Source organism: Elaeis guineensis, chromosome 10 (genome assembly GCF_000442705.2).
Source record: "Elaeis guineensis isolate ETL-2024a chromosome 10, EG11, whole genome shotgun sequence".
Classification (NCBI taxonomy): domain Eukaryota; kingdom Viridiplantae; phylum Streptophyta; class Magnoliopsida; order Arecales; family Arecaceae; genus Elaeis; species Elaeis guineensis.
Window position 1 is genome coordinate 30,899,646 of NC_026002.2, and position 72,089 is coordinate 30,971,734.

The 72,089-nt window shown below is 38.0% G+C and overlaps 4 protein-coding genes across 13 annotated transcripts; all 4 read right to left on the reverse strand.

The window, feature by feature from the left end:
- Window positions 1-8,478: 8,478 nt before the first annotated feature.
- Window positions 8,479-19,129, reverse strand: LOC105052660 (lactoylglutathione lyase). The gene is made up of 9 exons (XM_073244086.1): window positions 18,982-19,129; window positions 16,572-16,718; window positions 16,345-16,469; window positions 16,047-16,111; window positions 15,739-15,951; window positions 13,845-13,892; window positions 13,587-13,694; window positions 13,351-13,503; window positions 8,479-8,721 (listed from the first exon to the last, which is right to left on the reverse strand). Exons 2-9 carry the CDS (start codon window positions 16,691-16,693, stop codon window positions 8,677-8,679), a joined length of 879 nt encoding a protein of 292 aa, XP_073100187.1. The 5' UTR covers window positions 16,694-16,718; window positions 18,982-19,129; the 3' UTR covers window positions 8,479-8,676.
- Window positions 19,130-26,381: 7,252 nt separating this feature from the next.
- On the reverse strand, window positions 26,382-30,405 carry LOC105052661 (large ribosomal subunit protein uL24c). Its single transcript, XM_010933558.4, has 4 exons — window positions 30,215-30,405; window positions 27,311-27,349; window positions 26,903-27,133; window positions 26,382-26,785 (listed from the first exon to the last, which is right to left on the reverse strand). The coding sequence occupies exons 1-4, from the start codon at window positions 30,323-30,325 to the stop codon at window positions 26,585-26,587; spliced, it is 582 nt and encodes a 193-aa protein (XP_010931860.1). The 5' UTR covers window positions 30,326-30,405; the 3' UTR covers window positions 26,382-26,584.
- A 1,742-nt stretch (window positions 30,406-32,147) lies between these two features.
- LOC105052663 (calcium/calmodulin-regulated receptor-like kinase 1) lies at window positions 32,148-42,258 on the reverse strand. Of its 7 annotated transcripts, XM_029266865.1 has the most exons (9): window positions 42,046-42,258; window positions 40,865-41,352; window positions 38,847-39,000; window positions 36,800-36,926; window positions 34,825-34,875; window positions 34,319-34,404; window positions 34,157-34,228; window positions 33,330-33,533; window positions 32,148-32,722 (listed from the first exon to the last, which is right to left on the reverse strand). In XM_029266865.1, the coding sequence occupies exons 2-9, from the start codon at window positions 41,176-41,178 to the stop codon at window positions 32,384-32,386; spliced, it is 1,347 nt and encodes a 448-aa protein (XP_029122698.1). In that variant the 5' UTR covers window positions 41,179-41,352; window positions 42,046-42,258; the 3' UTR covers window positions 32,148-32,383. The 7 variants fall into 7 exon arrangements, with proteins under 7 accessions (XP_029122698.1, XP_010931864.1, XP_010931861.1 ...); XM_010933562.2 differs by lacking the exon at window positions 34,825-34,875; XM_010933559.2 differs by lacking the exon at window positions 34,825-34,875 and having other exon boundaries at window positions 34,319-34,413.
- Window positions 42,259-64,622: 22,364 nt separating this feature from the next.
- LOC105052664 (uncharacterized) lies at window positions 64,623-72,048 on the reverse strand. 4 transcript variants are annotated; one of them, XM_029266864.2, is made up of 4 exons: window positions 71,839-72,048; window positions 69,338-69,488; window positions 65,430-65,555; window positions 64,623-65,298 (listed from the first exon to the last, which is right to left on the reverse strand). In XM_029266864.2, exon 4 carries the CDS (start codon window positions 65,280-65,282, stop codon window positions 64,770-64,772), a length of 513 nt encoding a protein of 170 aa, XP_029122697.1. In that variant the 5' UTR covers window positions 65,283-65,298; window positions 65,430-65,555; window positions 69,338-69,488; window positions 71,839-72,048; the 3' UTR covers window positions 64,623-64,769. The 4 variants fall into 4 exon arrangements, with proteins under 4 accessions (XP_029122697.1, XP_010931866.1, XP_029122696.1 ...); XM_010933564.3 differs by lacking the exon at window positions 65,430-65,555; XM_029266863.2 differs by lacking the exon at window positions 65,430-65,555 and having other exon boundaries at window positions 69,338-69,518.
- Window positions 72,049-72,089: the final 41 nt, after the last annotated feature.

The window sequence follows — 72,089 nt, forward strand, 5'->3', positions numbered from 1 at the left end:
AGCCACACCCCTTCTCTTCTCACGCCCAAAAGGATAGGGATAAGTTGGTTTTCGTTTGAATTCAAATTTGATTTGAATTCAAATGTGTAACCTCTTGTCTTTATCCTCTCACGCGGATAAGATACGTTCGACGTTGTTTTAAAAAGAGGAGAAAGGTGGGACGTGCGTAGAAAAATTAGGAGAGAAACTTTGGGGTGTGAGGAAGGCTTCTGTGCAAGGTGAAGGTCCAAAACCTTCCGAGAGAAAAAGAAAGAAAAGAGAGAAAATTGGGCGCAGGGTTTTTGGTGTGTACCCTAGGGTTTCTACCTAGGGTTCGGGATGTGAGATTGGTGTGCCACGAGTGTCGTGAGTCCACCAAATTTTAGAGAGAGATCCATCAGCCTCTCAAGTAACTGTGCAGACGATTCGGAGCATCCGAGAAGTCAGCACACATCGATCGAAGGAGTTCGATCAACATCTGCCATCAAAAGGGTGAAATCATGAACTAGCATTCGTGAGGAGCTGATCAGACGGGAGCTTCGTGTGGACGATCCGCAGAGGCCAGACAGTTGGGTGGCTGCGACGTGACGATCAGAGCCCTCCGACGGTGATCAGATTGCGGTGATCGACTACCCGCAAAAGGTGATGTGTTCTGAACACAGTACTGTAAAACATTTACTGATTCAAATTTGAATTTCAAATTTAAATGCATGCTGTTGTATCATATTTAGATCCTAGTATAGGGTTAATTAGTATTAATTAATGAGATTAATTAATAATTTCGCTGTAAAATAGTAATTTTGAAAAAATTTTAAAATTACCATTTTGCCCCTGCACTAAATTTTCGCTTCACTCGGGATGTTCCTCCGACTCGAAAAACTCCTCCAGACGTCAACAACTTGGTCACTTGATAACCGACCAATCCACATCTTCGTCAGTTGGTACCCGATGAGATGTTATTCAGCTAATGCCCTTTTAACGGAGTCGTGGAGTTCGGCAACTGTTAGCGTGCTTGCTCTGGCTGAAGGGCCACTGGAGTATAAGCTATAGTTTGCGGCTTAGATCCAGAAGAAATTCAATGTTATTTGGCTAATATCCGTATAATGGAGCCATGGAGTTCGGCAACTACTAGTATCCTAGCTCTAGCCGAAGAGCCGTTGGAGTATAAGCTATAGTTCACGGCATAGACTTAGATGAAATCCAACATTATTCAGCAAACACTCATTTAATAGAGCCGTGGAGTCCGACAACTATTAGTGCGCCAGCTATGATCGAAGGGCCACTAGAGTATAAGCTACAGTTCGCAGCGCAGATCCAGATGAAAAAAGATATACTTAGTCGGCTTATCCCTGATTGACCAAGGATCAATTGATCCAAAATGAAGTGAAAATACGACCATGCTCCGTCTCAACTACCATGCTTCGAACTTGACGAGATGCTCTGCAGAACAACGATACTCACGTCGAAACAATAAGCCCACTGCATGCGGCTTCCAATAATGGTCGTCAAAAAATACTACTTGAATCTGCACATCGGTTAACTCTTTTCACCCGATGAATACTATGTAATCAGACTTAGGAGTTGGGGGACAAGTGTTGGGATAGATCTTCATCATTTAACTAACCTCATCCAACCGACCTCAACCATAGACCTACCTCGATAAAAGCCGACCTCATCAGAAGATCGTGGACCCTAAGAAGCCAGTCTTAGTAGGAGGCCAATCTTGTCTGAAAACTGAGGTCGATAAAAGTACGACCTCAACATCACCTGAGCATGACGACATTGTTCGAATTAAAGACTACATCAGCCAACGATCGATTTGTTTCTCCATTGGCTTCGATGAGAAACTGACATACTTGCCTGTCACAACAGTCTTGATTCGAGGATGGATCCTTCAGCCGCCTATGGTGCCTGATATTTTAGATTAGTCATCTACTGATTTGACTTTCCAACCCTACTTGATGAGCCCGAGACTGCTGGCACATGGGATACTCACCTCGAACCACTTTCAATCCCTTTCATCTTGCCTTAGCTATTGGCCGACCTGAATATCGACATCGACTGAACTACCAGAGGTCAGGTGAGGCTGTATGCAATCACATCGAGTCACATCAAGCCGCATCATCCTGAGATCATACCCTAAGCGGTCCACTCCATACCGTGATAGGACACCATAAAGTTATTATTATGTCATGCACGCATGATGAGGCCCACCGTCGCGACCAGTGATGCATCGGACAAAAGGTATGCCCACTGACAGGGCCATTTAAAGATGCCCTTATGCGGTTCTCTATGACAGGATGTTATCGGAATATATTTTCGTCCTTTCATCCTTCATCCTGCTCTCTCTATAAATGAAGATAAGAGAAGACCCTCAGGAGGTACGCACATTCCAATTCTCAGAGCCCAACACTCTGCCTCACTCGCTCTTCCATCTGTTGAGCTAAAAACTGACTTGAGCATCGAAGGGTCTTCGTCGGAGCCATCTCCGATACGAATTTTTCTTGCAGATCTCTCTGCTGCCATCGGATGCCGTCGGCTGTCCTTTCCATCTTGCTCGAGTTGATCCTGTTTCTATTCAGCACACCGTGAGCCCTCGCTCTCATTCTCGGCCCTCTCGACTGTGCCTTCTCTCCGACGAGCGGTCCTTCTCCATCAGTTTCCTACCATTCGATACTCGGACTTGACGATCTAACTACCCTACTGGAGACGAGCCACAACACAGAGTATTTAGATGAACCATCTCTTAGGATGTAGCAGATTGGTTACTTTATAATCACTCCAAATCTTGTTGAACTCCATTTCTGAAAAATTATTATTATTATTATTTTGATACAAATAATACAAAAAATTATTCTGTTAGGATGATTTATTTTGATAATATTCATTATTATTATTATTATCAAAAATATATATTCATGCCAATAATGAATAACTACTACAAATTTTAGACATCAAATTATCTATGATAAGAAAAAAATCATCATAAATTGATAACTTTGGCGACAACAATATCATTAATCATCATGAAAGATGGACATTAATTGTAGTTCATTAAGCTAGATAAAATTATGGAGGGATGATGAAACTCAATTTATGATGAAAATTTAATTGTTGCTACTAAATATTTTCTATGATGAGAGGTGTCACGAAAGCCTTTAAGATTTTTATAATGATATTCACATTAACATTAATAAATTTTTTTATGATAAATTTTAGTTGATACAAAAATCTTTAAATTTTATTATCACATAACAAAATTTTCATGAAAAAATTTTTATTTTGTGATGAATTCCTAATTTTACTAACCTATCCCTTTTAGTCTTCGCTCACTCAAACTTCACTTTATATATGGCTTTTGTATAATTATTGCATGCACTGCATGTACAACTATATTGGTGCATGCCATCAATCATCAAGGATATTGCGATAGACCCAACATAGAGATGAGTGCAAGATGAATGGAATCTGTGCTAACGCATTTCGATGATTGGTGGATGCATTGGTTTAGCCGTGCATACAATAATTTCTCTTTGCATAGAGTTGGCAATGGGCCAAGACAGTAAGAGGCTCATATGGCCAGATCGACTTTCGGAATAGATCTTGGGATAGGTCCAAGATGGTTGGGATTGAACTCAAGTCTCAAAAGAGCTAGAATAAATTTTGGACAGGGCACAATCAATTCTTGGTTCGATAGGATTTAGCCTGAAGCTCAAAGCCACTAATGGATCTAGTCCAAACCCTCGATCTAGTCTGAACATGAAAACATACTCATGTCTATTCTCTTCTGTGGTAATTTGTGATCCAACCCATCACTTGACCCACAAACAACCAATTTTAAGTAGGTTTGAGTTTGACAGAAATAAATTTGGATCGTAAATGGATTAACATGTCTAGATCAGGATAATTTCAGATTTAGGCCTTTGCTTTATTAATTCAACTCGTGATGGAAATTTAGTTGTTGCTACTGAATGTTTTCTATGATGAGAAGCATCATGAAAGTCTTTAAGACTTTTATGATGATATTCACATCATCATTAATAAATAATTTTTATGATAAATTTTAGTCTGAGTAAGAAAATTTTCATGAAAATAATGTTTTGGTTGTGATGAAATCCTACTTTCCTATCCCTTTTAGTCCTCGTTCACTCAAACTTCGCTTTGTATATGACTTTTGCATAGGAAAAATTATTGCATGCATTGCATGCATGACCATACTGGTGTATGCTATCAATTATCGAGATGTTTTGCGGTGGGCCTAACAGAGAGATGAGTGCAGGATGAATAAAACCCAGGCTAACACATCTCGATGATAGATGGCATGCACTAACATGGCTATGCATGCAATAATTTCTCCTTACATAGGATTGGAAATGGGCCAAGATAGTATGAGGTTCATATGGCCAAACTAGCTTTTGGAACAGATATTGGGATGTCTAAGATAGTTGGGATTGAACTCATCTCAAAAGAGCTTGAATAAATTTTGTGTCGGCCTTGGTCGATGCTTGGTTTGACAAAGTTTACCCCAAAGCTCAAACCCAACAATGGATCTGGTGCAAACCCTTGATCTAGTCCAAATCCGAAAATAACCCACGTCTATTCTCTTCCCAGCTCTCTCTCTCTCTAGGGGTGATAATTTATGACCCAACCCATTAATTTGACCTATAAATAGGGATGCAAATGGGTCGGATCAGATTAGGTCATAAGTGACCCGGAGCCAATCCGATTCTTAGATTGGGTCTTAATGTTGGACCCAGACCTAATCCAATAAAAGATTGGGTTGAGTCCATAGTTAGAATTTTTGATCCAATGGATTATTCATATTCGGTCGGGTCTGTACATAACCCGATCCCAAACCCAAAAATTCGGGTCTAGATTGGGTTTAGGTCAAACATAACCAACTATTATTTACCACACAAAATATATAATAAATAATATTACTCTCAAAATAAATCAAGATATAAAAATAATTTTAAATCTATTTTTATATTAAAGATATTGTTCATATAAATCTCAAATCACAACTTAGAAAATCAAACAAGTTCGGATTCTAACAATATGCAAGTTCAGATAGGGTCGGGTTGGGTCCCAATCTAATAAATCCAGGAGAAATTCTTTGTGCACCGAAGGCAATGGAGAAAATTTGAGGTGGAGCACACCACAGAAGTCGATTGGGCCACATAGTGCAATTTATAATGGGGTTGATATTTAATGCCACTTAGATTTTTTTTTAAAATTTTTTCTGATGAAAATATCTTTTTCCTCCGTAGAATAAAGAAAGAATAGTATTATTACTTTTTGATGACTTATATATTTTTATGTGAATATATATGATATTTTGAATAATATATATAACTTTTTATGTCTTTATATGATATCTTGTTGGTTATTATGATTTTTTGATGTCCATGACTTTCTGATATCTTATATGACTTCTTGAACAATATATATGACTTCTTATGAATATATATAACATTATGAATAATATATATGACTTTCTATGTCTTTATGTGATATTCTATTGGTTATTATATATAACCAACAGAAAGTCTATATATTATTTAGAATGTCATATATATTCATAAAAAGATAATATATATTATTCAAGATAACATATATATTATCAGAAAGTCATATAAAGCAATAAAAAGCAGTATATATTGTTCAGGATGTCATATATATTCATAGGAAGTCATATATATTATTCAGAATATCATATATATTCACAAGAAGTCATATATATTGTTCAAAATGTCATATATATTTACAGAAAGTCATATATATTGTTCAGATGTTATAGGAAGTTATGTAAGGTACCAAGAAGCTATATATATTATTCAGGATATCATATATATTTATAAGAAGTCATGTATATTATTCAAAATATCATATATATTTACAGAAAGCTATATAAGATATCAAAAAATCATAATAACTAATAGAGTATTATATAAAGATACAAGAAGTCATATATATTATTCAGGATGTCATATATATTCACAAAAAGTTATATAAGATACCAGAAAGGAATATATATCATTCATTCTTTATTCTACGAAAGAAAAGGGCATTTTCATTAGAAAAAAATTGAGAAAAAAACTAAGCAGCATCAAATATTTGCTACATTATTAATTACGCAACGTTGTCTCATGTGATTGGATGGTGCATGTTTTCTATATCGGGAGGTGGTGCACCAAGAATTTCTCATAGATCTAGATCCGATCCAGAAATGTATCCACTTTTAGAATGTGATCTGGCCCTATGGATCCTTTAAAATGGGCTGGATCGGGTCTAAGTTGGTTATTCTGGGTTAGATCATGTGTCAACCTGATTCATTTACAACCTTACTTATAAATAGGTCTAGAAGTTGTCCAGGCCGAACTGGGCCACACCCCTACTTGAGTCCAATCTGAAAGTTTTTTTTTTAGGTTTTAGGTTAGGCTTAGATCCAAAAATTTTTAAAAAACTCAGGTCTGAGCCCAACCTAAACCTGATTAGGCCAACCCAATCAGATTTTCAGCCATTTCGACTCTCTTCCCTCTCTTAAAAAAATTATTAAAAAACCTTTGAGCTCCTAATCCTTACCCATTTGGCCATCTCCCTCCCCAAGGCTGCCATCGCCCCATTCTCTAGCCTCCGCTCTGGTACTCCCCCTCTGGTGGATAACTTTGCTCGGGCCTACTGGGTCTACGACAACGGCAACAACTATGGTTAGTGGTAAAGTTAGAGGACAGCAAGGCTGAAGCAATCACGCTTGCACGGTGGCGAACTCGGAGGACTCATCGATTATATGTTGCAATGGACCATCGACGAGGTGCAAGTCTTCTTCCGATGAATGGGATGGGGGCAGCGATCCCGATCTTTTGAAACTTCTTGAAGATGAGAGGAGGACGAACATTGGTGGTGCCGATATCCTCACCCACTCCTATCGAATAAAATCGGAGAATGAAGCAGCAGCAATGACTCCATCATCTGAGGCCCTTGAGCCCTCTCTTAGCTATTTGATAAAAAGAGTAGAGTGAAAGAATTGAGGAGGTAAAGAAGGATTTCACCCAGATAAATCGAAGAGTCGAGTCGAATTAAACAAGCCTGAGTCCGAGGCTCTAGCCAAGCTAAAGGTATATTTGAATCTGGCTTGAAAGACAAACGGATCCTATAATTGAGCTCAAGCTCGATCTGAACTATTTTAGGTCTAATTTGATCCAAAATCAGATCAGCCCGAGCCTAATCCTGCCCTGCACACAAACAAACTGCTTTAATCTGGATTTGATGAAAATAGATTTAGATCATAAATGGATCAATATGTCTAGAGTTTGTTTATTAAATGGGATATGCTGAGATTTTGACTTTTGATCTATTTAACCCATTTTGACTCAATAACTGAATTGGATCCTAGCCAGGTCTAGTTAACCCACTAAAGTCTATTTAAAATATGCTAAACATTTTTGTACTTGTTTAATCTAACTTAATCTTTTTAACCCGGACCAGATGAAATGGATAAGCTGGGTCAACGTAGATGAAACACAGACCAGACCGAGGGTCCTAGACTCGGTTTTGTTTTGCTGTTCGAGAATGATATTTATGATGCACTACTTCTGAAGCCTCGCTCTACTACCAGGTAGATAACCAACGAGGTACCAGCAGGCCAAATCGCCTTTTGCACCAGATTAATCACGTAACTGGTTCACAAATTTGCTCAAAATTGTATACAAGCACGACAAAGACAAATACTAAGAGTGGCTACCGTAGCCTTCATACATTGCCACGTGAATGCACCATTGATTGGCTTTAAGCAGACGGTACCTCAAACAAAAACGGCGCCCATGCGTTCCACAGAAACCAATCAGTACCAGAACCATGCAGCTTTCCGGCAAAATGTACTCTCGTGGTATCATGTGATAGCAATGTTGTGGTGGGAAACCAAAAGGCAAAACACCACCCCCTCCCCCACCCCCCCACCCCCCCCCCCCCCAAAAAAAAGGAAAGAAGCGGAAGAATGATAACATAAACGAGGATGAGATTTAGAAAAAATATATCAACGAAACTCTAGAAGTGCATTGGTTTTAAAAAAAATCAACAACATAAAATAGGATTGCATTTATACAAGTAAAAGTAGCTCAAAAACCTTGGACATAGGAAGAGTAGAACGGCTGTAGAAGGTTAACGGCGTGAGAAAATCAAGATGGGACTTCAAATGACAATTTAGAGGATGTGCTTGACAAGGAAACTCTTGTTGCTGATCGGGATAGATAAAGAAATTATGAGCAAGCCAGTGCAAGAAAATGGGTTGGCCGCATAATGCTTACGGCATCATAGCTCCATAATTTCCTCACACTGTTATCATCAGAAAGTAATAAAAGCTTGGCCACAGAATAGATGAACATCATGCTCTAAGCCGTGTATTAAGCTGTATATCTTTCAGATAATTTGGGGTCATCTCCTGCGTACCACTGCTGTGTGCTGATATTTTTAACATTCAACAGTAAACAAACAACCTGATACCAAAAACTCACCTATATATAAAGCAGGAAAAGAAGGTTATAGTTGTAGTAACATACGTCTATGTTATTATAGTGCATGACATTGCAAGGCATGCAATTATTATATACTACGATATTTCATCACATACACGGATGAGTAGTAGCTGAAGTTATCACACACATTGACAACCAGTTCCAAGGACATTCTTTATTATGATCATGCCTCCAGCTCCTTGAGGAAATCTGCGTGGTCAACTAAAACCTGAGAAGCAGCAGGTCAAAATTAGCCACATATTGCCTGTCTCTGATTATACATTTACTCTCATCATAATTTAAGAAGATAGCAACCACAAATAATGGTATATTATTCTCATGATATCAATCAATAGGCATTAGTAATAGCGATCTTTAATGCTCTTACATTCTCAACCAGATAATAAAGAAGCACTATATTTCTTTGTACATCATCACATGAATGGAACGCACCCTCATTTGTGTTGCACCTCTTCATTGGAGCAAAACCACGAAGAAATTGAAAGAGAGCCAGTCTCGGCTCAAGCTAGGCAAATACACTGAGCCAAGCTCGAGCTAGGCTTGAATAATGGAGCCAAGCCTAAGTTGACTCTGGGCAGTTCTTATGTCCGATTGACCAAGAGTCCATATATATGCTTTGAGCTAATCTCGGTAGTTGGATATCAATATGATTGCAGAGATATTTACTAGGTAATAAGCACTTGATCCACTAGATTGATTTATAAAGTAATTGAATCATATATGTGTGTAGAGGTAGGCTATGCTAAACTCGACCAGTTTCTGCTCATTTACCAGTTGTGAGCTCTTATCACGCTAAATAATGATTTTCGTACATTTGATTTGCAATCAGCTTGCACAGCTGCCAGCCCTACTTCTCACCAATCGTCTTATCTGACAGAACTGACTGGAACATATCTAATATGCATGACATGAGAGTGCAATATTGCACCAAAATTTAAAGTAGCTGACAGCCCTACTTTCATTACTGTCTTGCCTCCATTGTTTAGACTTGACCGAACATCAGATTTAACATGGATGACATATCAAAAGGACCAAAGGGTAGTGCTATGTTGTAGCACCTCACTTTAAAGTAGTTCAGAGGCATCTAAATATTGGATGTTTCTGAAGTTGATAACATTCATTCAGAATTGTATCCACTGGGTAAGTTTACGAAGTTCAGAAACATGCGACAAGTTAATACAGTGGGTAATCTTCCAGCTAGGGTCATGCAACCGCTTCGGTGTCTTCCCATAATCTTACACCCATGCTAGCTTCCTAAGCTCTTCCTTACTATTGTTTCTAAATCATCCCCTTCCTCACACCCACACCTACTAACACACTCGCACTTGCACCTGTTCCTAATTCTTGGTATGTGTTGGGTATAAAATACCCCCGGCCGAAGTTCGCAAAAGGCCGACCCTCTCGGGGCTCTTCCGGCTTCCGACCTTGTGCGGCGTCTTTCTAAACTCCTCCGACTGTCCGACCTTCCATAATACCATCCGGACTTCTTCAATAATGAGCTCCTCTATTCATCTACCGGACTGTTCCAAACGCTCTCTGAGCTTCGCTATCAGCCGATTTTTTACAGTGATCGGCCATTCTCTGAATCTCTTTCAGATTTCTTCCAGCCACGATCGACTCTACTCCGAATTTCTAATTGCAAGCGAATTCCATCTGAGCTCCTACAAGAGCCGGACTCCATCCGAACTTCTACAGTGGATGGATCCTAGACGAACATCTACAACGGATGGGCTCTACCAGCCGGATCTCTACCCCGAACTTCTTTCGGACTTCGTCAATGACCGAGCTTCTCCAGCAGCGGGACTTCTACAGTAACCAGACTCCATCCAAGCTTCTACGGTGATCGACCGCCAACCGGTCTTCGTCCGAGCTTCTACAATAAGCGGCCTCCTTTCAGACTCCTACAAGAGTCGGACTCCGTCCGAACTTCTACAACAGAATTGAATCCCGGACTCCTCCAACGTTCGACCTTCCACAGTGTCCTCAAGACTCCTCCAGCGGACAAACCTCCACAATGCCATCCGAACTCCCCTGTTGGTCGACCCTCTGCCGGATTCTTCATGAAACCGGACTTCTTCGGCGGACAATCTTCAGGCGAGCTTCCACATTAAGAAAATTTCAGACGGACTTCTCTAGCAATCGGACTCCTACCGGACTTCTCCGATAGAAAGTTCCCATCTGAGCTTCTACGGCAGATGACTTCCGCTTGCAGCATCAGCGCCTAAGGCACTCCACAATTGTGGACTCGTCAGCAACCTCGAAAACATCCGAGCTTCTCTTAGATTGCTGAGACAGAGAGCCGTTCCGCTCCACCAAACATCTCAGCCGAGCTTCAGCCGTCCAACCCAAACTCTTCGGCAAGTCGCGACAACGAACACCACTCCACTCTCTGTAACAGATTCCACGTGGCTCCACCACCCTCTGGCAAGTCGCGACAACGAACACCACTCCACTCTCTGTAACAGATTCCACGTGGCCCCACCACCCTCTGACAAGTCGCGACAACGGACACCACTCCACTCTCCATAACAAACTTCACGTGACCCTGAACGGCCCACTGACGCCACTACTCTCCGTAACAAACTCCGCGTGACCCCGAACGGCCCACTACCAGACAATTACAGACGTCGCTGTCAATCAGTTACGCTCTCCTATCTATAAAAGAGACCTCCAGATACGTTTTTCTCTAAGATTTAAACTCTATCTAGAAACTCTGCTAAAATCCCATTCAAGTGCTCCATTTCTGTTGAGACAGAGTACTGACTTGAGCGTCGGAGGGTCTTGCCGGAGCACCTCCAACTCCGGTTTAGACTTCCCTTGCAGGTTTCAGTGGTGGCCGCGATCCCCTCAACTCCAGCTTCTCCGGCGTCGGCGGAATTCTGCACCAACAGTATGCTAAAGGTCTGACGTTTGGGCTGAAATTGAGCCTTGAAAATCAATTCCAGTCAATCTTGGCAGCTATAGAGAGTTTCCCTCCAATGCCAATCGTAAACTGTCTTATTTCAGCCTAGAATCTGTTATTTCAGCAAGTTTCAGCTGAAAGTGACTTATTTTGGTGTCTACTACTATACAAAGGACGTCTATTTGTTCCTTTAAGTGCATAGGCTATATTGTCAATCTTGGGCAGTTTATCCTTATTTTTCTTGAGTTAAAGAGGAAATATATGATAAACATATCCTTTGATGGGCCAGATACTCTTGTAAAATGCTCACAAGAGAAAAGGACTAATGTGAACAACTAAAAATCAAACACTGTCACTTACAGCAATTACTATCTTTTTATGAATGACATAAACATAAAACATCCTCTTCTCCCGGCCTCTCTCTCTCCCTGCTCCCCCTTGTCATTTCCCTTTTCATCCTTGAGTCCTCTACTTTTTACTCCCCTTCATCTCCTTATTTTCTTCTATTCTTTATGTTTCATCCATTTTCCTTTCACAATTCTTCATCATCATCATCATTATTCATTCCTCCTGTCCAATCTTTCATTCTCATCTTTCTCTTTTGTATTTGCAGCGGACACAATATCAAACTGAAACAGAATGGCAAAACTGTTTCACTTCCTCTCTTCTTTCCTATTCATGTTTCTTTGTTCCGGCCTGACATTAGACGACAGACATATGACTCTCTGCATTTCTGATTCAATTTTGCACTACCTTTACAACCTTTTCCTAAGACACATCAATTACACATCAAGAACCCTAAGACTCAATCTAAAATATTTAGATTTCTATTCTAAGCCCCATGCCTTCAAGGAACCCATTAATTTGGTACGATTGGCTCCCCATTCTACAATACCTATGTTGAAATGTCCAGAGAAAGATAACAGAGTTAGCTAAATACAGTATATCATAAACCATCATTGTCTGATTGCATACATTAGATGGTCAATATTTAGTGTTTAGACAAGAGGATTCTATTTTTCTACCTATCGATGATAACAAGACTATCATCGCTTTCCTTAAAAAAAAAAAAAAAGAATGAAAGACAAAGATTATTATCCCCACATGAAGGTGATGGTTATAAGTTACACAGACTGGAGTACATCACCAACTGAAAAGTTTTTTATGTGATGCTGATGATTTCTAATGACTCGATATCATGTCCATGAGCAAGAACCCATAATGTATAATGCTGTTGTCATGGTACTCAAAAGCACTATGAGAAAGATGTTATTCTTTGCTGTAAAGTGGAAGGGAAATTTTCACAAAAGGAAAAGGTGAAATTAAAATGACAAGCATTTTAAATTATTGATAGAATCTGAAAAGTGATAATAGAACTTTAGAACATCATTGCCTATGTAGCAGCTAGGAATTGTAGATAAATTGTAGAAAGTTGTCAAATCAAGGCTATCAGCATTAAATTATATTTTTTTTCTTTCAAACATGAGGCATTCCTTTAAATCTTCATAGCTGGGTCAACAAGAATGCACATCTTAGATATGCCAACTAAGCAAAGATGCTTGCTTCTCCATGAATTTTCCAGTTCTGTGTCGTTGGTCATTCTTCGGAACAAAAAGCGGGAGAATGATTAGAATTATGAGCTCAAACAGATCAAAATAAGTTCATCTATGGCCCAGAGGTACAGGTTTTAAACATACAAACTGGGATTTGCATCATGTCAAGAAAATTTTTGCATAACTATTTTCAGACACTAAGAGCAATGATGTGTTGAATTCATCTGCTCAAAACACTGAACATAAAATAAAGGATCTCAAACTCAATACGGTAGTCCTATAGTATATTTCATATTGAACCACAACACAACCAACGCTAAAAACACATCAGCTCTGTGCATTAGATATAGAACTACTGAAAGCATACAGAGGAATGACATACCACTTTCCAGCCATCTGGATCAAGAAAAGAGGTGATTTTGGTGTTTATTCCTGGAATTGGTCCCGGTTGTCGTGTGATTTTTCCTCCTAGCTCTTTGGAGACCAGATCAACAACCTCAGCACTTTTATAAACATCTTCAGTGCTAATAGCAACCTAGTAATGGAAGAGTTATGACAAACATTAGGAAAAGTAATGGCAAATATACAAATTTACCAGTCAGAATAATGTGACAGAACCTGCGCATATGCGTTGCCTTTGGTATACTCTGTCACACCATAGTTGTACGTCAACTCCAGAACTGTTGTCTCATATTCAGCAGCGTAACCCATCATGGCAATACTATACTGCACAGGTCATGTGATAAAAAGTAAACTATAAGTGCTATTAGGAACTATGATAAACTATGAGAAAAATGAATCAACATAATTTCATGATATACATAGGTTTATCATCCAATATATAACCAGTAAAATTAATTTCAGATAAAAAACTACCTTATACTGAGGAACATCTTTTTGCCTCAATAACTTCATTCCACATGCCTGCAAGAAGGTAAAAGTTACCCAAATTTAACAACAGATTATCGCCTGAATCAAATAACCGACCAAAGGGGCATCCAAAAGAAAAGGATACTGAATACACACTTTCCGTGTATCATAAATTAATAAGCTACCGGACAGCCCACAACTGCCTGTGAATTGCAACCAGGATGATAAGAATAGAGTTCAGATTTCAAAAAATGATTGACATCATGCATTTTAGCTTTTGTGTCTCTTTTGAACCTCCTTCCTATGATCACTGCAGGTCCTTGGTTGGCAATGTGTAGCACTAGCTGCCAGCATTCAGGTCTCTTGTCAGCTGTTCATCCATATATCTTCATTAACATGGCAGGGTACCCACTTGACTTATTCCTCTCATGTACATGTGATGGTTAATTGATCCAGTATACTACCAGAAGCCACGAAGGAACTGTTCTCCATAGTCTGGAGAACACACAAAGTGTGTCCCAGCCAACAGGCAGGGCACTGCCATGGAGAGAAAGAACAGAACACACTTGCTGGAAGTTGATGATCAGGATCATAACAGAACTTTGAATAGCAAGGAACTTAAATTGCATGGTTAAGCGCATACCCAAAATCTGAGGTCACCTTATTTTTACCATAAATAATCTTAGCAAATTTCATATAATTGAGAAGAAGCCAGCACACATTCTTTACATATACAGATCCACCAGATTAATGCAACTGCTTCCTTGTAATATTGTTTTTTCATATCATCATGCAATACCAATGGTTATCAACTCATTGGTGCAATAGTTTGCAACTCAACAAAGGAGGAGTCTCAGAGAACATAAATTAAGATGGTAAATGTGTTCCTTGGTATACAACATGTAGTGCCAATTTAGATGAAACTCGAATTTCTGAAAAAAACTTTATCCATCTTGGCCTTCTCTTTGAAGACAATACTGGTCAGTCATTCTTAGGTTTCTCCCAACATGGATGACAAGTGAATTGGGATGCATGCGAGACAGTATTATGGATAAGGACAATAAAGAAAATTTATTTTTTCCATGCTCACTCCTCCTATAGAATTTCCAACCTAGCCCCACCTCCTAGGAAATTTTCGTTTAGTATCAGGTAGCTTTTGAACTTTTGTCGATGATAGGAAGAAAACTGAATAATTATTCAATGGAACTTGTTTGATTGTGATCACTTGATTTTCTTTTTCTTTTCTAATGTATCACTGGAATATGAAATGATCTTACTATTTAAACTCAATCCAGCATGTTCTATAATTAAGAGTTTGGGTTAAACCTTGATTGTGAATATGACAGCTTTTGCCATGAAAATATTATAAGGTAATATTCATGTTATACTTGAAGAAGCGGATAGCGTATTAAAAAAATCTAGCAATTAAAGACTGGAACGGTAACAAACAGTAGCTATGTTCAGCTAGTACTTTAACTGTACAGTATTTTTGTGTGTGTAAGGTAAACACCTAGCTAATTGGATATGCTGATTATCAAATGAACACATCATGAAAAGAAGAAGATGATGATAACAAAGAAGAAGAAGAAGAAGAAATAACAGCATTCATGAAACAAAACATGCCATCTTTACATTTCTCAGTATTAATATCTATCTTCTGTCCTATAAATGGGTAACAAAGATAGAAAATGCTTCAAAATATTTTCAAATAATGAGCTTGCAGGGATTCAAGGCTTACATTTTAACAAGTTAGTATTAGCTTCTGCCAATATCCTTATGACTGGTAATAGCTAATTTTGTATACAAGGAAAGAGAGTTAATAGTACTTGTAGCCTACTAGAATCACAAATTGTGTGCAAATGTGAACAACATATACACTATGGTGTTAACACTATAATACCTTTTCATAAAACTTGATAGAGCGTTCCAGATCACCCACACGAAGCATAACTTGGCAAAGAGGCTCGGGTGTCGGGCCTCTCTGAATCAGCTCAAAAAGGTAACCATCAGGGTCTTGCACAAAAGCGATTACAGTCGTTCCTCCTTTAACAGGACCAGGTTCACGTGTGACCTTGCCGCCCTTTTCCCTGATGTTTTCAACCAACTTATAGACCTGCAACCCCGTCAAGATTTTCTCTTTTCAGAGTAAGCCAGTAGCATATAAGTGTAACTATGAAAATTAATTTTAAGCAAGTTAAAGATACCCACATCTTCTGTTGCAATAGCAAAATGCCCAAAGCCTGTGCCAATATCATACTTATCAACTCCATAATCTGCCCACAGTACAGGAAAGGAATCATAATAAGTATATAGTATGGTAGGAAAAACTCAACTTCATGAATCAACATATGTGTATTCCCATGACTGCCATGCATCACTTGCAAAAGTTTGTGGTTTAAGCTAACCTGGCAGTGGACTACAAATAAGAATAAGCAAAAAATTCAAAAGAAAAACAAAACATTTATATGATGATAAAAAGGAAGTTTTTCAATGATGAGATACGTACTATATGTCAATTCTACCACAAAATGAGAGTCTTCTGGCCCAAACCCAAGGAATGCATTTGAATATTTCTCTTCTGGAATGTCTCTTTTCCGTAGTAGTTGCATCCCAAAGCATTCCGTGTAAAATCTCATGACATTAAAAAAATTAAATCAGAATGAAAACAATAATTCCATGATGTTATAGAAAATTGATAAATTACTTAAACAAATGTAATTTTAGACAGCATACTTTATGGTACGGTCCAGATCCCCAACACGATAAACAGCATGTAAAAATCGCCGCTTGTCTTTCTGTGCCCATTCAAGTACATTCTCGCTTGGAACTGTCTCAGCTTCTGTTCCAGATGCCATATCTAGATGGAAACTATATTTGCTTCTGTGTATGTTATGCAGATAAATTAATCATAACTAAGCTATTAAACAATATTAGCATAAAGTGAACTAATGAGGTTCACAAAGATAATTTCCGTTAGGATCTATACATGCAACTTTGAGGCAACTTACCAGAATTCATAGTGCATTGGAAACTTACTGTCCAAATTGTAGCAGAGGGAATGATGGTAGGAGATCAGTTAAGGATGCATGATAATAAAAAAAGGCAATAAGCTAAGAAGCACAAAAGCAACAGAGTTTTAGAAATGCCATTCCTGGGAGCAGGACCTACAGAATTATTGTCTCAAAATCTGCTTTTAAACCAAAACACTGCTCCTGCTCCATAAGACACTATGAAATATAAGAAGCATAAAACCTATGGTTCCCTCTAAAAAAAAAAAAAAAATCACATGTTTTCTCACTCCCATTCTAACCCCAAGCTTTGAAGACCCCTAGGATGTCACATCAATGACAAGGAAAATTCGCATGTAAATAGAAGGAATTACCTAAAATACAATTATAACTATAGAAGCAACATTATGGTAAATTTGACAAAATCACTTCAATTTGTTTCAAAGCAATGTAACAATGATGGGCACTTTACAAAATGATTTCGAACCATTTTCCCCTTTCTTTTAAAAAGCAAAAATAGAGCAATGCCCAGAATATTGGGCTTGTATGTTGGATTAAAAGCTGATGTGGCTTGAAGGGCAGCCTAGCAGCAAGCTGAAAGGTTGGTGGGATTGATCAGCAGAAGAAGGAATCTAGCAAGTTGATCAACTACAATTCAAACCAATAGGTGAGGAACAACAATGGAAAGTCTTTCATATATGATGTACCATTCAAAGGCTTAGATGGAATATTCAAAGGCAAAGAGTTTAAGCAAGAGGTATAAGAGACACCAGTTTGAATCTTTACATGAGAACTTAATCAAATTTGGCAACAGGCATCTTTTCTTCTTCTTCTTCAATATCTCCTCATATTCCTTCTATTATTCTTTATTCTTCTTCAATGTCCTCTCAATTTATCACGGTCATCCTTGCTGTGTTAAACACAACCCCATCGGATCAACTTAATGTTATAATTAGATATGAGAATAAGTCCGAAGTCAATCTACAGCTATATTTATTCTCCACATCACACCAGTGACTGGTTCCATACGTGTTCTAATAATTGCTTAGAAAAGAGGCTAAATATTGCACAAAATAATAGAGCTCAAAATCCAGATCTGCATTTAATTTGAAGCTGTCAAATAACTACTATTCCTTGATAGTCATTAGGATTGCATAATTTTTTATTAAAATGACTTGATGCAGACAATATCCTAAATGATCCTTCCTGCTGAATTCTTGAGGGCAACGCTTCTCACTTCCACAACCAAATCTGCATATGCCCATACTCCAAATCCAGAAACTTTTGCTAGAAAGCTTTTCTGAGTTTATTAGAGTGATCTACAGTTTGCATGGGAACAATTGCACAAGATCCATCTCTATATAGAAGGAAAAGAGCCAGATTTGACCATCCATTAATCAAAAACTCAATCTGTGCATTTGAAGTATTGTTCATGGAACTGATGCCCACAAGTAGACACACTAACACCAAGGAACTAGGTAAGGCCCAAATTTTCTGTTTGTTTAAGGCCATCACAAAGTGCCTTCAACCACCATGGCATGACACAGCTGATCTGGTTCGTCAAGCTATGGATTGACCCTACCCCCAATCAAGAGTCGCTTAATATTAAGCAATTCCCTAAAGCATTTCCAGTCATACAATCTGATGAACTGAAACGGGATCTATGTCCACCTGGAACGAGCGAGAGGGGAAAAAACATCTCCTTATCATCAAATACTGAATGGGATTATTTAAATGCCTCCAAAGTAAGATTCAAAAAGTTGATTCAGAGAAAAGAACACATTAACATGACAAAATTTATCAAGAAAAAAAAAACTACATCTTCCAAGAATTAACCTTGTTTGGCGTAAATTCCCACAGCATAAACACAACAGTACAAAACATCATGCCATAAAGAATGATATATTGAGAAAAAAACATTCTACAACTTTCTCCACTGGTGAGTTTAGGAGTATCATAGAGTTTCGCTTTTGAAACCCTACTTCTGATCATTTCTTGGAAACATAACGATTGACTGAACCATAAACGAAAATTCCAAACCATAATCGAACAACAGCTAACTTTAATTTTTGATCATCGTAGTAAAAATAAGAAGAAAGAAGGAGACGATTAGAACAAAGGGGCAGTCTTCCCACCGGATGAGGAGGCTTTAGGTTCGACGCAGTCGACTGCCGGCTTCCCTCGGTCCGGGATGTGCGGGGGAAGGAAAGAGAATTATTAAGGGGAGGGCGTGGGCCGCGGGGGACACCGGGCGCTGCTTGCCAGTTAAGGCCGGACGATTGACACGTAGAACGAAAGTTGCTCACGATAAAATGGCTTTTCGTACCAAAATGAAGATTTCCTAATTTTGTTACTAGAAAACTTAATACCTTATCAAATCTAACTAAATAACACCATTAAATTGATATAAAAATTAATAATATTATTAATCACCATATTTACTTAATCTATATTGATTTTAATAAAAAAAATATTTTTCATTAGTATTATATCTTATCCATATCTCATACGTGGTTTATTACATTGTATAAATATTTTTTTAATTTTTTAGATTTTTTTATAATTATAATCTTGCTTAACAGTGAAAGGACAATTACTGATAACTATGCTATATTATATTTAAATATTTCTTATATGTAATACTTTTTTTTTTCTTATAATATGCAAGTTGGATCATAATTTTATTATATTATAGTAATATTTTATTTTACTATACCAATGACATATATATACTATTAGAATTTTTCATAATAATTATACATAATAATATTAACATAAAGAAACTATTTTAAAAAATAATTAATTTTTTATATCTATTATATTTTATTTTATTTTTATTAGCTATTTTATTTTATCTATCGCATCTCAAAAATAATTGGGAAAAGAAGAAAAAATTATGCTCCAGCCATCTCGTAAGTTTTATGCTAGTGAGAAATGCAAAAGCTCAACCATGCCTCATATACAATTATATTTAAAAGTTGGCATTATACAATATAGTATAATAAATATATAATACTTCCCTTTAAAGTCCTCTAAAGGTTTTCACTTTTATGTTTCATCATTAGCTGCGAATAAAACATGTCAACCCATAGTCTGACCTAGTTACGTCTGGTACATCCTGATATCTTAGACTCGTGAACCAAGTCTAGATCAAATTGTTGTTTTATTTAGAGAATTATGTCACGTTTGTATTAGATGTTTTCATATATAATCTAATACATACATTAATTGAATCAAAAATGGATAAAATGTTAAATAATTGATTCGTTTCGTTTACTTAACCGAAGAACGTACATAACTATCTCTTGCCCTAAACTCTTCATCCATTCACCTCTTTGTCATATTCTAGATTAGTAGGTTTGTATTGCAGGTAATTGCTTTCTAAGTTGCAGGAGTTCAAGTTAACATTTCCTTAGATTTTGTTTCACTTATTACTCATTTTATAATAATTTTTGCTTCTAGACTCAACTTGACCTAGATCTTGATGTATTGAGTTGTATTTAAGTCAGGCTTTGTCCAACTTAGCTCAAATAATCTGATAAATCCAAGATGTTTCCCATCAACCTAATACAACCCAACTCAATTAGTCAATGAGCTGAACCCAAGTCTAAAGTTGGAACCCAAAGAAAATAGGGTCAAGTTCAAGCCATGCTTGCATTCGCTTGGTTCCAGGCCCATATGCCAAGAAATTTGTCATACAGGTAAGTCACAAGTGGGTAAATTTTAGTTTGTTCCGACTAAGATAAAAAATTTAAAAAAATCTAAAACCCAATTAATATAAAGGAATTGAAATACTTATTTGAAGTAATATTAAGACTGATAACTATTTTTATGCTATAAAAAAAAGGATAACAGCATAATAACAAAAAAGTGAACATTGAAATAATAAATGACTTAACATATAAAAATAAAAATCAAATATAGTAAATGAATTAGAATTAGAATATCAAAAAATGATAAAACAAAATAAGAATTTGCAAATTTTGATAAAAAGTTGGACACTGTATTTTTTTTGATTAAAAAAAAAAGTTGGACACTGTAAATGGAGGATTTAGCAAGAGATGTGAAAAAATTTTGGAAAGAAAAGAAAGATTCAGAGCATTTAAAAAGATTCCTTTTTATTATGTCGATGCTTCCTCTCTATTCTACATGGTTTCCTTCCATTTGTTTCCCATCCTTTTTCGTATCTTTAAAATATGTGCCTCCCTAAATGGCCATCCTAATCAGCAAGAGGAAATGGAAGGGGGTCTGTAGTTGAGAGGAATTTGAGTTGGGAGATTGTGATGGAGAGAGACATCTAGATAGATTCCCCTTTCCCTTTATTCTACTAAATAAAAGATTATTATGAGAAAAATGCTAAAATAAAATGAAAGTCTTCTAAATTCAGACTTTCCTTTTTATATTATAAATTTATCAAAAATCTCATTTAACATAGTAAAGAAAAATATATTAAAAAAGATCAATTGATAGAGATGTAGTGTCAACCATTATCCTAAAATACATCAGTTTGCACTGGCCAAAAATAATAAATAAAATTTTAGATATATTATATAGAGGAATAGAGGAATACCTATTGTTAATACAAAATAATTTTGGTTAAAATTGAGATAAAAAGATTGTCAAGTATATCAATCACTTTAAAATAGGGGTTAACAACCATAATCTAAGCCTATTTATCTGCCTTAACCAACTTGATTTTAACCCACCTAACTTGGTTTGTTGGTTTCATTGGTAGGATAGAGGTTAGCAAACTTCATCTGTTAGCAAGTGAAATCAAAGTGAATTGGATCAAAACTCCTAAACCAATCATATCATGAGAATATAAATATCAATTTGAAAAAATATTATATATAAAATATAATCTTCTTAAAAATAAAATAGAACTTTAAAAAAAAAGCACGATAAGCAAGTGGATTGATGAAATTGCTCATGCTTAAAATAAAAGAATAGAGATTGAGAACTGATTTCATATCTTGTCATTTTCTTTTTTTTTTATTTTCCTTTTCTCTTTTTTGCTTCTTGTATTCTTCTCCCTTCTCCTCTTTCTCATTTTATTTTTAGATGAAATATATGATTACTTGCTACAATTTTTCTAAAAAACAAATCTGCGTACTAAAGAATTATTCGAAGAAATATCCATCTACTTCTTTTGGTAAACTATCCATCTACTTCTTGATCTTCCTTTCATCATTTTCTCTATCCCCCAATCTTTACATCCCCTTTCCTCCTCATGTTCTTAGTAAGATCGCATGCATAAATTAAGTATACAGTACTTTTGGCTAATGGATTGGAAGTTATTGCTGCCACAGACAGCCTTTATGCCAGAAAGTTACAAGTATGCAGGCTTAGATTTTGGTTTTTTGTTACATTGGCTTAGATTTTTGGTTAAAAATGCCAACCTGATTGATTCCCTCCATACCACTTTTGCCACCAAAGTTTGCAGTACTTCTATCACCATCATTTCTTATCAAGCCTCACTATTGCTATACAACCACCATCTTTCTCGCCCATTACTTTAATGTCATGTTTCATTAGGGAGAGTAAGATTTTGAAATATGAATGGAAATGAGTAATTTCTATTTTAGCTGTTTGATTGAGAAAAATCTTATTTTCATTCTCATTCTAAGGAAGAAGAGAAATGTCCCAATTTTTCAAAATTCAATCCCAACTCTCTTCCAATATTCAAATCTCATTTTGATTCCAATTTTAGCCACGAATCAAATATAACCATTTTGATTCTCAATTCAATCAATTATAATTTTGATTCTAATTTTCATCGTGAATCAAATGCACTCTAAAAACTTGATGAGCCACCCCTCCATGCACTATATCCCTCCAAATTAGCTCCTCCACTTTAAATACAAAATCTTTGTTATTTAAAACAACCATCATGAACGCTCCCAGATTCCACACAGAAGAGTTACACAGGTGATGTGAAACTCTATTAGTTGTTTTTGCCCCCTTAACTTGACAGTAGTTATCCATTAGCTGTGTTTTGGTTGTTTTTAAAAATAATAATAATCATAAAGTTTCTGTGCTCTTCTGGTATTTCCCTTGCCAAGCATCTGGCATATACCTTTGGCCGAGGAACGGTGGGGCTGCTGATGGCCAGCCGGAGTTAATGGCTGGGGGAAGCCATCAATAATTAAAAGAAAAGATAATTCTTTAAGAGAATTGATGGTGATGGCGAGAAAAGAGGGTGAGTGATCACGATGTTAACAGCGACATGGAAACCATGGATTGGAGAAGATTGAAATATCCAGCCAAAAACCTTCGTCACCGCACCAAGCTGCCCTCCTACACTCGGCTACTTTCTATTGTTTGAGCTTGTTGACCCCTGGTTCATTTCATATTCTTATCACCACATCACTTTCTCTGAATATTAAAACCCGAGGGGACCATAGTTTACCGACACCCACGCACAGAGTCCCTACCAAGAAAGCACGCCTTGGTGCCTCAATAGCTTTCTATGATTCCAGAATTTAAATGTATTGCAGGTAGAACACAGCAGTAACCATAACCTAGAGGCAGCCAGCCATGCATATCCCAACCATTGCAGTCAGATATATCATTCCAGCGTCTGAAATCATTTCCAACATAGCCCAAATCTTATCAACAAAAACTTCTCAAATGTCTCTCAATCTCCTCCAGGCCACATAGAGCCTACCTGTGACTTCTTAACAAATTATCCTCGGCCATGGAACCTACCACATTACTGGTTAATAGATTTTTGAACCTGCCAGTTGCGTTGTTATCCTATGTTGTAAAGCTAGGAGAATTCATTTTATATAAGCACTTAATGACCATATTTACCTCTAGTATGGTGGTCTATGCCACCTTGTTTTGACAGTGAACAACTAAATATTGATAATGCAACCACAAAGAAGCATGATATAGGGTAACTACCATCCTCAATGGAACTTCCCCATAAATTTGTCAATCTGAAGTAAGCATTCCGAGAAGAAATAGTTTCATCCATCTAGGAGATCCAATTCTCCATCAGATGCACACCCAATATCCCCTGAATTATTTCAAAAAACTTCTTCAATAACTCATCCTTTCTCCAGGCTAAATCATCGTCCAAATCAATTAGGAAGAAGCCAAATTTTTCTGCAAATTCCTTCAATATATAATTCAAGCCTATACAGTTCTTCCCAAAAAAAAATGATACCGTACAAATGATATAATTTTTTTTCTGTACCTATAGTTTGAAGTTGTTGCGTTTGCCATGCTTGTGTCCACATGATCTAAATTAATTTTCCATCCATTTATGTTATTGGATTTTTTGTCCTGATATTTCACTCTCCAAAATTTCCTGTTCAAACATTTAGGGACGCTTCTCTGGACATTCCCAGTCCAAGGTCTTGATTACAGAAAGCATATGATTTCCAATAAGCTACTTGGTAACAGATCTTGCAGGTCTTAACTCCAACTTGAAGCCAATTCAACATGAGGTATACAAGATTCCGAACAACAACCTTCAGTAGACCTTCACTATCTGATCTTTCCAAAGTGGGAATTTCAAAAAGTTGTTTTGCATCCTGTAGTTTCTAGCAGACATTTTGTAAATTCTCATATTAGGGACAAAAGCAAACAGACAGAAACCCCTTGAGTAATTGTAGTCAAATACTACTCTTTGTTATTATTTCCATATACCTGTAGAAATTCAATAAGCTTGCTGGTTGCATAACTGAAAAGAGTGGAAGCTTATGACATGGGACTAATGGTCCAAATCAAAAATGGTGTGCAGTTGTCATCTGATAAGGGAGGGGGAGCCTTGAAGGTCTCAGGTTAATCAGAAGATGTTAAAAAGACAGCTTGTTGCAAGTGATATAACATGTAGAATGAAGTCAAATTGTCAACAATAAAAGTATAAGAACTGCCAATCAGAGCTAATGAGGTCACTAAGCCTGAATATGACATGCAAACAAGAGGTTCCACAGGATTCCAGAGGAGATGAAAATTGAGAAATACAATACAATGCAGCTCTAAGGAGATGATGGATACTAAATGAACTGTGGTGATCTGCAGACTGGTCTTAAACAAAATCCACCTTTACATGGCATTTTTTTGCTATGGATAGTTCCATGATCGTTGCTTGAGTTTGCTGCTTGTACAATTTGTTTTCTAAGATCATGCCTACTCTTCATTTACTGTATGTCCATGTATTTCTCTATCATGATTGATCAGATGTAGAGCAGATATTCATAGTCGTGAAGGAAACAAGAAAGCTCTGACCATATGTTATGATTGAACGTCAGATTGATGCTAATACTAGAAAATTTGTGCCTGATGCCATGCCAGAGCAACTTTAAGCAAGAGGCATTGCTAATAAACCTCTAGGGTCAGTTGGTGGATAGGAGTTCTACCTTATTGATTGCTAGTATTCACCATTAAAGCTCATGCAATCATGGAGCAACCCTCTGACATACCATAGTTTTGGAAAAAGCTCTAAACAGAGAAAGATAATGATAGTCCAGCATTATCTCAATTATTTACAATCACCTTTATGGATCTTCATTCACCAAGCATTCTTATTTAGGCTACCTCTGATGTCATTTCAAGATAAAGAGAAAGATAAAAATTTTCAATTTAGAGAATTATGTTTATGTTAATATAGGACTGTCTATATGAAGATTCATGCGGGCATGTATTTAATCCCACATTGGCTATGTATTAGATAAATTTTGGATACTTATACAGGACTATGGAATCCAAATATTATTTACTGGCTAGCTTTTTGGGTGAGCTCTCGGATTGTTACGGTCTATGAGCCAATGAAAATGGAAATACACTTACATAGTTGATCATATCTACTCTTTATGCTGATTAGTAAAATAAATGAAATAATAGAATACATCTCAAGCTTAAATAAGTAAGATGTCACACAACTTCATTAATTGAAGTTAGAAAAAAAATTGTGATGAGACAATGAGACATCTTTCTTTTTTACAAAGCTTCTGCAACGGGGAACAAGAACATTTTAAGTTGTAGACTAGGCTTATCCAATCCCAGATATATAGATGTTTATAATGTTTGCATCTTAATGTTCAAGCTCAATTGGCCAAATCAATATCTTTTAAACTCTTTCCCTAGATTAACTACACTAACCGGACTAAAAGGCTAAATCTTCTTGCATTTCAGAATGTAACTGGATTTTGTTTATCACTTCAATCCATGCATTTTTGACTGGTCGAACTGGTCCTTGTGCTGCTTAATCCATGAACAGTTCAGGCAATTGATGGAAGTTGAATGATGCAGCAAAGAATATAAGTTTTCCTTTTTTTTTTTTTTAAATAAGACCTGTACACCAAATAACACATTCAAAAAAAGGCTGTAAGTGGAAGAGAAAAAACCTCTCCTGAGACTTGTTCTTAATAGCAGTCCGTTTTGCAATTGCATGTATATATTGCATAATAAGCTTTTTGTCACATTTTGATATAATAGATCACTTGACTGCAAAAAGAAACAACACATGTAGTATTAGACATATTATGGCATGCACACATATTAACATAAAATAGAAACCAAGTCATTCTGGAATGCAAACATGTCGATGGAAAAGTCAAAAGGTTACAGTAATGTATAATATGTTACTGAAGAAACCTTGGAATAGTTGAAAACACAACCTGAAACAAAATATTTATGAATGGGCAAGAATTGTGAGTGCAGGATATCAAAAACATATGCGATGGAGCTGACAAGCACATACACAAAGAGAACTTCAGCTGCTTCACATTAAGTGGATTTTTCTTCTCTTTCTTTCTTTCTTTCTTTAATCACCCTTTTCCAGTTCTCTGCACTGTCAATTATCTCACCGGTCTTAATGAGGTAACGAACTCTGGTCCCATCCTCAAGGATTTTATGCCCCACTCTGCTCGCTACTTGTTTTTCGTTCGAGTAAAGCATCACATTTGAGCTGTGAATAGGTGCTTCAATCTGTTTAACAAAGATTCACAGTGCAATTTATGCTCAAATAAGATATGCCAGAAGAAAAGGAACAAATAAAAAACACTAGGATATTCAAGATGATAGTTCCATTAGGAGCAAAGCTACCTTCACAATCTGCCCTGGCTCACCCTGTTCTGTACTCTTCATGTGTTTTGTCTTCAAGTTCATGTCTTTTATGATTACAGTACTGTTATGCCTGAAAACCTGAGTAATCTCTCCAATTTTACCTTTCTCATGACCTGAGATAATTTTCACAGTGTCGCCCACTTTAACATGCATCTTATGCAATATGGGGAGACTATTTGGTTTACATTCCTTGCATTCCCAACGTTTAAGCTGCAAGAAAAGAACACTAAAGCCAGTTACATAGTTCCATTCAAGAAGTTGTAACTCATTATACATTGTATAAAACTATCAATGAAAATGTGTCCAACATAATATTTTATAGATTTTAAATAATTATATTTCAGAAAAAATGAGAACACAAGATGAAAAAGGAATTGAAGTACTAACCTTCATAACAATAGTGCATGGTTTGTCCACAAAATTGATCTGCATACCACAAAATGTCCAATATATTAGAATTGCAGCCACATAGGATGAATAGTAGGAAACATATGTATCAAAAGGGTATCGTACATAAGAAATAATCGGAAAGAGCACACATTAATCCTTGGTCCAATCTTTATTCAACCAATTCCAGAACAACATCATTATGATTACCTAAGGCATCTTAAATAAACTCCCTAATATATCTATATAAGTTCTAATAGCTTGACAGATGGAATATCCTTAACATGCAATGTGCTTGTAATTAGTAACATAAAACAAATTTACATGATTGGTCCACTATCTACTTTCTTGAAAGTCTATCATCAACAAATTTTCCTCCATCTAGTTTTCTACGAATCATCTATTAGTATATCCAATGTCGGTTTTGAATTCCATCAGAATATTTTTCTTGTTTGTTTTTATCCTGATGACATATTCTCCAGGAAAATAGTCCGGGTGTTATTCTATGGTTACATGGGAGTGTGACCAAGAGTTTACCGATTATCATTTGTTTTGAAGAGATCTTAGCTGGTAAGGGTTGAGTGGGGGGAAGAAAGGTCCTCAAAAATTGGACGGCTTCTTCTCATAATCAGATTTTTGTGTTTTCTATTTCTTTTAGAAAGGTAAATGAAACATATTGCATGATAGAAGAAGCATCATATTGTCGGGATGATGTCAACTCCTATGTTGTTAAAATGCTGACAACTATCATTGATGGCAAGATGCTATTAGCTATTGAATTGAATGAGGGAGACTAAACTTCATTAGAGTAGTTTTACCAATCCTTTATCATGTTGCCTGTTCAACAATTCACATGCCCACCTTTTTTTTTATAGTCAGCAAAAATCATTGTCTGAGAACAGACATCCATGAAATTCTGTAATAAGATTGTCTTATTGTCAATTTAGGCATTTAACTTGAGATTGTCCCACATTAGTGATGCTCCCATGCATTCATTGATTTAGTTTGCATAAAGGAAGCAAGCATGTACCTTAAAATGCATCTGATACATTTTGCTTGGCATTTGGTTGTATAATCTCGAAAACGGAGCAATGATTTGATACCCCCCAAATGAAATCAGCTATGAACACAACAAAACTGAAACAAAGATGACATTTTCAACTAATTAAATTATACCAATATAATAGGTACTGCATGCATAATTTGTCTAGTTTAGACCTGCCATGATCTTCGTTCAGATTAAGCTAGACACAAGTTGCATAATTACTTTTTCTCTTGAAACTTGACAGGAGTTTACTTATTTGTAACCTGGGAATCAGACATACAAATATAGGCCTGGCATGGATGTACTAAGGCTCACAAACCATCTTCCAATGAATGCAGCAAAGGCTAGTCAGAGGTGTTTCCAGGCATATGAGACAGATTGGTGGCAAACTATGGTTAGTTATGGCATCCCTAGGAGGTCAACAGGTTCAAGCATAAGTGAGTGAAGAACCATGGGTTCCCACACAAGTAGTGGAAGTTGTGTAGGCTGATGCATGTCTTCGTGAGTTTTTCTCTGTTTCTACATGTAGGCATTGGACACAAAAAGCTATGGACATACAAATAGGCTCATTTGGGCTCCCTCACATGTGGCAATCTTCAGGTTTCCCAAGCTATGTGAGGAGTTTTTGGTTCGCATATGTGTAAGGCTAACTAGGCCATGGACTCACTTACTAGGAAGAAGATGACTTCTCGTTTTGCAGATATAAGGGCCGCATATGCTCTACTGACAAGATCAACAGGTAAATATATGAACATCAGGCAACAGGTTATAATGTGTCTAGCAGGTGTTCCATACACCATACTGCAACACTGATGGGCGGCAGGTAACTGAATAGATATTCCATGCGCAATTATCACAATATATGGGATTATTGGTTATTTGCACTTGTGATGAATGTAATGATGTTTCAAGAGAAAAGAGAGTAATTTGAAAATTTTCTTCTTCCTAGAGGTTCCATTTTCATGGAGCTTCAAAAATTCTAACCATAGAGTTCTGCTTTTGAGACCTACATTTTTTTTCATTTTTAATTAACAAATTGATTAATTCATGAGGAGATCACAAGCATTATCCTTCATAATCTAAACCCCTTCTTACCCTATCAAATTTGGATCTCTAGAACCTGGTAGCACGAGCTTACATTGTCTGACTGAAAGTGTGACTTTAAGGACAAATATGTACTATATTAAAAAGTGTTGGGGATCCTTTAGGTCTGTCAAAATTTTCCCCGAACAAAATATTATGTGATGTACAAATAAAACTTTATTATGTAACAATCACTAATATGGGTCGGGTTGGAAACAAAAATGCACACACTCCAATCCCAATCACCTCCCCTACATCCAAAACCCACATCTTCTACACCCTAAATTTCTCTCTCCATTCTAACTAACTATTCTCTCTCATAAACTTATTCTCCATATAAACAACCTTATTCACCTCCAATTTTTATCTCCCATTTATTTTTATATTTCATTATATTCATATACATACATACATATTAATACTATTTTATCTGATCTTTTTCTTTTTTTTGTTAGTAGATGTGCGTCGTGCGTGCTGTATGCTAGTAATAATGAAAAAAGGACTTCAATGACCAATAAAAGGCCCTCGATTTACATTAAATTCCCCCACAAATCAAAGTTTCTCAGACAAAATAAAAAGATAAATTAAATAAAATATCAAAAAACTCTATCATTTAGCCCATTAACAACCAGGCCAAAAAATTAAAGAAAATAACTGTTCAAGTTCCAAGAAACATCGGATTAAGAAGAATACTAATAGATTCAGAGAATGAACCAAAGGCAAGGAACGAAGATGAAGAAACGATCAAAAGAGAGAGAAGCGAGGAAAGAGCTAACCGGCGAGGGAGATAGAGAGGGAGAGAAGCGCTGGCCCAAGAAGGAGTTTGAGGTGAGGGAGAGGGACCCCATGGAGCACTGGAGCGCCGCCACCGCTGCCATCGCTGCCATCTTCGATCGATCTCTCGCTCTCGCGCTCCCCTCTGGTTTGAGATTTTTCGGATAAAGCACAAGGTTTTTTTTAATTTTTTTTTTTAATGAGAAAGCAAACAACGGCGTTACAACCGTTACAAGGGTTCGGCCAATCCCGTTGTATATAAAAACAAAAATATAACGGCAGCTATTTTTCATTATCGTTTTGGTATTTTTCGTCGTCTCAGGCTTTCGAGCGGCTATTATTTTGACTTCTACTTTATATGAAATAAAATAATTTTTTCATTAATTTTTTCTTTCAAAATTTTTTTCAAAATATTTATACGATTTAATATATATATTAATTATAAAATTTAAAAAAAATAATATTTTATTATCATCATCGTCGTCATCATTATCATCATCAATTATGTTGATTATTATTTTAATAATTATTTAATATTTAAAATTTAAAAAATTATTTTTAAGATAAATAACACATAATACAATCATTATAGAAATTAATAATAATTTTTTAATAGATATCAATTGCCTGATTGATATTCGAAACGGCTCGAATTGATTTTAAATTTTATATATTTTTCATCGATTTGAGTTTAGATTTGAAATATTAAAATTTCATTGATGCCGTATCAAATTTAAAGTTCGAATATTTTGAATTGAATTAAACTTAAACTTTCAGCTACTTAATTCGCCTACGTTTGATTGCATCTATAATTTAAAACTTTAATTTAGTGTGGTAAGTAAATATTTTTTTTTTTCCCGCAGTCTACCAACAACGTGTTCATCCTCATACCATCTCGGATCCTAGGACCAATGAGCTGGTGAAGGGATCATTCATCAGCCTTGATTAGCTCCCAAAAAAAGCTTGATGTTGTGTATGTTCGAATGTGCTGACTGCACAATGTAACATTTCCACCACATCATGCAAACTGATTTATATGATGCAATTTATATCGACATAGCCATTGTTTGTGCCCATGTTGACAACAAATCTAGCTCAAAAGTCGAACTTCATATTGAATCTCCTACAAGTTGTTGCCCCTTGATCTCAATTCCCCAGCAGGTTGAGTCTTTCGTGCAAAAAAAGATATTGTGCAATTCAATAATTGATGCCATGAAAAAAAAGGAAAAATCATTCTTTTGCACGAAAGATACAACCTGAACCCCAATTACTCTCCCACCAATTCTAGGCAGGCCTTCGCCAGTTTTATGCGTATAAATCTCTTTTATTTAGAGTTTAACTTTTTCTGAATGGATCTGGCTTTTATCTTTAAAAAATTTGGATGCACTTGAGCTGGGCATGGTTTTAATTAGCCATTCAACAACTCCATTTACATTCACGAATATTGGTAACTCAATTGCTCAATTCTGTCAAAAATTCCAAGAACTTACAAACTTCTTCCAATAGAGGGACCAATCTTCTACTTGCGAGGGAGGGAGGGAGATCCGACTGGTAGTCTACCCAGGTCCAAATACTTGGGGGACGCCTGACCATTGGAAGTGGGAAGAACACCCAGTTTAGCCCACGTCAAACCATAGCTTAAGATCTCTTGCCAGGATCCGTCCACCATAGCTTTACCTGGAAATAAACTCCAACCTTGCAATTTGCCCACTCCAGCTATTTTGTGCGACTCTCACTGTGGCTTCTGCAATCAGAGGCGTCGTCTGGGCAATTCATTGGTAGCGATATTCAAGTTTAGATCTCGGGAGACACAACAGCTGAGTAGCAGTCTAAAGCTTTAATCATGAAGGGACCAAAAATAGTATACACCAACCATAAAAAAGGAAAGCAAGATTTCCATCTGAATTGAAGAGTCCATTAATTGCACTCTGGAAATAAGTCAAAACCAAGAAACGGCACCACTTTCCATTTTACCTTGCAGATGAACAATGATTACAGAAATGGCTTATATTACAAAGAAGTTAAGATCTAAAGGGCTTTTCAGAGTCCCAACCCATCAACCCTCGAAGACTACAACAGCTCATTTTTCTTCTTGCGCCATACATTTGTCATGGAGAAAACTTTCAACAGCAAAAGAATTAAAGAAAACTACAAATTAGCAGAGAAGTCTATCAAACATCGGGCAAATCGGACAAGCTGTCAATTGACTCCCCTCTGTGATGTTCAGAATCCGAAGTCTGAAGATATGATGGTTCTTGATCTGTGGATTCTTCCTCTACTGTGACAGGCAAGGATCGCTTGCCGCGATGCTTCTTGCTGTGTCTTGCTTTTACAACATGTGTCAGTGCTTGGACCATGTCTCTCATGGAAGGCCGCTTTCTGGAGATTCGGCTGATGCACTTGTATGCAAGGGCTGCCACTTTGTTGAGCTCTTGAACATCGAATATACCATCTAATCGGGAGTCTGCTATTTCCTCCCACCCAACTTTTCCCTCAGCATCTATCGCAGCCTGATACAAAAATAAGTGTTTGTAGGGAATAATTTGTTACAGGAAGAGGCAGTGAAGATCAGAGAAAGAGATGCAGACTGCTTGTATTTAGAGTGTTAGATAACATCAACAAGGATCACACACTGAGGGGCTATAATTTGAGGTTGTATGTCTAAAATATGGAATAACATATATTGTAATATCAATTTTCTCTTCTCTTTGTATTGATAGGTTGATCAGCACAACTAACACCCATCAATCAGAATAGTACTCTGAAGGGAGTCAAAAGGTACCTTCTTTGCATACAAGTCCTTTTTGGTCAAAATAAACAGAAGTCAGAAGCTCAAAATGCAGCTAACAAACCAAGAATAGCTCTCCCAGTTGGAAAGATCATCCAAGAATAAAACGATATTAGGCTATTCTTAACCAACCATTGTTCAATTACCCTAGTGACTTACAGATGAAGATTATCACTTTCACATTTTTTGATGTGTCAAATGAAAATAGGTTAATGTGATTTCAACAAAAGATTATGCAAAATTATGCAAAACTAAATACATGAAGGGAAGAACACTATATGATGTAGAATTTTATATATAGAAAATAGATGGTGAGAAAGAGATCTTACAAGCTCAACGTATTCCATAAGACCCTGTTGCGGGTTCCTGCCTGTGATCAACTCAAAAACCAAAATGCCATAGCTATATACATCACTTTTCTTGGTGAATGACCTTGACGATACATACTCAGGATCGAGGTAACCATAAGTTCCCCTGATATTAGATGCATGATGACTAACCATTTCTTCTCGTGAAAGCCCAAAGTCAGCAACCTGCTCAACAAAGCTCATCTTTTCATTAAGGTATAATTTGGTCAACTACAAAGTACGACCATGTAACTAGATAGATTTCTAAGGTAGGTTCTTCTATGTATGAAAAAGTCCCACCCCATCAATCATCTGGAGATGGTCAACATATTCACCTGCAACTTCATAAAAATGAAAGCATAACTCAGCTTCCACAACCTCTTTGTTCCATTAGAAAAAATACCTCTAACCAACCATAAGTTTTCTTGGTACAACCTTCCAATCAGAAGATTATACTGCACAGGAAAAGCTGAAATTCAACATGTCGACAGAAAATGCAATAATCCCTCAAACCTCACTTCCGATACAAGTACAGAATCATTTGTATAAAACTTTAAGGGATACCAACTGCTATTCATTTGATTAAAGATTACTGTGAACTATATGATATAATCGACAATGCTGAAGGAGAAAAAAATGATATAAAAAAAAATAAAACAAAAAAAAAGGAAAACAAGGATGATATGCCAAAGCTCAAAAAATTACTAATATGCTCCAGCATGACAAACAACCACTTGCCAATTTGTACATATACTCAAGATCTTCTTATACATGAATTATAAAACTATAATCATGAAGGATTAACATACCCTAGCTCTCATGGACCGGTCCAGCAAAATGTTTGAAGACTTGATGTCACGATGCACTACAGATGGAACAGCCTGCATAAGAACGAGCAAAAGAAACAAAGCTTTACTGTACTTCTCACTTTCTCTGTTACTTTCTGCTAGTGATATCATAGGAGAGCTTACCCCATCATGAAGATACTCCAAGCCTCTAGCAACATCTAGAGCTATATTAATCCTCCAGTCCCAGCTCAATGCTTCATGCTTTTCACCTGCAATTGCTGGGAACATTGTAATTCCATAATATGAATAAGAGAATCCTAATGTATACAACTTTTTAGTACCATATTAGATACATTAGTCCTATATAGGGAAAAAAGAAGGAAATACACACACATCAAAATTTTGAAAAATATTTGTGGAAGAAGTGTGGTGGGTGGACTGGACAATTGTTTCAACAATTCATGTTCTTATCCTTAGAGATTTTCATCTGTCTTTAATCAATTCTGATAAACAGTCTCTAGCATCTGTAAATGTTGCACACAAATATGATCGATACGATTAATATTATTTATATAAGCTCACTGATCGGATGTGTCCTTCTATGTCCAAATTTTTCTGAATTTAAAAACTAGAGCTTGTGAATTCTCTCAATGGCTTATTGCTGTTTATTGAATAAAATAATACCTTACATTCAAAATATGCTCCTTGTTCTTTGAACATATTTGAACTGGAAGTTTCACCTGACATGTAAAAGAAATATATGTTCGATTTTCTAGAATGATGAGAACAGATAGATATAGGGTGAATATTATCTATTTCCTGCTATCAGAACAACATGCTGCAAATCATTAGATAGGAAAATAACAAACATAAAACTCAAAAAACTTCTTTTCATCGAACCAGCATTCTGTCAAAAATTCAGTAAATGGAAACTAGTTTCATTTCAAGTGGATAAGGCTGCACAAAAGAAAACCAATTATATCACATAACACATATTATCTGTACCACGAAGTGAGTCCATTTTACTTTACAAGTGTTTTTTTCTTTTTTAATGCAAATTAGTATTGTTATAAGGGAGAACAAAGATACTGTAAATTGATTGATAACCACATGGCAGTCAGGAATGAATAAATACAGGAGCAAGGACAACACAATAAAAATACATGGAAAGAACATATAAATGTAGTATTATAGATCATGAGAATGACCTAAGGTAATGGAGAGATGGAAAGAGGAAATATTTCAGTTGATCTGTTGATAGAATTATTAGCAGTAATTTATCTAGAAGGGGTGTGTGAACTGGGAGGAAAGATTAAAAAATAATTTGGGAAAATAAAGAGAGATCTGATATTTAACACATAGAAGAAACAAACCAAGGAAACATAGCCCTACTAATGGATACAAGAGGCTGCATAATATTCTTTGTGGACATATTGTAAGTGTCCTCATTCTTATGCGGCAACTAGATTGCAACACCAATACAAGATGAAGTTTGCACCAGTATCCTAATAGATTTCAAAAAATAAAATGCTTGAAGCCACAAAAAAGTTTTTCAAAAACTTCTCAAAAGTCAACTTCTATTTAGGTAGCCAGCTTGCTTATAATGGGTTTCAATGACTTGCAAGGAATCAAGACCATAGCCAATATTAAAATAAAAAGTCATCTAGAATGGACAAATAAATAATATCACCAACCTCATGTAAGAAGATCAATACTCAGTGAAATAATCCGACCAAAAACTGAATCAATAATAAGGAGGGATAATGTATATATCTCCTCAAAATATTTGACACTGCATATTAAACCTCTGGATCTACCAATTATGTTAAACTCCTTTACGAGATAGGCTGGTGCACATCCATCCTTCCAGTTTACACTGCTGCAACTTGTATGAATGTCTCTGGAACATTTGTTAATCCAGTTTTATTCACAGATAATTCTGTGTCTTAAACAATGGACAGCACTATGCCCAATTCCTTGACCAATAGGACATGAGTGTAAGCAAACATAGGCCCCAAACATGCTTTGCTCCCTCCAAGAGAACAAGGGCACAAATTGGAAATCCAAGTTCTGCTCCATCCAACAAATGAAGGGGTTGATGCGTATATAGGATCCTAGCTTTATCATCTCCATAAAATGGAAGGATTGAGGTGAAGGAGGATTGTTGCCATGCTCCAGTTCTGGAGATGGAGAGATTGAGACAACCCCAGCTCTCCGCTACCATCAAGAAGAGGTGGTGGTGGACTGTGTTTGGGGTGAATCATAATGGCAAAATAGATGCTTATACAAATTTCTACTAGCACATTCAAATGATAGCAGTGTGTGGGGGGAATTTTCAACATAAGGTCTATGGAGATGTACCTATTGAACAAAAGGCCCATTTTTTAGTCTTTACATCGGGGAAAGAGATTATACTTGCTAGGAGAAGTTCCGAGAGATATTTGGAGATACCAATTTTAGGTGAGTTAATATGCAAATGTGGAACTTATTTGACAAGTACATGCAAAACCCCCACTTATATATAGGTAGAGATAAGCTATAAGACATCTCTTTTAGAAAAACGCATGAACGTGTGACGACACCATGAAATAATACTCGATCATATTTTCTAGGTAGAGAAAAAATGAAATTAAAATTTAGATGATTGATGACTCTAACACATACTGTACAAGTGAGAAGCAAGGCTGCCATTAGTCATGTACTCGTATATTAGCATATGCTGGCCTTTCTCAGAACAATACCCCACCAAATTGACAAGGTTCCGATGATGCAATCTCCCAAGAAGTAGAACCTAGAAAGAAGAAAAAGATTGTCAGACAATCGTATTGGCACTGCCAAAATTTGTTGGCAGAGAAATAAAGCGAACAAACAATTGAACTAGGTAATTAAGTGTCCAATTGAGTATCAAACAAGGTTTGCCGTACCGATCAGTATCAGTGCATACCAACTATACCATACAAATACCAAACCAGTATGCAGTATGGGAGATGTACTAACACTTGATACGTTGAACCGGATACTATACCAGATGTACCAACCCTATAATGGGATTGTATCACTTCGGGGTCCAATCCAAGACGGCGAATCTTACTATCAAAAGGAATATAAACATTCAGAGGCAATCTCATTGTTATCTTCCAAGAAAAAGTCATGAAACAACCAAGAAAATGCATCATGAAGTAGACTTGATTGAAGAAGTTTGATATAGATAAGGCACTACCATCTCAACCATCAATCCTACATTAGACTGAGGGTCAAACTGTATGTTACTGGATACCCTATAGATGGGAAATTGAAAACCAAATAAAGGAGAAGTAAAACGACACAAATCAATAAACAAAGTGCCTTGGACATAGACATATTCAAATATTTCATGAAATGATTAGACAACTTAAGTCATAAAAGCATAAAGTGGAATGAAATGGGAGAAGATCATAGTTTCTATACATCAGATAAAATTAACCAAAACTACATACAACAAGCCTTATCCCCTTTATTTTCTTATGCAACATAAACTTTTGATCAGCCTTTAAGTTGACACATGCTGAAGAGTTTTCCCACACATCAAAAACCAAAGGACTTTTTTCTTAAAAAAAAATTCCTTTATTCTCCACCTCTTGCTTAGTATGCATTTGCAAAGTCGCCAGCCACTTGATCTCCAAGATTTATGAAACAAATCATCATTCATATGCATGACTTAATCTAATGAAATTAAGAGTATGCATAGTGTAAAAACTCCTAGGAAATTGCAAAAATGGGGAAAGGAAAGCAAAGAAATGACTAGTTTCAAGAAAGATTTACTTAGCAGGTAAATATATGCATCATGTGCACTTGACCTTCTGGTCTAGAGCTAATGACATGGTATAGATGTGGCTACAGAATTTAAACAAGTGGGAAAAATCATAAGCACACAAATAAAAAAGAAAAAAAATTAAGAGCAAGAATGTTTGTTCATTTTTCTCACTGTGAGAAAAATCAAATTGTTTTGGATTTACTGAGATTATTCATATACATATCCAGAAATTGTATATAAAGTAGTATGATATTTCATCAAGTCCACCCTAGATCATAAAAGTGCATCAGAAAGTAAGAGAACACAATGTACTCTAACATAGTCAGCTGAACAGATTGCAAATCCATAATTACACTTGAAACTAAACAGAGTTCTGATAACTAGATGCAATCATGCACATCATGTGTGATGAGAAGAAGAATTTACTTGATAATTAAGTACATAACATTTGAAAGTAAATAGCATTCTATTCAATCATTTACATGATGCATAAACACCTAGTCGAAATTCGACTAGAGAACATGATGAAAAGATTTGAAATAAATATGCATATCGCTATCATGTAAAACACAAATTACCCAGCGTGGGACCCACACATCTCCACCCTGCTTTTTATCTCCATCCCACCTCCACATCAGTGGACTGTAATACACCCCCTTCTCTCTCTCTCTCTCTATGTGAAGCTCCAAATCATTCCACCTTCCTTCCCCTTAACGAAATCACATGAAAAGCACATGCCAAGCACTAGTGATTATTATTATGTCTATGGGATAAATATGAGCAGCTTGCTCTCAATTGTGACCTCTGTTAGTTTTTTCTTTTTTTCTTTTTTTTTTTGGATTAACCACCTATGTTTTCAGTAAGAAGAAAGGATATATTCTGATGCAAGACATAAGTAAAATTCTTGCACCAAATTACCTCGGTTTGAAACTCCTTCTCGCCTTGTTTAGAATTAGTAGCAAGCACCTTGACAGCAACTGTCTCACCAGTAGACATCTGAGCTTTATAAACAGGACCAAATGCTCCCTGACCTAGCAATGTTGTAAAATTACTAGTTGCTTTTTGCAAATCCCTGTGAAGTCACCAATAGTAATTATGTCAGATATGAATCAAAGTCAATGTCAGATATGAATCAAAGTCAAAACAAGTTTGCATGTCATATCCTTGTGTCTGTGTCACTCTTCCATTGGAAAGAGGTTTCAGGTTCAGAACTTGGGAGGTGTTTCCTCAAATATTTGACATGGATAGTTCTTCCATACTCCTATGAATGATTGGTGGAGGTCCACTGCTCTTCATTTTTTTTTTTCAAAAAATTAACCCTCAGGGACCTCAGAATCTATCAATTAAAACTTGTGAAGAATATCCAAGACCTCTAGATACTATTATGTAAGCATTAACATTAAAAGGCTTCAATGTAAGAGCCTGAATCACTAACTGACGCCAGTCGAAGGGATTCATTCTACATTAGATAACTTTCTAACTACTTGACTCATTTTGACATTGAATAATTCATCATTTGTAACTATAAAAACTTCAGGTGCATACATTCACCTGTTTTTTCACTTCTATGTATTAGTTTTTGATATAAGATTTTTGTTAGTCAAGCCCTTGCCAAGATTCAAATGCGGCTCAGTAGATGCAAAGAATGGTGTGTCCAACCAGTAGACTAGCTGGACGATGGGTAACAGCTCAAGGCCTCAAATGCTGGCTGTAGTGAATCAGTTTTAGCTAGGATAAGGTCATAATTTACTTGGGGTTTTGGTTTTGATTTTCAGCTAGTTTCACCCAAAACCAACCAGCTTAATCCAGTTTCTGCCCAGCACTTCTGGTTCTTAAAAGTTTCAGCGGATGATTAACCATAACTGATCACAGATGCTATATTTTAAAAAAAAATGTGTAAGACAACCTTCTAGTTACCTTTTAGGACAATTTGTTCATTTGTCTAAAAAATTTGTGCAAGACCTTTCTGGAGCCATTTTGGGACCATTTCTTAATTTAGTTAACTAATTTGAAAAGCCAATGCTGATTCAACCTTTTTGTTATTTCTACTTCAAGCGCCTCCCCCCGCCGCCGCACCCCCCCCCCCCTCCCCCAACCCACCCACTCAACACACCCCACAAAAAAAAAAAAGAAAAAAAAAGAGAGGTGGGGTGGGGTTTTGGGGGGGTGGGGGGGAAGCCTCCGAATACAATGGTTCAGAACAGAACATCATGCTCTAAAATGTTTACCATCATTTGTGTTAATATTTAATTACTTTCTTTTTGTTTTTACTGTCTATTTTAACTGAAATGTAGAAACCTGGAACATGATTATTGACCTCTTAAACTAGGATCTGACAACTGCAACTCACATGGACAATCAAACAAGTTTCCCAACCTTGGTTTAATTTTATGATATATTTTTCATAGATTCCCTACAGAAATGCTAGAATCCCAAGCCTTGCAAGGCACCTAGCCATAAAACTAACCTTTCTTGCTTCTCCAAAATAGAGACTATGTAGCCCTTGCTTTCATGAGGATTCCTCTTATCTTGAAATAAGTAATTTGATTGCACTTTTTTCCTCTGAAACTCATTGAGATGGAGGTGAAATTAAGCATCTTATCAGATGGAAAGGAAAGAGAAAACCACTACCTACTTAAGTGAACTTTATGTACAGCTGAACCAATTTAATAGTCCAGACAAGAGTTTAATTGAAGTCAGAGATGCCTAATCGTGGGAATCATGAGGAGCTTAAGTTATAATTCTATAAAAAACTAAATTCTCACCATTTTACCAAGAAACATCAAAACTACATAATATAATTACTAATTCGTAATTTTGGAACAAGTTGCAAACCAGTGAAATATACCACCCTCACCAGAAGCCACAAAAAAAAAAAAAAAAAGCATAAATAATAAAGGCAACGACATCAGAAGGATAAACATAGATTACCATACTTGTAACAGTATTTGAGAATCCCAGAAACTGAGACCAAATTCTTTCTCTTAGGTCCCTCCAGCCATGAGGATGTGCCCTTTTCCTCAGCAAATTTGGGGGACTCCTGGCCTGCTGTTGAGTCCGAGAGTTCTGTACAAGTGTCGACACCATTGGCACGGATGGGGATGGTCGAAGCCCTCCTTGAACTGCTACTCCCTATCTGTGCACGCCTCTTGCGAAATCTAATACACAAGAGAGCAGCTGCAGCCAAAAGCACCCCAATCACCACCCCTATTGTCACCCCTATAATCAGACCCCAGGACACGCCTTTCATCTCCTCGACACCTTTCCACTCCTAGAAAAATAGTTTTCACCACTCCATCAACAGGGCTTCAAATCTGCTTCCAGGCGTAAATTTCATAAATCAAAATGCTGACTTTTATGTTCCCAGTTAGACAAGTTGAACGGAAAGGTCAAAAACCACATGTTTTCACATCACGGCATGGCACTGGAACAAGTTTAGATTAAACTGTTAACTTGCCAGGGTCAACATCATGTAGTTATAAACAAGAAACGATGTACAATATTATATATTTAATACGAATCTACCATTTTTGAAAAGAACATCAAAGCTGTCACAATTCTAAAGTCAAATTTCACGATCACTGTCTAATGTTGTTCGCAAGAACACATAAATCTTAGCATGGGAGTTTGACCAAATAAATTCAGCAGTTATTTGGGATTCCCCCAGTTCGCAAAATAGGCCTATAGCAAGGGCCGAATGCTGAATTTTCTTTCCTGCAACAACTATTTTTTCCTTCTAGTCACCACCAATTTGAGCTCCAAAATCACACAAATCTCATCAGATCAATCACAGAAGTAGCTCTGCACATCCAAAAAAATCTAAAAAATTGAAGAAAACACAAACAGAATTTAATAAAGGAATGAACAACTGCACGATCAAAATCACATTAAAAATTATAGCTAATAGAAAGGAAGAAAAAACAATGGAATCCGTCAAACCGAATACTCAAAAGATCCGATCTCCACTACAGAACAAGAAAAAGGAATCACAAAAACAAGTTGAAATCCAACCAAATCAGATCTCATTAGTGAAGGAAATAGCTTCCAGAAGCCCTAAATTCCTTCCACAAAATATCTAGCCAGTAAGAGCGTAGGATCAAATCGAGGAGGGGATCACCTTCCAGAAATCCGAGCCGCCGAGACTTTGGAATCCGAGGGCTTAGCGAGCGATCGGACGGGTCGCATTCGCTTCGGCGAAGGAGAAGACAACTAAACTACAAGCGAACAGAGGAAGAAAATCGAAAAAAGCGTTCGAACGGCAGGACCCGATCTCCCTCCCTCCATCAAAATTGAAGAAATTTTTAAGTTTTTTAAAATAAAGGAGATCTGAAGCGTCGTTGTTCAGGCTGTGGTGCTTCGGATTTATATCACCAAAATGCCATTAGACTTTTCAAAATGACAAAAATACCCTCCTGCTTTGTGTCTTTTGTTCGGCGGTTGTTGACTTTCATGTTTCCTGGGCGGGTGTGAGTTGACACGCGCCGCCCGGCGAAAATGGGAAAGGAGTTCGGACCGTCCAACGTTCAGTTTCCCAAGACGGGAACCGCGTTCTGGAAGATTGGGTAGGCGGAAACGTTAGTTCGCGTTGGATGCTGTGGACCCACGTCCGGAAGACAGTTCACCATGCCGAGTGGGCTTGTTGGACAGCCGTGAACTGGGTTTTGATTATTGTTTGGACCAGGTCCAATGGACCACGCCCAATCCCACGGGGGATAACAGGCCACATTGTTTCACCAATTCCGGATTGTGCCTTACCCACCGTGCACATGCCCCCTGATCCATGCAATAATTTCTCATGAACTGGTGTGCTCATTGTCATGCCTCGGAACCAATCACAATCAAAATCTCCCATCCATCAATCAAAACCACATTATTGATTTAGAGCTTGCAGATTATTTAAATTTTTCCTCCGTTGGCAACATCTTGGCTACAATCGTGAACTTTTTTCACGGCTGCAACGGCGACATGTATGGAATGTGATGAACGGGCCAAATGCGCATGCACGACTTATGAAACATGCAATCGACTATCAAAACTGCAGATTCGCACGTCTAACTTTGCAACATATCTCGATCCTCGCTTATACCATACACTCTTAAATAACTCTCCAAATAAGTACTCTCGAGCCTTTATACATCTATGTTATCACTTTGCTGCATTAATAACATCTTCATTATCTCCTAAAAGTTTATCTTAGTTATTGTTTCTGCTCAAATCAGTTGAGATCGAAAGATCGATATTTAAAGTCAAAAATCAGACATCTAATTCTAATACAGGAATGCTGATACTGGAGAGACCTGCGAAATAAATCCCAAATCAGAAGTTGTGGCTCCGACAAAGATCCTCCGACGCTCAAATCATTAAAATAGAGAACAAAAAAAGCAGCAATGAGTTCTCTGAGAGAGATTTAATTTGACTTATCTGAATCTTCGGAGCTCTGGTTGTTTATATAGAAAGATATCGGACAGCTGGTTGCATAACTGTGTGATCATACGATCCCGAGATTGTCGGAATGTTGAAATTGCCATAGTAGGTGAGATAATTTAGCCCTTGATGGCTCCTGCGAGATCAAAAAAAAATATTATGTCGTATTTTTATCTGTTTGAGATGGACAGCTATCGTACACAATGAAGAAATAAGTCGGTTGAGGCAGCTCATGCATAGGTCGGACTTCGTGGATGCCTCAGCTCAGCAGGGAGACTAACTCCTCAGCTCATACGCAATCAGCGATCGTATTGACGACTCTAGAGCCTGAAATGCCTTACGATACGATGTCGATCCGAGGTGCTCATGGTATCCCTGTAACACTACCCTCTACTCTCGAGTCTGAGAATCAGGTGAAAGGAGTACTCTAAAAGTGCCTTGGACCTGGTGCTGGGCATTCCTGCCTTCACGCCTGACTTCCATATTTAAAGCTCATGACGTCAGCTTGACACGATCAATGCAGACTGGCATAACTGATGGGACCATTCAGACGATGGTCCTCTCGAGGCTTTAATTATTTTGTGATAATTTTTCATTTTCTTTCTCCTTTAAATTCACGCTTTTGAAGAATGGGTATCCATAGATTTTTTTGTGTTGATTTCTCCTCACTTTCTTAGTGCAGCATGGATCCACAGTGCGTGAAGAGGCTAGAGCAGATTCTGGCTCGAAAGAGACAGGTTGTGATTTCAGTCGCTGAAGCGGAACCTACGGTCAGGGAAGAAGATCATACCGCTCCTACCGTCGAGCCCACATCCCCATCATCGGAAGCTATGGTGTAGAATTCGTCGGAAAAAATTTCGATCGACGGGGCGTCGTTGGAGACAGCACTGAACACGAGCATCGTGGGATGCTTCAAAGAAGATCCGACTGAGATATCGCAAATGGAGAAAGCGGTTGTTAATCCGAAGAAGGATCTGATGATGGCAACGAAAATTGGGAGGTTTTTGGAGACAGCAATTACTGCTTGGTACCTTTCTGTGGCCACTTCTCTTGTGGGTCCTTCAAATCCGACGCTTCATATTTTATCCACAGGAGAAAAACTCCAATCCATGGTGGAGTACGTGAGAAATCTCCTACCATCAGCCGAGAGGCTGTTCCTCGATGATCAAAGAGGTGAGAAGCGATTTATCGATGTTTTAAGGTTCCTTGCACATGTGGACCGATATTTGGCAAGCCTTGTGGGTTCCAATCTTGATATTTCGATAATAGAGAAAAAAGAAATCGAATTGCTGACGTACCGATCAGAGCAGTTAGAGAGGAACGATATCGAGCTAGTCAAGAAACTCAATTTTATCGAGGAGGCTCTTCAGGAGGTCCAGGAGTCAATCTTTCATCAGGATGAAGAACTGAGATGGGCCGAAAGGAAGATCGTGGCCTTCGAGTGGCTGAATCCAAAAATGACGAAAAGATTGAAGGTCTCGAAGAGCGTATTAGAACTCTCGAGAAATAAAAGTCTGAGGCTGAGAGAGACTATCGTCGGGCCCGTGATAACTTGAAGCGTCTAAGGAGGGCACCTAAAAGGAGAAGAGGCTCTTCTCATCTTGAAACTCACCCTCGAAGGAGCCCAAGTGGGGGTCCATCCAAGAGGGCTAGGACTTCTAAGGGGACGAGCCGTGGAGAGAGAGTTCCTCGAGCAGATGGACGTTCTACTTCTAAGGGAGTTCAGACCTCCCCAGAACTGCTATCGGGAATCCAAGAGGCTGGATTGGAGGTGGAGCATCTAAAGAAAAAGTTGGAAGAGAAAAAGATAAATTACAAGCTTCTTTAGGATAAATATATAAATCAGGAGATTTTACTTAAACGTGTTGAAAGCAGGCAAAAGCAATTGGAGAAAAGAGGAGCTAAGGTTGTAGCCCAAGCTTGCAGGGTAGCATTTTTTGCGGGCTTTGAAAAGTGTAAGTTTATTGTCGAGATACATCTTCCTCTTGACTTCATTCAGTAGCTTCGAACTGATTGTTTGGATGAAAATTTGCAAATGGTGTTGTTTGATAATTTATCAAGGTTCATGATGACATCCTACTTTTCAGATGAGATGGCTAAGACCAACGCAGCCGTCCAGGTCGAAGGCATCATCTGTAGAAAATAATATCAAAAAATAATATATATTTAATTATTATATAATTTTTTATTTTATTGAATTTTCAGTCATCATTAAAGACTTACTCCAGAGAAAAAGTATGATCAATCGTCGGTCGACACAACTATTGATAAGATTGAGAGACGGAAGGGATGGAAGGAAAGAGGACATAGGGAGTAGAGTGGAGGAAAGGGGGAAAAATAATGCATAAAAAGTGAGGGAGACTAATATAATATGTCGAGCATTTTAGATATAAATATATCAGAAGAAGACAATGCTTTCTTAAAAAAATCAAATTAAGAAAACTAAAAAAAGAGAAAAAAGATTGAGAATTTCTCTTAGAAAGCCAACTACATATCCCAAAAATCCTCACCATTCTCCCAGACTTATTCTCCTTCCTTTCTCTCTCCCTTCGTATCTAAAATTTCACGGCATAGAAGCTGGTGGCATCGATGAAGAGGTGGAGGCCTCGACGGATGAAGATTAAATCAGCTCACTTGGACGGTGTGGAGGTGAGGTCCCTAGTGGATGAAGATCGAACCAGCTCACCTAGCCAGTCTGATGTTCCGTCGATTGCAGCAGGACATCCCTCCTCATCCTCTTTTTTTATCTTCCTCCCCATCTTCTCCCTCTTCTTCTTCTTATCTTCTTCATTTTTTTCTCTTGTTCGTAAGACATTGCCTGGAGCAATTGTCCTCTCTTTGTAAAGTATGTATCAGCTTTTTTTTTGTAAAGACTTTAATAAAATGAATTGCTCTACTTTTGTCTTTAAGTTTGAATTTGTGAATTCTATATGAATCTAGCTCGGCTCGTAGAGAACAATGCAGTGCATGCTTTGTTTGACTCGTAGAGGTTAACACAATCAAATGCTTAGATCAGCACTGTTCAGCTCAATACGAGTGAAGTTCTAGGTAACTCGGTCTTAACATAACTAAGGCATCATAATAGCCATCTCAACACTATCCCCCTATTTTTGAGTCTGAGACAACGCTTCAGACGAAAGTAATGCTGTTGATATGATTACTCTAGCCATATGTTGTCTATTTTATTCTTCCTCTAGCGTCTAATTAGCTATTTCTTACGAGTGACGTTGTGTGCCTGCAGCGATCGCATGCCTACGGTATCTAGCTCTTCTCATCTTCGTATGAGAGGCAGTGTGTGCCAGCGGCGAGCTTATGCCTACAGCATCTTGCACTCTCGACGGCCTTCCGAGGGTCTGATTAGTTATCCCTCCAGAGATTTTCTAAGGATCTCCTTTTGCTTCTCGAATGACTCGGACTTTGAAGGAGTCTTATAAGTTAGTCCTGTCTCAGAGTCGTCGAGGTCTTCTCGAAGATTTGATAAAAGCCTTCACGAGTGGCTTTGTGTGCCTATGGTGATCTTATATCTGCAGTATCTAGCACTTTTTGTCTTCATGCAAGAGGTATTATGTGCCGGTGGCGAGCTTGTGCCTGTGGCATACACTTTCGATTGTCTTCTGAGGGTTTGATTAGTTATCCCTCACAAGTGGCTTTGTGTGTCTACGGCGATCTTATGCCTGCAGCATCTAGCACTTCTCATCTTTGTGTGAGAGGCATTATGTGCTGATGGTGAGCTTGTGCCTGTGGCATACACTCTTGATGGCCTTTTGAGAGTTTGATTAGTTATTCTTCACAAGTGGCTTTGTGTGCCTGTGGCGATCTTGTGCCTGCGACATCTAGCACTTCTCCTCTTCGCACGAGAGGCATTATATACTAACTGCGAGCTTGTACCTATGGCATACACTCTCAGCGACCTTCTGAGGGTCTGATAAGTTATCCCTCACGAGTGGCTTTATGTTCTTATGGCGATCTTGTGTCTGCAGCATCTAGCACTTCTCATTTTCATGCGAGAGGCATTATGTGTCGGCGTGAGTTTGTGCCTGTGGCATGCACTCTTGGTGGCCTTCTGAGAGTCTAATAAATTATCTCTCATGAGTGGTTCTGTGTGCCTACGGTGATCTTGTGCCTACGGCATCTAGCACTTCTCATCTTCACGCGAAAGGTATTATGTGCCAATGGTGAGTTTGTGCCTATGGCATGCACTCTCGACAGTTTTTTGAAGGTCTGATTAGTTATCCCCTCACGAATGGCTTTATGTGCCTGCGGCGATCTTGTGCTTGCGGCATCTAGCACTTCTTGTCTTCATACGAGAGGCATTATGTGCCAGTGGCGAGCTTATGCCTGTGGCATGCACTGTCGGCAGCCTTCTGAGGGTCTGATAAGTTATCCCTCATGAGTGGCTCTGTGTGCTTGTGGTGATCTTATGCCTGTGGCATCTAGCACTTCTCATTTTCACGCGAAAGGCGTTATATGCCGGTGGCGAGCTTATGCCTGTGGGATGCACTCTCAACGACCTTTTGAGGGTCTGATTAGTTATTCCTCATTAGTGATTTTATGTGCCTGCAACAATCTTGTGCCTGCAGCACAAGCACTTCTCGTCTTTGTGTGAGAGGCATTATATACCAACGACGAGCTTGTGCCTGTGGCATGCACTCTCGACGGCCTTTTGAGGGTCTGATTAGTTATTTCTCACAAGTGGCTTTGTGTGCTTGTGGCGATCTTGTGCCTATGGCGTCTAGCACTTCTCGTCTTCGTACGAGAGGTATTATATACCGACGGTGAGCTTGTGCCTGTGGCATGCACTCTCGATGGTATTCTGAGGGTCTGATAAGTTATTCCTCACGAGTGGCTCTGTGTGCTTGTGGCGATCTTATGTCCGCAACATCTAACACTTCTCATCTTTGCGTTAGAGGTATTATGTACTGACCGTGAGCTTGTGCCTGTGGCATGCACTCTTAACGTCCTTCTGAGGGTCTGATTAGTTATTCCTCATAAGTGGCTTTGTGTAACTGCGGCGATCTTGTACTTGCAGCATCTAGCACTTCTCATCTTCATGCGAGAGGTATTATGTACCGACGGTGAGATTATGCCTGTGGCATGCACTCTCGACAGCCTTCTGAGGGTCTGATAAGTTATCCCTTACGTTAGTTGATCATCATTGTGGCTCAGGATCTCAAGTAAGAGGAGGAAGCAACTCTTGAAATACTTGGACGCCCATCATAAACTGGTGGCCCTGTAAGTTTTATTTTCATAAAAAGTGTTATTACATCATTAGTAATACATGCAGAGGTTTGTCGAATTTAAATTGAAGTTTCATCGAGCTACTTTAGCTTCTTCAGTTATAGCCTCCAGACATTCTGGGACGAGACTTAGCCTCTTTTGCTTTTTCGATCAACAAGTTGGATCCACCTTTAGGTGATGGGATACCGCTTCAGTGTTGATGTCGGACATGTTTGTAGTAGTCGAAATGAAAAAAAATTCATATTTTTCTGCAAAAGATAAAATTAGTTGGCATTTGGTTATCTCACATAGACATGAGTCGAGTTTCACCATCCGACTCAGATTCTTCTCCTCAGCTTGTTAGGGGTGTCCATCAACCAGGCCTTCTTTAAAATTTAGGCCCATCGGGGGTCCCAGACGATCCTCCAGTAATCATATGGATTTCTCCTCGGATGGGTTGCTCTTCTTCCACCACCTGCTCTCCAATCTAATGCCGCTCTTGCCAAGCTGGCACTTGCTGTGGCTGAGGTAGAGGGAGAGACTGTTGAGCCATAGGAGGTAGCTACGGAGCTCTCGGAGCTCGACGTTGAGGGACCGTTCTCTGAATAAAATGATTCAGCCGTCCCTACCTAATGAGCCTCTTGATCTCATCATAAAGCTGATGGCAATCTTCAGTATTATGGCCACAATCACGATGATAAAAGCAATATTTAGTTGGGTCCCAATGATGTTTTGGCCTCATTCTCATCAGTTGAGGTGCAGGTAACTCAGGCCCCACTTGTAAAAATATCTTTCTCCAAGGGATAGTGAGGGGCGTGTAGCTATCATACTGCCCAGACGGTGATAGTTGTCGAATCCTTTTCGAGGGACTCCGAGATCGACGATCTCGACCCCCATTATTTCGCCTTGGGGGTGGAGATCGGGAGCGTAGGCGGCTTTTCTCTATTCACCTCAGATGGCACTCCTTACTGGGTCCTGCCATGGCAAAATCGACAGGAGAATAATCAGCAAAGGCCTCTTCCATGCGGGCATACTTCTCCGTATAGACAAGCATATCCAAGAGATCTCGGGGATAAATTTTTATTAACGACTTTTTCAAATCATTTTTCAGCAGACCGCTCATCATTACGGCCATCGTAGTCGACTGGTCCAAGCCTTGGACCTCCAAAGTCACCAAATTGAATCTATTCATGAAGGAGTAGATCGGCTCGCTCTCCTTTTGCTTGATAGTGTGGAGGTAGTCGGATCGCTTCTACTGTCGTCGGCTGCTGATAAAATGATCGATGAAAGACCGACACAGATCTTCAAAGGAATGGATTGATGCTGGCCTCAGACTCGAGTATCACTGTCGAGTGGCCCCCTTGAGGGTTGGAGGGAACGCTCGACAGAGGGTTGCATCTGATTCCCCATGAAGGAGCATTGCTGCCTTGAAAGTCTCCACATGATCGATAAGGTCGATGGTCCCATCGTAGACCTCTAGTTGAGGCAACTTAAAGTGCAGAGGGAGCAATTCCTGCATAATGTTCGAGACGAAGGACGACTGGCTGTTATACCCTTTGTAGGGCAGCATTGAGGAGCTATTATTGTTGAGGATTTTTTTTATTTTTTGGCCTAACTACTGGTCGAGCTCCTGAAATCATTTTTCGAAGTCAGCCGCACGGATGGTACCAGCCTTGAAGAACAGAGGAGATCGATGTCCGAGGGTTGAGTAATGACCCGATTGTGGACTTGGAGATCACCGTCGGATCGACTGCTGGGCCCTAGGATGACTCTGATGAGTTAGCCTCCTCTCCAAACTTTGAGGAGGTGCCTGCGGCTCTAATTGAGGTGGTGGTTGCAGAGCCGTAATTGAAGCAGGATTCTGTAGAGGCGCCACTGCGGAAGACACAAGCGGCACCGTCGAGGAAACTGTGTGACGCACCGTCGTGGGCTGGGACAGCCTAGGGAGGCTATGGTGCCGCTTGGAAGAGTGCGAGAAAGATTTGGATCGCCTGAATTGCGATCGTCAGATGTTGAACTTATTGAGAGAGCTGACCAAATTGGTCAGCCGTGATTGGCATCGGGAGGATTGGTTGAGCCGATAGAGGGACTTTTGATACCAATGGTTGAACTTGATTATCGGCTTGGCTGGCCGTCTATTGGGAAGTAGCGGTATTGGAAAGCTGGAAAGATGTCCGTCTTGGAGTCATGAATACGAATGTGGTCCTTCTTCTATCTATTGCTGCTCAAATCGGTCGAGGCTGAAAGATGGACGTTTGAGGTCGAAAATCAGATGCCTGGTCCTAATGCAGGGATGCTGATGCTGGAGAGATCTGTCCCTAAATTGGAGATTGTGGCTCCGATGAGGACCCTCCGACGTTCATGTCAGAAAAATAGAAAACAAAAAAGGCAACAATGAGTTCTCTGAGATGAATTTGATTTGACTTACCTAGATCCTCGGGACTCTGATTGTTTATATAAAAGGATATCGGATAGCTGGTTGCATAGCTGTGTGATCATACGATCCCGAAATTATTGGACCGTTAAAATTGCCATAGTGGGTGAGATAATTCAGCTCTTGATGCCTCTCGCAAGATTAAGGGAGACTGTTACGCCATATTTTTATCCGTTTAGGATGGACAGCTGTCGCACACAATGAAGGAATAAGTCGGCTGAGGCAGTTCATGCACAGATCGTATTTCGCGGATGCCTCAGCTCAGCAGAGAGACTGACTCCTTAGCTTATACAATAATCAGCGGTCGTGTTGATGATCCGAGAGTCTGAAATATCTTGCGATGCAATATCGATCCGAAATCCTCTTGGTATTTCTCGTAACAGTTATCAAAACGATCTCCATTGAATACTCTTCGACGGAATAATTTCTCTATTTTGTGCTATTTTAGATTGGATCTAATATTAACGTAAACATCCAAGCACGGTCTCCTCTTCGCAGTATCATCTTCGAAGTGATTAGCATTGTAGCCATCGCCACCTGAGTACAACAAACATTGGATTATCACCTCAGAGGCATATTGTGATCTCCGGGCAACACCTCTGATTTATTCAAGTGATCATCCAAGCCTTTTAGTGGATTAACCCACTTGCCATTCTAGTCAAACCAATTACTGGCAGCAACACCCATAAAAAGGACTAGGGCATATTAAAAAGTGAGGGACCATTTTGGTAATGTAGAGATACTGGGCTACGACGGAATATGGTGCTCTATTCTATGAAATATGAGCCCCATCTGAAAATTCCGGGTTTTAGGATATATTAAGGCCCAAGATTCTTTCCAAATTCCATCCCTCAGCCATCAATATGGTATGACTAGCTCATATCTAGACCCAAGCCTCTTCTGTAGGTTCAGGTGCAAAATGAGAAAGAGATCAGGAGAGGGCATAGAGGAGAGAGAGGGAGTATGGAGGAGAGAGAGAGAGAGAAATTGGGATGAATCTTATGTTTAGATAGAGTCATGAAAGAGAGAATGGATGAGGTTAGAAGGTAAATAATTTTTATCCATTATTTGGTTTAAAAATTTTTAAGGATGATTGATGAGAAATAGAATTGTCCATTCATCTTGCTCCACCAATTTGCATCCTTTCCAATACGAGAAAAAACTGAACGGAGCATGTGAGGGGTGAATCTCTATATTGATAATAGTACTTCTCATTAATTTTTTGATAAAACTATAACATTTCATCATTTTTTCATTCATTTTTTTTATATATTTTTATTTTATCTATATCAATAATTCTATGCTTCTAAATTTTAATACTAATATTTTAATTTTAATACATAATTTTTATTATAGGCATAGTTAGAATTACCTTCTAAATTACTATATTTAGTTAACTATTTAAATTAAATTATAAATTAGTTAATTATTTATAAAATTAATATATATAATTAATTTATATAAATAAATTAAAAAAATTATAAATTTATACATTGCTCTAATTCTTTAGCATAAATACGTGTTACAAATTGATAAAAATAATTTTTATTTAAAAATAATTTAATAAAAATATTATAAAAATATTATCAATTATTTTTTTATTCTTTCTTTCTATATCAAATAAAGAAGAAAGCCAATCCCATTCATCTCTCAATATTTTACCAAATATATAAGAGCCACCCATCCTCTCCTCAACCATCCTTCCTCCAGTCCATATCTTTGTACCCAAATAGAGAGGAGAGGAAGAGAGGCTGGGAAGGAGAGAGGACATACATAGAGAGCGATCGGGAGGACTAAGGAGAGAGATGGAATGGAAGATGGAGAAAAGAGGGGAGAGAGAGATCGTTTGGGAGAAAGAGGATAGAGGGGCGAGAGAAAGGAGAGGGGCAACAGAGATCACGAGAGAGAGTATAAGGGAGAGGCGGTGGGGGAGGGGGGGTATGATGGTGGAGATCAGGTGGGGAGAGAGGAGAGGAAGGATGGAGACTCGAGAGGGAGTGGACAGGGGAGAGAGAACGGAGAGGCAGCCTATTTTTGGGCTTAGACCGGGTCCATTGCCGGGGTTGGTCTTGAGGCTCGGCGAGGATTGCAGCACTTGGGTTCTTACGTGCAGCAAGCGGAGCAGATTGGTGCAGTGGTGGCGCCGATGGTGATGGGCAGGGGCTTCCTTTGTGGTGTACGTTCGTGTTGTGGGGGATCATGCCCAGGAGGATGTCCGCAGACCTTGTAGGATACCATGGCCGGGATGGAGTAAAGGGAGAGGTGCGTGAGTAAAGTTTGCTCTTGTTTGAATGGTGCATGTGGGGTGACAGTGCTGCAATAACTATGTTACACGCCACGCGATGGAGAAATTATTGCATGCATCAGGGCAAATGTCGGAGCACATGCACGGTGGGTGGATACCCTGCAATCGGGAATTGGTGAAATACAAGGGTAAGGTGGCGTGTTATCCGCTGTGGGATTTGGCGCGGTCCAATTGCACCTGATGAATGCAATACCGAGACCGCTGGATGACGGGTTTTTTTCGTCCATGGCAAAAGACCTTAACGTCCCAATGGGTTGGAAACAGAGCAAAGGATTGAGCCATGCCTTGACTTTCTCCTGGGCTCTGGCGTTTTCATAGGCTACTTTGGTCAGCCCATGTGGCTTATGAGATTCTCAAAAGAATTTATGAGAGCTCAACACATGTACACGTCACATGATAGAAAGCTAGGCGATAGGGCATCTAAAGGTGCAAGAAACAATATTGGGATGTGAATCAAAACATAAGATGGTGTTACAATCAATCTTCTGTTGCGTCTGTTGTCGATAAAGAATATCTATAAAATAAAATTCACACTGATCAAAATTGTATTTGACAAAGATCCTTCGATGTTTAAGTCAGTGGAGAATGATGAATAGTAAATAAGAATTCAAAAAGATAGAGTTTCAACTGTCAACAGATCTTACCAAATACTGTTCATTTACTTCCTTTTATAGACGAATAATTGATAACCATTTCTAACAGTTGGACATATGGATCCTGCTTGTTCTGGTATTATGTGATCGTGGGATAGATGGTTATATCTGCCACTGATCATATTCTTGCCATTATATGCTTTCTGCACTGGCAGTATCTGATAAGCCGACTATATATCGGTAATCAAGATATGTCGATCATATGTCGGTAGTTGTGGAAGTCCGAATGAGTATCGGTTGATAACTCTGATATGTTGACGGTCATCGATCTGAAGTCGATCGAGTCATTATAGTTGGAGTCTATCAAATTTGTGGATAGCCGACTGTCAGTCGGCCAATCGATTGATAGTCGGCAAGTCGTGCTTATCGGATCGATCGAAAGTCGAAATTGGAAAGTCGGCTGAATCGCCCCAACAGTTGCTCCCGACTCCCAAATTCAAGATAGTCTGACATGCATATTGTCACATGATCTGTCACGTTGGATCAAGAGAGTTGCCACGTGTTATCTCGAGCTCCGATTTGACTGCAGACATTAATAATTCTTCGAAACACAAAAGGCCTTCATTCGTTTTGTTGTTTCGATAACTGCAATATCATCATTGGGGTGTCGCTTCGAAAAGATAGTCCGACGTCTAGAGAATCCGGACGATTCAATTTTGACTAGTCAATTTCTGCCACGTATCCAGATATCATTGGCTCAACACCACTCCTGCGGATAATGGTGAGGTGGTGTGATCTGAGGGTAGATGCATCGATCCGTCCGATCAGTAGTCAGTTATAATGTGGCTACGTGTCGAAATCTGAGAGAGTCTTGATTTGAATAACTTCATCCGGACTACTAAGGGGTCCTATATATACAGTGTCCCTTTCATTTGGATTTTTCGCTTTTGCGTTCGTCATTTTTCTCTGCAACAGAAGGTTCTGTCCCCTAGGTGCTGAGAGCTCTTGAAGTTTCTGTTCTTCGCATCACCTCTAGCTCCAGATCGAGTTTCCATTCTTTTCTCTTAGGTTTCTCTTTTCTTCTTCTTCTAGGTTCTTTTGTTTTCAATGATGAGTAGGGGTAAGAAGACGCAGGCCTTAACTTCTCGAGATAATCGGTCGGAGAATCCGACTGGTGATTCTCCTTCGAGTTCGGAGATAGAAGTCTCTTCCTTGTCCAAGCCCAATGTCAAACGACTCTGAGAATAGTATCATATCTCGAAGCAATATCAGCTTTCTGCTCCTGGTTCGGATGGTCGGATAAACTTTTCTCCTTCGGATCAGATTATTTTTTATGTCGAGGACTTTTAGATTGGTCTTCGATTTTCGATTTCGAAGTTTGTCCAAAATTTTCTTGATTATTATTAACTTTGTTCTGCTCAACTGGCTCTGTACTCCATCCGACTGATAATTAGCTTCATTTTGTTGTATCGTCTTATCCCAACCAACCCTCGTCCTTCTTTTTTTCAGACTTTCTTTGTTCTTCGTCCTCATCCCAAAGCCAAGGGATGATAGTTTTTCAATCCGATAAAAGGTCTTTCTTTCATTTTCAATCTTTCCATCATCCATTTATAGATGGAAGAATCAATTTTTCTTTATTTTTTCTTCATCTGCTTAGGACTTTCCTTCATGCTAGGGTGATCCAAGAACTGGCCCCAACGAGCATTGTCGGGTCGACATCATCGATCGGAAAGACTTCCTCCGACTTAGAGATATAAAAGTTCCAGCGCAATGAAAACTGATGATAGAGCAGGCTCTCTACGATGTCGGACTTAGTTTGATAACTTCTTTAGGTATAGCAAAATTGGTTGGTCACTTCGTTTTTCATTTACTTTGAATTTTGTATGAAACCTTATCTTTTGATTGCAGCCATGTGGACGACAGCACGAGTTTCAGCTGTTGAGATTCATCTACACACTGCCAAGAAGAGAGCAACAGTCGATGCTGGACCATCCTGATCATCGAGAAGAAGTTGGGTCGACTCCCAGTCGGTACCTGCAAGGGAGTTCGACATTCTGTCGGTATCGATTTCTGAACCAGTTATAGCGTTGTCGGCTTCGACAATATTTTCTTCGATTGAAGTGCCATCAGTTGGAATCGAGACGGTAAGAGATAAAGACATCGCACTAGAACCATCGACGGTGCCATCAGTTGGGGTTCGGGCCGATTTTACAGTTGCGGCCAAACTGGAACTATCAGTCGCTGCGCAAGCTGTTCCTCCAGCGAAGCGAACTCAGATGCAGTCAAGTATTGACTTCATAGTGGTGTCAAGCAAATGACCACCAATTGGAGAGCGGGGGAAGGTGCCAGCTACTTCCACCGATAATGGATCATCGATGGATCATCTGACTCTTTTTGACATCCGAATCTCGATTGGTGAGTCGGCTTTGGCCAATCCAGTCTTGACCAAACGGCTCATCGAAGCAGCTCTTCTCCCATCTGACAGGGAGAGCAGAAAAAATCGGACTGTGTCCAAAATATTTTCTTTATTTTACCTAGCAATGCTTGGGGTGAGTCAACGAAATTTTTTTTTTTCATTTTTTTGTTGATCCAACTTGACTTGTCCTTTTCTTTCAATGGGCATACGATATGTACGCTCTAGAGAGTGGATATCGAAAGATCATCGAGCTTCGTCAGACATGGATGGACAGAGTGAAGGTCGTCAACGCCGAAAAAACTACTACCGTTGAACAACTTCAGGTGGCAACTGAACGAGAGAAGATGCTCCAAAAAAAAAATCTTCCGTATGACGGTCGACCTATAGTCCTCCAAAGCCGAATTTGAGTCAACTCATCAGAGCATCACGTCTCTCGAGTCTCGAATTAAAAGCAAGAAGCATTCCATCAGTCGGCTCTAGAGAGAGATGGATGCATCGAGGAGCTTAAAGCGGAGCGCGGAAGGCATCGAGCCACCATAGAGAGGTTGGCACTGGCCGATGCAAAGTCGGCCTCTGTGAAAGAAAAAGTTGAGTCAGTGAGAGGCGCTCTGAGTTTGGCCATCGAGAATTTCAAGGATTCGCAAGAATTCAAGGATGAAATTCTCGAGGGTGGATTCGCCTCTTATTACATCGGATACGAGGATGGCAGATATGCAGTCAAGAGATTGTATCCAGACTTGGATCTAAGTAGCATCATCCCCCTAGTTCCAGAGAAGAGGTTACTGAGGAGACCACCGTGCCGATTGAAGAAGACACACCGACTTCACCAAAATATGCTCCAACCACCGAAGTAACTCCAACCATCGAAGTTGTACCAGAACAAGGTGATGAAGAAGCCGACTGATGATCGGTGTAACACTTTTCCTTCTTCTTTTTATAATCAGATTTTGTAATCGAATCTTGGGGTCCAATTTTGTAATCTTTTCTTCAATGAATGAAATTTTTTTTTCTAAGTATGGAATCTCTTATTACACTTGTATGTCGTGGAATAACAGTCAAATTTTCGATTATCCATCGGTGAATTGAATATCGGTCAATAGTTGTAATAGAGTTTGTCCATTAGTTGGGTGTTAGTCGACTTAGTGTATATATTTTTTAGATATTTGATAGACGGTGGTAAGCGAATATCCTTCGATTGATCATAGTCAAATCGGTGTATTTTTCACTCGATCGGGGTCGAGTCGGTGTAATTTCTGCTTAGCTAAAGCTAAGTCAGTACGAGTAGTCATTCAATTTAAATTGATTTTTCTAGTAAAAAATTGAGAATAATCGATAAGTTAGTTTTTATAATAGAAAATCAAGATATAGTTACTACGAGCTGATCGATTATTTGTCAGTCTAATGTCATTTTGTAGATGACTTGTAGATGGCTGAAGCTTTCATGATTCTGAAATCCAACATTTTATTTCGAATGTCATACATGTAAACAACTTTATTGATAGTACATCTTCAAATTATCGGTATTTCAAGTCTGAGAAATAGTTGTCCCATCAAGGGCTTCTAGTCGATATACTCTCAGTTGAAGTGTTTCGATTATTCTGTAGGGTCCTTCCTAGTTCGAAGATAATTTTTCTGATCTAGAGGCTTTGAAACTTCAGCTTTTCTTAGGATCAAATCTCCTGGATGAATGACCTTCAGTTTGACTTTTGCATTATAATACTGAGCTATTTTTTATCGATATGCTGCCATTCGAACTTGAGCTTACTGTCGAATTTTCGAAAGTAAGTCTAAGTCGACTCTTCAACATTCAAAATTACTCGACTCATTATACTGCTCCACTCTTATTGATGATAATCCGATCTCAAGTGAAATCATCGCCTCTGTCCCATAGGCTAGGTTAAATGGGGATTCTTCTGTCGGTATACGAGGAGTTATCCGATATGCCCATAAGATCGGATATAATTCTTTCATCTAGAGGTCTTTAGTTTTATCCAGTATGATCTTGAGATCATGTAGAATTGTTCGGTTTGTTACTTCCACTTCATCGTTGGATTGTGGATGGCCGACTGATGTGAGTTTGTGCATAATATGAAATTTTGCATAAAACTCTTTAAAATTCTAATTATCAAATTGTCGATCATTGTCGGCGATCATAGTGCACGGTAGACCGAATCTACATATGATTGACTTTTGAATGAAGTCTTCCATCTTACTTTCAATGATTTGTGCCAAAGGTTCAGCTTCTATCCATTTGGTGAAGTAATCGATGGTAACTACTATAAATTTTCTCTGATCGGATGCTGGAGAGAAAGGATCAAGTATGTCAATTCTCCATTGTGCGAAGGATCATGGTGCAACAATTGATGTCAGCTGGCTGGCCGGTTGATGTTATATATTAGCATACTTCTGACATAGTTCATATCTTCGGACAAGTTCAGCTGCATCTTTCTTCATGGTGGGCCAACAATATCCTTGTCGCAAAACTTTATAAGCTAATGATTTGCCCTCCAAGTAATTTTCATAAATCAATTCATGAACTTCTCGAAGTGCATAGTCTGTATCCGTTGGTCTTAAGCACTTCAATAAGAAAAGAGAAAATAATCTTTTATAAAGTTGTCTATTCATCAAAATGTATTGCGAGGTCATCTATTGTAGTCGTTTGGCTTCTGAGAGATCTGCAGGTAGAATTTTATCAATCAAATACTAGATGATCAGATCCATCCAATATGGTTCATCATTGATTTGTAGCACTTCTTCAACTTTATCAATGCTCGATTGTTCAAGACATTCGATAAATATCCGATCCAGCGAGTTGAATGAAGTGGTTGTGAGTCGAAAAAGTACGTCAGCTCGAGCATTCTTCATTCTTGAAATGTGAAAGATTTCAAAATATTTCAGAGTCAAAGTAAGATTTTTTACTTTCTGAAGATACTTCATCATAACAGGGTCTCAGGCTTCAAACTCACTTTTAACCTGCCCAATAATCAACTGAGTCGGTGAAGACCTTCAAACTATCAATGTTAAACTCTTTAGTAATCTTCAAGCCAGCTAGAAGAGCTTCATACTCGGCTTGATTATTTGAAGTTTTAAAATTAAACTGAAGGACATATTCGGTTACAATCTTTTCGAAATTGATAAGGATGAGACTGGCTTCACTGTCTTGTGCATTGGATGCTCCATCAATATATAGCACCCACACCAATGCTAAGTCGGTCTCAGGAGTTTCAACTTACTTTAATTTATCGTTGGATCCATCCTCAGAGTTATTGTTAGATAAAGTATACTCAGCAATGAAATCGACCAAAACTTATGCCTTCATTGACAGTCATGGATGATATTGAATATCAAACTCATTGAGTTTTATTGTCCATTTTACTATTCGACCTGAAGTATCAAGTTGGTATAAAATTATCTTCAACGATGGATCAGTCAAGACGACTATAGGATGTGCTTGGAAGTACGGACGAAGTCACTGTGATGATATGATTAGAGCATAGATCATCTTCTCCGCTCTTAAATATCTTATTTCAGCATTATGAAGTATATTGCTTGTATAGTAAATTGATCGTTGAATTTAATTTTTATCCTCCTGGACAAATACTGAACTAACTGCTTCTATCGAAGTCACCAGATAGAGATACAAAATTTTTTCGACCTTTGATTTTGTAAGTAATGGTGGAGATGTCAAATATTTTTTAAATCTTCGAAGGATTATCAACACTCATCTGACCATGAAAGGTCTTTTGCTTGTCTCAAGGTTTTGAAGAAGAATAAATATTTTTCTACCTCGATCTTGAGATGAATCGGCTGAGTGCGACGATCCTTCCATTAAGTTGTTGTATCTCTTTCTTGAAGCTTAGATGCTTCATATTGATGATAGCTTTTATTTTCTCAGAATTGGCTTCAATTCCTCCTTGTGACACAAGAAATCCAAAATTTTTTTTCGAAAGTTACTCCGAATGCATACTTAGACAGATTTAATTTCATCTGATGTCGTCGAAGTGTGTCGAAGTCTTCTTCCAAGTCTCAAACTTCATATTGATGATAGCCTTTATTTTCTCAGAATTGGCTTCAATTCCTCGTTGTGACACAAGAAATCTAATTTTTTTTTTCAAAAGTTACTCCGAATGCATACTTAAATAGATTCAATTTCATTTGATGTCGTTGAAGTATGTCGAAGGCTTCTTTCAAGTCTCAAATATGATCAGAAGTTTGGAAGCTTTTCACCAGTATATCATCAATATAGATTTTCATATTTCATCTGATTTATATTTTGAATAGTTTGTTGACTAGCCGTTGATAAGTAGCTCTGACATTCTTTAAACCAAATGATATTATTTTGTAATAGTAGATGCCTTTGTCGGTTATGAAGGCAGTATGCTCCTTAACTTCGGATGCCATCCGAATTTAATTGTAGCCTGTAAAGATATCCATAAAGCTCAAAAATCGATGTTTCGAAGTTGCATCAACTAATTGATCGATTTTTGACAAGAAAAAATTATTCGTCAGATAAGCTTCATTTAGATTTGTATAGTCGATGCAGATTCTTTATTTTTCATTGATTTTTCTCACCATCGCTACATTGACGAGCCAATTGAGATAACTAGCTTCTCTGATGAAGCCAGTCACGAAGAGCTTGTCAACGTCTTCATCGATGACTTTTTGCCTTTCAGGAGCAAAAAGTCTTTTCTTTATCTGATCGACCTAATTTTAGGATCAATATTCAGCCGATGAGTTATTATTTTCGAAAAAATTTCTAGCATATCCATCGTCGACCAAGCAAAAATATCAACATTTGCTCTTAGTAGATTCACCAATTGTTGTCACTCCATATCAAATAATTGCGACCCAATTTAGACCATCTTCTCATAATCTTTTTCTTTTAATGGGATATAAACCAATTGCTTGGCTGGTTCATCCCTTTCTTCATTTCTCTTTGGTCCAATTTATCAACAGACAAAGAGTCTTCAGATTGATTATTCTTTGTAGAGATCAGAAAGTAATGTCGAGCACGTTGTTGATCTCTACACATTTCTCCAACTTTATGTTTTGTTGAAAATCAGATCAATAAATGGTATGTTGAAACTACTACTCTTAGAGCATTAAGTCCAGATCGTCCAAGTATGATATTATAGGCTGATGGAACTCGGATGATTGTGAATGTCAGGAGAACAGAACTTTATTGTGGATCTATTTTTACAGTTAATGAGAAAGTAATTTTTTCTTCTACAGTAATTGCATCTTCAGTAAAAATGACTAATGGCGTTAAGACTCTTCTGAGTCGGTCAATCGGTAGTCATATTTGGGAGAAAGTCGAGTAAAAGAGAACATCAATTGAGCTTCTATTATCAACTAAATTTTTTTTTATATCATAGTTTACTATCATCATTGAAACGATGATAGCATCATTATGGAAAGTTTGTATTCTCCTAACATCATCTTTCGAAAAAAAAATTACATCATCAAGTCATCGTTTCTTCACCGACTCTTCTTCGAGAGTTGCCTCCGATCCTTCGATCGTCCAGAGATCATATTGATCACTCTCGCCATTGGTCAATTATTGATCATTTCCTCAGCTTGTGGCTGAGGCTGTTGGTCGGTAGGAGGTTGAGTCGGATGATCTCATCGAAATTTTTTGAGGTAGCCATGTTGGATCAGAGCCTCAATTTTATCCCTGAGTTGAATGCACTGTTCGATATCGTGATCGTGATCACGATGAAACCGACAGTACTTCTTCTTGTCATGACTTTTCAATGAAGCTTTCATTGGTGGAGGATATCGAAGATACTCCTCTCCTTCGATCTCAATTAAGATCTACGCATGAGAAGCAAAAAAAGGAGTATAGGAGTCATACCTGCTATAGTTGTTCGGCCTTGGACTCCATCGACAGGTGAAGCTCACTTATTGACGGTTGACCGACTTAGTTCGATCGAGGCTTCACTTTTCTTTTGCTTCTTTTTCTGACTTTTTTTTTCTGTCCGACGACGGTCAGAAGCACCTTCATCCGTGCGAATATACTTATATGTACGCTCTATAAGTTTAGCATAAGTCTGGAGGAGAGTCTTATCTTAAAAATAAATGAACCTGGATCCCCTCAGATCCCTCTTTATGATCGATATGGCCATATCTTCATTGAGGTCTCTGATCTCAAGTGTGGCTGCGTTGAAACGAGCCACGAAATCTCTCAATATCTCTGTCTCACCTTGCTTAATTGAGAAGAGACTGTCTGATGTCTGTGGCACCTTTCAGCTAGTGCTGAAATGGGCCATGAAAAAATATTTAAGCTGCTCGAAGGAGTTTATGCTCCCCGACTGAAGCTCAGAATATCAAGTTCGAACAGCCTTCCGAATAGTTACCGAGAAGCTAATACATAGGAGGACGTCAGTTGTCCCCTGAATCATCATAAAAGCCTTATAACTCTCCAAATGATCAATTGGGTCAGTGGAGCTGTCGTATGGCTTCATCTACGATATTTTGAACCGAGTTGAGATTAACTCATCCAAGATATGCTGAGAGAGAGGTTGGGTAGTGTAGAAGTCATAGTTATTAGAGAACTTCTGACCTTCTATCTGACATGATGCCTGACGTCGTAGTCGTTAGAAGACTTCCGACCTTCCAACCTTCCATTGACGTTGCCTTTTGCACATCTCCTAATGATAAATATGATGCCTGGCATGAGTTTGCTGTGTTTGACACCATAAGGGGGTGCACTGAATATTTTCACGAATCACGGGCAATGCCCGGAGTAGATGCAGCACATGCATGGTTTTCGCTTTGAATAACAAGAGGATCACTAAAGTATTGAACTTTGCATATGAACAGTTTGTATAACTTTTGTAGCCAAGCATCAAGGAAAGAAGAGAAAAAAAATCTATTTGCCATGCGAAGCACTGAAAACCCTTTAAACCTTCTTTTCAGAACATTCACCAGACCTACAGGAATTCTTTGTGCACCACAGGCGGTGCAGAACTACGTGCACCGCCTGCGGTGATTGATTCATATATAGAGCCAAAATACGACGTATAAAAAAATATTTTTTTTTATCGACTCCATGTAGAAACCAATCACCGCAGACGGTGCATGCGGTTCTGCACCGTCCGTGGTGCACAAAGAATTTTGCCTGAGCCTAAAGGTATCGGGTCTTTCAAGAGTCTTAGTCCACCGGCCTTGATTCAGTCTGCCTGGGATTCAATTTTGACGAGATCGATGGATATGCATTGAAATTTCGTAAGACAGCAAAGGTGCACAAACTACTCCCCAATCAAAAAAAAAATTACAGGAAAGTACAAAATTGATCCAAATTATGTTGGTAAAAATTAAGAATGTCCACTAGTTCAAATCATTAAATCGAACTAGACTAAATCATTTTTATCGGTATGATTTAATTTAAAAATTAAAATAATTTGATTTAATTTATAATTTTTATATAAAATAATTTAACAGTATGATTTAATTTTATAAAAATATTAGATCAGGTCGTAAATCATAATATATGTATATATTAATCTTCATTTTTAATGATTTCAAAAATCAAAGCTATTTATTAATCTAAAAACTATCCTAATAATTTTAATTTTTATTTGACTAAAATATATTTTTTTAAAATTTTCACCTTTCATATTATAATATATCAAAGCATTGATCAAATTAAATTTTTTATATTATAATATATCAAATCATTGATCAAATTAGATCAAATCGTAGTTTATCGATCTAATCCAATTTGATTTAAGTGATAAAATAATTTATCTTGATTTATAAAATTAATAAATCATAATTTATTGATTTGGTTTAAAAATATTTTCAAACCAAACCGTGCACCACCCCAAATAAAAGCCATGTGAAATTGCAACAGAAGTTACCATCACCACCGAGCAGGGGTCTTAATGTTCGTTCTCAAAAACTTAAAATATTCAATGAGGTCACGGACATGGCAGCCATCTATGCTCGCATTTGATTACCAGCAACAAACTTCAAGGATTTGAGAGAACCATAACGACCAAGGACACCTATATTTCTAATAAACATGTTCAACATCCACCAATTTTTTCCTGAATAAGATACAAGCATTAGCTCAAGCGGTGTTGCGCTAAAAACTGGTTTCTTCAAGAAAATATAGAGAAGCCTGAATACAAATGTGATGGCACCTTCATGCATGAACCCGGAGAAGCATATAGCTAGTGTATTGCCATAAGGTTTCAGCATGCACATAATAAAATTAATTTGAAAGGTGTGAAACGTAAGGTTGAAATCCTGCACCTCTAATACTCATGCACGTTAATGATCATAGAATAACAAAACTGAATGGTAAGAGAAAAAGCAGAAGTTGAATAGTTTCTGAAAAATGATAGCATGTTCCATCAAGCTCTGATTATTGAATCTCAAAACACATCCAGCAGAAACAGGTTTTGTATGGCTCCTACTTTGTTCCAATGTGAGTTCTATTGATTGTTCAACTGACCTGCTGCCTTGCCTGCCGAGCACAATCAGCAAAATTTTTCACCACTTGTGCACATTTCAGCGGATCCTTAGCATGTTCCTTGTAACATTGAAGGCAAGCCTCTCTCTCGGCTGTACATGGTATGGGATTCTGGTAGGGCAGCTTGAATTCTTTGTTCCGGAGTTCTTTTGCTCTCTGATTGAGCTCCTGAAGCATGCTAGACTCCTGTTTCTCCAGCTTCTCCACAACTCTTTCACTCTCCTGCAGTACAGATCGTATTGCTTCCAGCTCTGCAATTGCAGGTGGGGGCGGAGGGGCTACTGGTAAGAACATAGGGGGCTGGAGTGGCCATGCCCCACCGGAACTGCTGGTTGGTGTGTTGGGAGTTGGCTTCACCTTGGGTTGATGAGGTTCCCGTGCAACTTTTGCCTTGGGTTTCTTGGTTTTCTTCTTTATATTATTTTCATCGCCAGACAGTCGGTTGACTAAATTGGAGCTTATCTGGATGGTAAAAGAGTCCGCCATGACTAGCCTTTTGAATCTAACAGAATATCCCAAACATTAATCTTCAGAATCAAAATCCAAGTTGTGAAGAATATCGGCAATGCCATACTCAATAAGGTAAAACATAAGAAAGCAATGGGAAAGGTATTCGAAGTTTGAATTACTGACTTGAAAAGATTGAGTACACGGGTGAAGAATCATTTGCTAAAGAATTCATGGTATTACATGGACAAATAATGCTGGGAGGTGCTCTTTATGGAAAAGGCACCTGATGCAATTGTGTGTCCTATTCTTCTGCGATCATTAAAAAATGAAGAAATAAATCTTTGATTGAATTCAAAACAACATCCGCCCCCCCACCCCCCCACCCAAACAAAAAGCAACAAAATGGAAAATGGCAAAATTACAGAAGACAAATTCAGCCCTCAATATAAACTTCCTATGTGCCATTAATATCTGTCTTCAGGACCAGGATAGCAGAATTTTCCCCTCATAAATTTGATGGTCCTTACTCCAGTTGTAATGAGAACTAGGAGGAGAGATATATGCTTTTCTTGTTATGTCTCATCATGTTTCCTCATTCTCTAAATATTGGATATACTCGAATGAGACAAAGGATGGTCAATTTTTTTGATGGCTTTCTTATTGTACTCTTGATAGTGCATCAAATTATACAGTTGGCCATGATTCAGACATCATCTTGGGCTCGACTAAGATTCAATTGAGAGTGGGAAATGTTTGGCATGCAAGAGATGCTAATTAGAAGTAAAAAAATAAAATTCAGTTATAGAAAAGAAAAACAATTACAAGTTGGTCAAAGAGAGGTTAAAAGGGTGGATCTGTTTACCGGATCTCTTCCTACTCTGTCCCTCCTCCTTTGCTTATCTTTCTCCTTTGTTCTTTGCTCCCTTGCTCAAGTTTTACTGAGACCCAGCCTTCTCTCCCCTCTTCCCTACAGTTCTTGGTGGGAGGTTTCACTGCTTTGCTTTACTGTTCTTAAAGCCTCGAGCATTGTTCTCTTCTAATTATCTTCTCTCGCCCTCCCCGCTATCCTTCCTCTTGGGTCCCTAAGATTGGTTGTATTATCCTAGAAGGCTACGGTTGTTGCAACATCATAGGAGTAGGTTTTCTATACTCTTCAATGTTGCTGCTCTGGCTAAGCTATAGATTCTGTTATAATTTTTGATTTTTTTTTGACACATAAAAAATAATTCTTTAGTTATTGTTGTATGCTAGTGTATCATATCATATGTTTTCAGGATTTGCCAGCTCGGCATATCTGTTTCGTGTTGTATCCAAATCTCATATTCATCTCCATGCCTATGGTACGAGTAAAATAAATTTGTCACATGAACCACTGCGAATATGCACTTGTGGATTTGAGGTATAATCAAAATCTATAAAGATGATCAAGTCGGATCTTTAGTCCAAATTACAGAGGAGAAGATGAAAATAAGATTTTAAGGCTTAAAAGAGTGAATTTATTGTTATGAACGCTCAAAATGTTCATGTAAAAGAGGACTATGTGGGAGATGTCATCAATTAGAATTTTCCCATCTCATACATTGGTTTGCAGGAATAAGTCTCTAGGTGTATGGGAAAGAGAAAAAGGGAACCAAAAAAAGCAAGTTGCTTTGGTTATGATGTTGGAAACTATGATTAATTAGCTATCAAGAAACCAGAAGGAAGAAACTCAAGAGATGCAATTTGCTGTTTGGTCTAGTTAAGAGATCAGATATCTGGTTTAGCTGGAAACCTATGTAGAAGGGAAATAATTGTGGAAGGAATTTGAGGAGACTAAATTAAAGCCTTCTAAGGCCTGCCAAAGAATGGGATTTAAGGGATTTAAAGCCATTGTCCACATCTAGAAATATGGTCAAACCTTAGCTTTAGTCCAATATATACAAGAACAAACTGGGTTTTAGGATAAGCTTATGGTTTATGCATGTTTAGATGTTTTTATGTGAAGGATGGTGCGGCAAATATGGTTATACATCAGAAATTTTGTAACCTCATAAACCTGTTCAATAGAAGTAATGTTTGTTTCAACAATTTAAGTGCTGACAATGCGGTGCCATCCTAACACAGTGCCAATACTGGGCATGCATGTGTGCAGCAATTTGCAAAGAATTGACCCATGCCAACTTTGGATTAATCCATGCCAGTTCAATAAGAGTCAATATGGCTCAATACCACTCAGCATGAAGCCATTGTTTGACAAGTTTTTACTTTGTTTTAGCATGGCATGATCAGCACACCCATCAATACCAGCTCCTCAATCCTTGTGTTTGCTTAGAAGTGAACAAGAAAAGAAAGAGTAGAATTTACTTAAGATCTCTCTCTCTCTCCCCCCCCCCCACTCTCTCTTTCTTTCTCTCTGTGTGTGTGTTCCTTGAGTCAAAATTTGTTATTAAGTCAAAATGGACTATTTTAAAAAAATGTAACAGATAATCATGTATGTATGTATATACAGTCCTACATTAGAAAGCATCCAAAATGTTAATTTTTATTATTGTTTAGCATGCACATTTCAATAATAGGTCATATATTCATTCTTGAACTATGAAGCATGGGTACTCCTATTTCAGGTATGTACCAGCATTGGGTACGTTTTCGATGCGGATACATTTTCGGTACAACATCGGTACTTCTATCTCTGCATTCTTGAGATTGCAAGTTTGTCCCTTGATGAATCAAATGTGGAGAAGAAGCTTTTTGCTGATGATGCAGAGAATGAAGCAGCTAAAATTATTATCACTTGATTATCAAGACTTACTATTTTGATTTCTTCTACTTATCTAGATTGCTAGTTTTTTTTTCCGTTAATTGTAAGTGTTTGTTTGTTTTTTATGATGATACTTATAAATTTAGTTGAGATTTGAGAATTTAATTTTATTAATATTCGAATATTATATATATGATTCAATTTTTTTCATATATTTTTATTAATATTGAAATATTATATATATTTAAATATTAATAAAAATATAAAATATCTAGTCATATCCGTATCATGGCTTTTTTAATTTTTGTCGTATCAGCGTATCTGTACCATAAAGTACCCATACCGCGTACCGATATCTATGCTTCCTAGTTCTTGAATAGCTCTTTAAGCAAGAAGAGAAATAACATGCAAAAGATAAACTAAGCTTTCGTGGAAAGTGAGTATATGAGAAGGTATCTCAGCAACTAACTACTCAGTAGTAATCAGAGTAAGTAGATCCCTTTGAACAAATTGAGTTTCCAGAAAGCGTACATTCATTCTAAATTGCTTTCATCATCTTTCACTGGGATAATTTTACCTTGTTATTATCAGCAGAGTCCAAATCATGCTCAGGGTGAAAGGAAAAGCATGTTAACAAAAATGAAAGCTCTGAGGTGTGGAAAATGTGCCCTTTTATCACATTGTCTGACATAACCAGCATGAAGAATTCATGGAGTCCTCCTAGACTGGCTTAAGTTACTATAGTATTGTACCCGCTGTCTTATTCATATGCTGTCAGAACCGAACAACCAACTGGTTCATTATATTTTTTTAGGTCTATGATATTTGTCCTTTAATTCCTCTCCCTAACAAAGACATCCAATTTGGTGCTTATCAGTCACCTGGTTAGCAAAATCAGCCAAAGTCAACAAATGGGTAATAAAACATTAATCAGACAAGTTTAGGATCTTCACGTCTAATAGTACATAACAACAAAGAATAAACAAGACCTTGTAATTTGTAGTGGTCTCGAGTACATATAACCTTTTCTTCTTCATAGTAAGATGATGGATATAAATGACATCATCAGTACAAACTAAAAACTTAAAACAACAACAAGTATATATGTGCATGTGCACTCACACACACATAGGTATGAAGTGTGTGTCCATGCATGCATCAAATCCCAATGTGTTCCACCTAACTGAGTAATGCAATGTGACAAACATGTAACCTTATGTAGCTTGTTAAAGGCTCATTAACTGAAAAAGGATACAAATTTAACTAATGTGTATAAACTAGACTTGCATCAATAAGTAAAGACATACAGCATCAAGATTTAATCATAGTAAAGTAGAAATGGGTGTTGAACCTTAAATTTTTTTTCCCTTCAGCAAGCTCTTGCTCCAAAAATCTCTTTTCTGCAAGCTTGTGCTCCAAAGATGCTGGTGCTCTCTATACAGTTCCTTGACTCTCAGGTCCTTGAAAAGCAGCTGGCAGATTTTTCACTAACTACCAGTAACCTGTATGTGCAGTATTGACCTTTCAGCAGACTAAGATTTTAAATATGATGCAAATTGAATTAAAAAATTTATTACTGATGATCATGCAGTCTACCATTTTCCTACACAATACCAAAACATTTGTACATTAAAACTAAAACAAGCAGATTGACAAAGACTGCAAACACGTTGATGTCATTGGCATGTCAGGGTCAACATAAAGCAAAATTAGGTGGTTTCAGATTGCATATCATACAGAGATATTTTATGCTGTTTCTATGTAAATACATTGAGTCAGATATGGAAGGGGCTCAGATCTTTTGCACAACTAGCAAAAAAAAAAAAAATCAGGTTATATCCATCTGAACAATCAACAATAGCTTCTTTAACTCAGTGATAAATGATAACAAATAGTAAATTTTAGGTTTAACTCTATCTTATGAGAAGAACAACTTATGAATTTTATTAGCTGTAATTCCAACATCCATTGCTTTCTCTATGGATCAGGAATTAGATACCTTCTGATATAGATGGACATTAAACATTTCCAAAATCACATTGGACACGTATATCCATCTGATAAAGTACAGAAATGACTGAGCTTCAAAAGTGGTAAAGAAAGTACAATTTCACACACATACAATTATGCATACTTTGCAACACCTTCAGTTAGATATTCCAAGTAATAGCAATCTCAAATACAAACCCAGGCAGCATGCTCTTAAGAGAGCAGAGAGCTATGTGACAAGTCTAGACGGTACATTTTATCAATGCTATGAATTATTCTTTAAAAAGAAAATTATAATTTTAGAAGGTGAAGACCATGTAAATTATAATTTTACAATATCACTGATCTTAATGAGAGCAAGAACAAGCAAAATCTAGACCACATTATAAGCTGATATTTAATAGTGCAAGAACAATAGCAAATATGAGAGAGAGAGGTCAGATATCATTTCCATGCTTCCATAAATGAAACACATGGTGACTCCATGAGAAACTTACCTTGCACAATCAAAAAAAAAAAATCCAATCTTACCATGCAAATAGATGTTCTATCAAGCCAACCCCAAATAGCTGGGAAAAGGCTGGAAGGTCATGGTTGGAGCTATCTAGCAAGTAGGTGTTCCATAAACCAGTTACATGAAATTTAACTAGAATGCCTAGGATAACTGAGCATAAGTCATACACCCTTTCCTAATTCAAGCACTAAGTGCCAATAAACCTACAAAACAAGCAACCATCCAATCACATAATGGGAATGCCGATATTGTTATATACAGTTTCAAATAGCTTCTGTATTCTGAAAGCACCAAGTGAGAACTATCCAAAGTTGTCAAAAAGCCTTGGCAAGCCCAGGCGATGGACCCACGTATAGCCTAGGTGATACAAGCGATTGCCTGGACCCAAAAAAAAAGTACAAAATTTACAGAATAACTTATATATATTGCAATCATTAATTAAACCTTGCATTATTCTCACTACTCCATAAACTATCTATATAACATGATCCAAAGATACAATGCTAATATTATTGCATGATTTCTACTTAGGACACGATACTCAAAGACCATCACAATTTTATTTTTTCAATCTAAAATCATGGAAGACAAGCATATAAAGCCACCAATGTCTTAGCAGCATAAAGAAATAATATTGATTATACATGATGTTACCACTCTGATCATAGCAGTAACACTAGTACGTTACCACTTTCCACTATGATTACAGTAGTGACCGTGGTATGTCACTATAGTATAAAAAAAATTACGAAAACAAAGCATAACACAAGCAAAAAACAGTTAGAAATAATTATTGTTCAATTTTGCTTAAAAGGCGGAATAGAAGCGAAGGCAAAAAGTAATCCATCATCAATCAATAGAAAAGCTCGCAAAGAAATATCCTCCAAATAACATCAACTGTAACTCCAAAGCGTAAAAAACAGAAACAAAAAAACTGGGGCGAGGGAGAGAGAGAAGGAGAAGGACAGAATCTCCGATTGATTCAAAACGACGGGCGAATCACCAGGGATTAGAACTACCAAAACACATAAAGATCCCAATGCTCCAATAGCAGCGCCCAAATAGAGCAAGAACAGAAAAAACCCCCAACCCACACTCTTTGGTGAGAAGTGGAATAAGAAGCTCTGATTAACAGAGCATTTCTTAGGACGAGAGAAACAGACAGAACAGGGAGAGAATGCAAGCGAAAGGAGCAAACATACATGGAATTAAACGCACCAAGAAATCACCCCGAAAAAGAGAGAAAGAGAGAACTACAAGAAGAACTCAATTTAGAACGAAATTGAGTAAATCCGAAAGGAAAATTCGCCAAAAAGTCGTTTAGAATTAACAGAGTAGAGAAGCGCGACCTCGATCGCCCGCCGACGAGCTCTTCTCCGACGGGAAGCTGGTGATCAAGCCCGCTACCAAGCCAGCAGGCCAAGATCTGATCGATGGAGGAAACGGGGATCTCGCGAGGGGGACGCCGGTGGAGATCGAGACGGAGATCTCCCAATCGCCGGAGCCCTAGCGGCGAGAGAGCGAAAGCCGTTGAAGACAGCAGGGGAAGAGTGGAGAATCAGCTCTCGAGGGTTTTATTAGGTTTCGCTTGCTGGAGTGT

Excerpts from the sequence above, each read along its gene's own strand:
- LOC105052660 (XM_073244086.1), bottom strand. The coding sequence starts at position 16,693 with ATGGCATCTGGAACAGAAGCTGAGACAGTTCCAAGCGAGAATGTACTT. Across the intron at positions 15,952-16,046 it reads TTGCTATTGCAACAGAAGAT|GTCTATAAGTTGGTTGAAAA; the intron begins GTGGGTATCTTT and ends ACGGGGTTGCAG. Across the intron at positions 13,504-13,586 it reads AAGGCAACGCATATGCGCAG|GTTGCTATTAGCACTGAAGA; the intron begins GTTCTGTCACAT and ends TTCCATTACTAG.
- LOC105052661 (XM_010933558.4), bottom strand. The coding sequence starts at position 30,325 with ATGGCAGCGATGGCAGCGGTGGCGGCGCTCCAGTGCTCCATGGGGTCC. Across the intron at positions 27,350-30,214 it reads CCTCTCTATCTCCCTCGCCG|ATCAATTTTGTGGACAAACC; the intron begins GTTAGCTCTTTC and ends TGTGGTATGCAG. Across the intron at positions 26,786-26,902 it reads AGCCAGGGCAGATTGTGAAG|ATTGAAGCACCTATTCACAG; the intron begins GTAGCTTTGCTC and ends TTTGTTAAACAG.
- LOC105052663 (XM_019853055.1), bottom strand. The coding sequence starts at position 41,178 with ATGAAAGGCGTGTCCTGGGGTCTGATTATAGGGGTGACAATAGGGGTG. Across the intron at positions 34,405-36,799 it reads CCTTGCTTCTCACTTGTACA|GTGAAAAGCATGAAGCATTG; the intron begins GTATGTGTTAGA and ends CAGCAATTGCAG. Across the intron at positions 33,534-34,156 it reads ACCGGTCCATGAGAGCTAGG|GTTGCTGACTTTGGGCTTTC; the intron begins GTATGTTAATCC and ends TTTGTTGAGCAG.
- LOC105052664 (XM_010933564.3), bottom strand. The coding sequence starts at position 65,282 with ATGGCGGACTCTTTTACCATCCAGATAAGCTCCAATTTAGTCAACCGA.